This window comes from Hylobates moloch, unplaced genomic scaffold (assembly GCF_009828535.3).
Source record: "Hylobates moloch isolate HMO894 unplaced genomic scaffold, HMol_V3 SCAFFOLD_11, whole genome shotgun sequence".
In the NCBI taxonomy this organism is placed as follows: Eukaryota; Metazoa; Chordata; class Mammalia; order Primates; family Hylobatidae; genus Hylobates; species Hylobates moloch.
In genome coordinates this window covers 89,889,837-89,960,785 of record NW_026652286.1, presented here as the reverse complement: position 1 = coordinate 89,960,785, position 70,949 = coordinate 89,889,837, and the positions used below count along the sequence as shown (strand labels likewise).

The window sequence follows — 70,949 nt, the reverse complement described above, 5'->3', positions numbered from 1 at the left end:
AGTGCAGTGGTACGATCTCGGCTCACTGCAACCTCCGTCTCCCAGGTTCAAGTGATTCTCCTGACTCAGCCTCCCAAGTAGCTGGGATTACAGGCGCGCCACCATGCCCGGCTAATTTTTTGTATTTTTAGTAGACACGGGGTTTCAGCCTGTTGGCCAGGCTGGTCTTGAACTCCTGACCTCAGGTGATCCCCCCACCTCGGCCTCCTAAAGTGCTAGGATTACATGAATGAGCCACCAGCGGCGCTCGGCCTTCTCATTGTTACAATGAATGAAGTAGGTATGACAGCCAGAAGGGGGTTCTCTACTCTTTCCCATCCCCAAGAGCAACTGGGATTATGGTTCAACTCTCATATATATCAGGGGACTGAAAGTCACAGGGACTGGAAGGCCAAAGACTCAGTCGTGTGTAGGATAGGAATGGGCAGAGGAAGAAGAGCTCAAGTTTGGAAAGTTACACAGCTTATCGCCCAGCCACACCTCCCACGTGGCCACATGCATTTCCTACCTGTACGGTGATGGCTGCCTTCTTGGTCATAGTCTGGTACATGCCAATGAAGGCTACGTTGTTGTCCAGGTCATAGACAGGACACTGCAGAGGGGCGGGAGAGGCAGATGGATGGGAACCTGGCCTGCCCCTCTCTTTAGCAGCCCTGCTGCCTGCTGGGGAAGAGCAAAAGGGCAGGCAACTCACCAGCACATCCTGAATGGAGATGACTGAGCAGGGGAAGGCCTTGTTGGAGGTCACCTTGACAATTACCGAGTCCACGCCTTCAGGGAACTCATACTTGAAGTACTGAGGGTGCAGGAAGGAAGGGAGAGCCCCATCTCATGAGGATGCTCTCTTGGCCCCTCTAGAAGGGAATAGTCCCCTATAAGCGAAGACCCAGAATCCTTTGAGGGGTGGGCAGCAGAGGCTCTCTGGGGAGACAGGCCTTGACCATAGCAGCCCCTTTCTCTGTATACCATTCCCTTCAACCTCAGCAGGGCACTCAGCAGAATGCCGGAGAGGCAACCAGACTCCATGTCTCTGCACAGTCCCATGCTGTCTGTCCCTCACCATGTCAGGGCCAGAGCTCCTGTTTCCAGACAGCCCTCTATGGAGAAAACAGCCAATTCAAAAGGCCAAGCAAAGACCGCTGACCACTCCCATTCTCATATTCAAGCTCCCCCATTTTTCCTCTCGAGCAATCAACAGGGAGATGTTACCTGGGGCTGTGCTGCTGTGGTATTGAAGCTGAACTGCTCCCCGGTCCTACAGGGCAGAGAAGAGCCCCCACCAGTCACTCCCAGAGCCTGGGGAAGAACCAGCCCCCGTGGTCCCCTCGCTCTACCCTGCAGACCTGAGCACAAAATCATCCATGCGGCTGACCCGGAGCTGGTATGTGGTGTTGACTGGTGACAGGGTGGACACATCCACGTAGAAGAACTGAATCTCCGACTCATTCTTGGTGGGGGGCTGACACAGGGTTCGTTCCACTTTTTGGTAGAGGTACTTGCGCTGAAACCTATGGCCCGAAGCAGGGAGACAGGATGTCAGCACTGTCCCAGCCAGCCTGCCCCTCCAGAGGAGCGAGGCCCCACCTCCCCCCGTCTGGTCTCCACCACCTCCCTGCGAAGTGCACAAGCTCCCGGCTGGCGGGACTCGGCTCTTGTGCTGTTGACCAGCCTCCTGGCCCAGGGAAAGGGGAGGAGAAATGGGGGGGGCTCCTGGTTGAGGCTCCAGCCAAGGACTGGCCTAGGCCGCCCCGCTTCCCTGATGCCCAGATCCTACTCACATCCCTCGCAGGATTAGGGGCACCTGGAAGGACACCACAGCCTCCTTCTGGCGGACCACAAACAGCAAAGGCGCCCCCTTCTGCTTGTTCAGGACGTTCACAGACACACGCACGCCCTCTGTCTGCAGAACGACATGGAAATGCCTCTCAAGCCTCTGCCACCAGGGACACATGGCTCCAGAGACTATGAGCCCTGCCCTCCTTCATGCCAGCTACTTTGGTCTTTCTCCATCTTGTTCGGGCCAGGGAGTCATCTCTGCCCCTTCTTCTGCCAGAACAACCCCCAGACTCCAGGAAAGACCTGTGCTGATTGCAGCTCCTGGCTGGTAGACATGTGCAGGGCAGCAGGACCCAAGCAACCGCAGGGTCTCGCCCTCTGCCAGGAAACACGGTGGAGGCCTTGAGAGTCTCCACGATACCCCATTCCTATCCATGTGCACAGGATGCACAGGCCTGCACACACAAACATGTACACACACCCCCACACACTAACACACAGGAGAGCAAGAAGTGCTCCTCAACTTTCCTGTGAGCCAGGAAGCCAGCAGGAAGCTCCAGTTAACAACTAACCTGGGGCCAGAGCCCAGAGGGGATGAGGAGGGGTAGGTATTGAAGGCCATGTTGTATCCTTAGCTCCCACCAAGGGACAGGGCTGTGGAGCCGTCACTTTACTTCTCTAAGCCTCAACTTCTCCCTCTATAAAATGACAGCTGGGTGCGGTGGCTCACGCTTGTAGCACTTTGGCAGGCCAAGGCAGGAGGATCACCTGAGGTCAGGAGTTTGAGACCAGCCTGGCCAACATGGTGAAGCCCCATCTCTACTAAAAATACAAAAATTAGCTGGGTATGGTGGCAGGCGTCTGTAATCTCAACTACTTGGGAGGCAGAGGCAGGAGAATCGCTTGAACCGGGAAGGCGGAGGTTGCAGTGAGCTGAGATCACACAACTGCACTTCAGCCTGGGCAACAGAGTGAGACTGGTCTCAAAAAAAATAAAAAATAAAAAATAAAAGATAAAATAAAGTGATCTTCACCCTTGGAGCTATGAAGGAACATATATAAACAATGGGAGCTTAAAGGAAAACTAAAACTAAATCGATCTTGGAATGCTTGTTATTGAGCTGCTGAAACCCAAGCCCTAGGGCAGCATTTCCCAAAAGAGTAAAAACCACAGCTCTCCTGTACCTTTAGATATGGGAAAAAAGGAAGAAAGGACTCTAAGCAGAAAGAGATCAAACTTCAGATAACCAGGCACTGGGGGTAGATCCTGGCCTGCCATAGAAACAAAACCACTCCCCGTTCCGAAAAAAAATCAGATTCCCCATTCTCAACTCCATTGCTTCCCAGTAAATGGCAGTCATGGAGAGAGCAAGAGACCTGGGCACGAGACCACACAGCCGGGTTGCAAGAATTTTCCCAATCTCAGCTCTGCCTGGGGTCTAGACTTCCCACACTAGCTGTGTCCAACTCAGGGACTCACAGCTGGGGAAGCAACTAAAGAGAAGTCAGGGTGAAGTGGATTTTTCACAGTGGACAAATTCCCCTTCTCTTCCCACCCAACTTGCAGTTGGCCTTATAAAACCTCTGTCACCCTCAACTTACAAGGCCAGCTGGCTCTCCCAGGCAGGAAGAGGGCTGGGAAGCCCTGCATTCATCTCCCTGGGGAGTCTGAGATGTAACTTGTCTGCACAGAGCTTTTCAGTTCTGGGCCAGTCTCATTCCCCTGAGGTTTTCTGGGCAAGCCCAGTAATATGCCTGTTTCCTCTCCCACCCAGACCCCACAGAGCTGTCAGATTCTGGGGTTTAGGGTAGAGAGCAAGCCATGTGTGCTCAGACCACAACTGATGGAAGAATGGGGGTGGAAGAAAAGATGGGAATGAGCCAACTTCAAAAACTGCCCAGCTGAAGCTTCAGAGAAACATTGGTGGCAAAGGAAGGACTGGTCAAGAGGCTCCAGTGTGGTTCTGGGAACTGGGAACCCAGTAGGACGGCTCGCTCATGGGGCCTCCCAAAAGGTAGTGGGGCGGCAGAATCGCCTAGCCCTCGTCGGCTTCCCCGCTCGCCTCTGGCCCCCCAGTCCCCAGCCCCCAGCCCTCACCCTGTTGCGGGTCACAGTATGGTTGAAGGTGTAGATGTTGACCAGCTCGCTGTTGACCTCGTCCACGTAGGTGCGCTCAAACTCGGCGTCTTTCTGCGAGACGTTCTTGGGCCCCAGAACCCCCAGGTGGCTCTCGACCGAGGCCACCAAGAGCACCAAGAAGGGCAAGCCCAGAGCGAACATGGCCCCGGCAGGGCGGCAGTGGCAGCGGTGGTGGTGGCGGCGGCGGCGGCGGCGGCGACAGGCGACAGGACACCTCCGGGACGGGTTGCGGCTGCGGCCGCAGCTTCCAGCATCTCACCAGAACCAGAACTTTAACCCCGGCCTGAGATTAGGAAATGTCCCCTCCCAAGAGCCCCGGAGAAGCTCCCAGGGTCCCCGCAAGGAGGGAGCGGCCAGGAGGGGGCGGGGAGGGAGGGGATGCGGGCTACGGGCAGGGGTCCCAGCTCGCGAGGGGCTGAGTACGGCCTGAGACCCTGGAGCCCCGGGCCAGGGCCGCGAGAAGGAGGGCGGCTGGTTGCCGGGAGCCTGGAGACGCCGGGAAAGGGGAGGGAGGAAGAGCCAGCGGCGGGGGCTGGCCGCGGTGGGAGGCGAGTCGCAGAGTGAGGGGCGTGATAAGTGGTAGCGACCCGACGCCGTGCGGGGCTGCGAGTTTTCCGAGGCGCAGGCCCTTTAAGGGCGGGCGGACGCGCCGCCCCGACGCACGAACACTGGAAAGTGAGCTGCGCCGCTGGGCGATAAACAGCAGTGCTGCTGGCCCGCCCGCTGACGTCAGGGGAAACTGACACAGATTTAAAGGACCAGGTCCCGCATTTGCCCTTAAAGGGGCTGCAGCTGTCTAGCTGGAGAGGAAAGCCTGCAATGCCTTCTCCAACTCCTACCCAACTCTCTCCCGTGATTTTCACCATCTCTGAAACTCATGTTGGAATAGGCAGATGTTTCTGTTAAGAATCTCCAAGTGTTGGGTTCTTGCTGAACAACTCTTACCTTTGCTCAAAGGTAAGGATTCTCCCACCCCCACCACCACCTTTACAACTAACATCGTCCATCCCTGGGACATTTTTTCTCCGGGGATCTTAAAAAATGAAAAACTCGAAGGATTAGGAAACAGGACGGTGGCCCTACCGGCGGAGGGGAAATGGAGGCAGCACTGCAGGAGGAATCCCCATGCCTTCCCCACCTCCCTCTGAAGGGGCCACACAACTGCAGGGACGGCCTTCCGAGCTTTCCAAGCTTGCTGGGCTGTTTCCCCTCTTCTCTCAGAGGCAGTTAGTTACAAAGCTCATTCAAAGATACTGACCTTCACTGTAAATTGGTGAAAACTTTTCTACAAAATATTTTGGCACTGTTTCAAGAAACTTAGAGAGTTTTATACCCTTTGATCCAGTAATTCCACTTCTGGACTCTATCCTAAGGAAATAGGAAGCACAGATAAAAATACGTAGGCAGCTACGCTTATCACTGTGATATTTATAAAGCAAAAAGGAAACGACTTGGATATCCATAATGAAGGATTGGTTAAATGCACTATCATGAAGGCATCAAAAATGATGCTTAAGACTTCAAAGGACACGTAAGCAGAGAATTCAGGATATGACACTAAATAAACAGTATATAGGGCCAGGTGCCGTGGCTCACGCGTGTAATCCCAACACTTTGGGAGGCCAAGACAGGTAGATCACTTGAGGTCAGGAGTTCGAGACCAGCCATGGCCAACATGGTGAACCCCATCTCTACTATAAAAATACAAAATTAGTGGGGCGTGGTGACACGTGCCTGTAATCCCAGCTACTGGGGAGGCTGAGGCAGGAGAATCGCTTAACTCTACGAGGTGGAGGTTGCAGTGAGCCGAGATCATGCCACTGCACTCCAGCCTGGGCTGCGACAGAGCGAGACTCTGTCTCAAAAATAAGTAAGTAAATAAAACCGTATATATTCCAAATACATATAGACATGCATAGAAAAATAGAAAAAAAATTGTACTAAAAGTTTAGCAATGTCTCCAGAAAGCAGGGTAAATTTTAAAAATAAAATTTAGCAATAGTCATCTTTGAATTACAATTTAAAAAATAACACATATTGTATATCATTTTCCTTTAATTCTAAAACTATAGAGTAGTACCAAAAAATAAAAAATAATGGATTGTGAGGGGTTCTTAAATTTTTTTTTTATATTTAAAAAGATTTATAAATGTTCTACAATGTATATATATATATACATATATAGCTTTTTTATCTGCGGGGGGGTGGGGACAGGGTCTCGCTCTGTTGCCCAGGTTGGAGTGTAGTGGCACAATCTCAGCTCATTGCAACCTCTGCCTCCTGGGTTCAAGCAATTCTCCTGCCTCAGTCTCCCAAGTAGCTGGGATTACAGGCATGTGCCACCACGCCCAGCTAATTTTTGTATTTTTGGTAGAGATGGGGTTTCACCATATTGGCCAGGCTGGTCTCAAACTCCTGACCTCGGGTGATCCACCCACCTTGGTCTCCCAAAGTGCTGGGATTATAGGCATGAGCCACCATGCCCGGCCACATATATTGCATGTATAAGACAAATTAGACTTTTTTTTTTTTTGAGATGGAGTCTCACTCTGTCGCCCATGCTGGAGTAGTGGTGTGATCTCAGCTCACTGCAACCTCCGCCTCCTGAGTTCAGGCGATGCTCCTGCCCCAGCCTCCCAAGTAGCTGGGACTACAGGCACCCGCCACCACACCCTGCTAATTTTTTGTATTTTTAGTAAAGTGGGGTTTCACCATGTTGGTCAGGCTGATCTTGAACTCCTCCTGACCTCGAGTGATCCACCCACCTAGGCTTCCCAAAGTGTTGGGATTACAGGCGTGAGCCACTGCACCCAGCCAAATTAGACATGTTTAAAGGAAATGTGACCACCTCTGAAGCTGTCAGGCATCCTAATAAAGCCACCCAGATCAGTGCCTTGTCAGAGTTCTCTCAGCTGGCAGGATTGCAGCAGTCTAAGCTCCCAGCTCTGCCCAACTATCTGGAGCCTTGTTCCAATGAAGGCTATTTTACCTTATGATCAGTTAGTTATATTTACTCATTCCTGCAATAAATATTTAATAAGCACCCACTATGTGCCAGGTACTGTTGTAGTTATGCTGGCCAAATGGTGAGTGGGGGAATTAGTTTTGGTCCCTGTCCAAGCACAGCATACTTGAGGGTGAAGACCAAAAGCAAGCTGCAGCAACTGGTGAACCCTTTGGAAAAGGTTCACCTAGATGAGGAAAGTGACGCTCAGAAAAACTTCAGTCCATTAGTACCTCACTAGGCTCAAGTTTGCACCTTGGTCCAGTACTGTTTCCAGCACATCTAGGCGAATATGGATCAGAGAATCCTCAGGATGACAAAAGAGGTTTCTTCATCATGAGCCCTCCATGCAGTCAGCTGCCAAGTTTGGAGAATCAGTGTAGGCTTTCTACAGTCCATCTGGACTTTTCTTTCATCGTAATCCTGCTCATCTTGCCAGTAAATAATCTGAAACATTAAGAAACACTCGTGATACATTGCCCAGGCTAGTCTTGAACTCTTGGCTTCAGGCGATCTGCCTCAGCCTCTCGAGTAGCTGGATTACAGGCAAGCACCACTACTCCAAGTTGGCCTCGTAACTTTGGGGCAAGATGTGACCCTAGGCCTGTTTTAAAAGCACGTCTGGAGTCCTACTTCACACTTAATTCATCTTGGGAGGTGGAGTCCAGAAAACTGCAGTTTAACGGGGCACTCCAGAAGCTTGCTATGCACAATGAAGTTTGAGAGCCACTGCTCTGGAACCAAACTGTGGACCATCACTATTTCTGTTTGCTCCCTTTCCCCTGGCAATATCTGGAGAGAAATCCATCCAAGCAAACTCTGAAGGGATCCTTCCCTTTTGCAAGGTCTCAAGACTTAACTTTTGAATCGTCAGGACCCTGGGTCTACAGAGTGGGAGGGCAGCAACCACAGATTTTCTTGCTGTTCCCAGGTCTGCAGAACTTTCCTCAGTCCCTCTGCCCCACCCTGCCAGGGAGGGAACAGCACAACTCACTTATGAATAGGTCCTTTCTGAGGTCTGTCCACTGGGAGAGAATGCCTTTTTGTTGGCTGCAGCAGTCAGCAAAAAAGGGCAGTGGTGGGTCTCAAAGCCAGACTTGTGAGCACACAGGGGAGATGTCGGGGCCTCAGGGATGTGATCTTGGCCTCATGCACAGGTCCAGCTACTGCATTCCCTGGCATAATATACAAAGAGCTCAACCCTAACCCTGGCCCTCAAGCGGTCAGGGTGGGGCCATAAGGCTCATTTGACTTATATTTCTCCGTGGACCACCCTTCCTGAGCCTGAGTGTTGAATGGACCAAAGAAATGGGACCATTCAACACACAGCTGAGGGGCTTGCTGGACCCATGAGTCCAGCTCAATTTTAAGTCACAGGGGATTTATGAAGTTTGGGGTGAGAGGACAGGGAGGAAGCTTCAGGTAGCTCAGGGGTATTGTTAAAATGACCTGAAGATGGCCTGGTGCAGTGGCTCACGCCTGTAATCCCAGCACTTTGGGAGGCCAAGGCGGTTGGATCACCTGAGGTCAGGAGTTCGAGACCAGCCTGGCCAACATGGTAAAAGCCCATCTCTACTAAAAATACAGAAAATTAGGCCAGGTGCAGTGGCTCACGCCTGTAATCCCAGCACTTTGGGAGGCCGAGGTGGGCAGATCACCTGAGGTCAGGAATTCGAGACCAGCCTGACCAACGTGGAGAAACCCTGTCTCCACTAAAAATACAAAATTAGCCGGGCATGGTGGCACATGCCTGTAATCCCAGCTACTTCGGAGGCTGAGGCAGGAGAATCGCTTGAACCTGGGAAGCAGAGGTTGCAGTGAGCTGAGATCGCACCATCGCATGCCTGGGCAATGAGAGTGAAACACCATTAAAAAAAAAAAAAAAAAAGGCTGGGCGCGGTGACTGACACCTGTAATCCCAGCACTTTGGGAGGCTGAGGTGGGTGGATCACCTGAGGTCAGGAGTTTGAGACCAGCCTGGCCAACATGGCAAAACCCTGTCTCTGATAAAAACACAAAAATTAGCTGGGTGTTGTGGCAGGCACCTGTAATCCCAGCTACTCGGGAGGCTGAGGCAGGAGAATTACTTGAACCTGGGAGGCGGAGGTTGCAGTGTGCAGAGACCACAGGCCATTGCACTCCAGCCTGGGCAACAAGAATGAAACTGTCTCCAAAAAAAAAAAAAAAAAAAACCTGAAGACTGTACTCAAGCAGGATTTTGTAAGAATCACAGTAAACGGATTAGCTGCATCCAGTCAAATTATTTGGGAACCTGGGAGGTAGGAAGTAGCCATGCCTATGAGTGGGAGACAGAATCAAAACAGATTTTAGAATCAAGTAATGGTATAACTTTAACCCAGAAAAAAAGGATTCAAAACCAACCCCTCTGAAGGAAATGAACCTGAAGCTTTGTCTTCACTGTGGTGATAAAAAGGGCTGTTTTTTCATTTGGTGCTTAGAAAGAATTGTCCCAGACATAAGCAGCTCCAGCAGCAAGAGTTCAGCACTTCTTTCCATCATACAAGTTCTGGTCTTTCCCAGGGCTGCCCTTGTGTCTGGCTATCTCTCTTCCTGCAAGGACTGCAAAGACTGGATGCATGTTAAATTGGGAATCAGTTAAAGACACAGGATTTAATCTGCCATACTGGGGAAGGTCTCAAACCTCTCACATGGCTTCATGGTATTATGGAAAAAGCAAGGACTTTGATGTCAAAAAGTTCTACAGTCGCTGGGAGCTGCGGTGGCTCAGGCCTGTTGTCCTGGCACATAAGGAGGCAAGGCTACGTGTTTGAGGCCAACCTGGGCAACATAAAAACCTCTCATCCATTCGAAGAAAAAGAAAAAAGAAAAAAAAGTTCTACAGTTAAATCCCTGCATTGTGTGCTTTAGGCAAACCACTTAAGCTTTCTGAGCCTTTGGGAGCCTTGTCTGGACTTGGTCTCTACTGTCTTAACTACTCACAGTGGAGCTAGGCTTCCCTGCATTCACCATCCTACTGTCTAAAGAACAGGAAGGGAGACAAAGGAGATAAGCTCTGACCAAGTGGGCAGTACTTTCCCCTAGATAGGTCAGTCACTTTCCATTTCCTAAAACTGGGCTTTCACCATTCACACTGGGAAATATCTGCGATATACTCAGGCCCTGCATCTGGTTCCTTCTGGCCATGTGATGAAACCATCAGAGCTTTCCAGGAAACAAGGCTGGTCATCAGGTTGCAGAAAACAAGCAGATAAATAATTGATCGTCTCAAATCTCTGCCTCCAAAGATCACTGATAAAAATAAACCAGCTCTCTTATTTCAAGAAAGCTTGGGTCTTTGGCTTAGAAATCAGAAAACAGGTGGCCGGGCCTGCGGTAGCTCATGCCTGTTATCCCAGAACTTTGGGAGGCTAAGGCGGGCCAATTGCCTGAGGCCAGGAGTTCGAAACCAGCCTGGTAAACATGGCGAAACCCTGTCTCTACTAAAAACACAAAAACTATCCAGGCGTGGTGGTAGGCGCCTGTAATTCCAGCTACTCAGTAGGCTGAGGCACATGAGTTGCTTGAACCCAGGCGGCAGAGATTGCAGTAAACCAAGATTGCACCACTGCACTCCAGCCTGGGCAACAAAGCGAGACTCTGTTTCCAAAAAATAAAAAGAGTAGGAGCTAGACCAGCCAAGGGGTAAGAGCATACTACAGATAGGGGGCTCCCAACTATGGGCAAAAACATAAAGGTAAGCTTGGTGCTCTTGGCAGAAAAGTTCAAAGTAAAGGGTGGAAGGTTACAAATGAGAGGCCAGGTCATGGAGACTGTTAGATGTTACATTTAATGGCTTGGACTTGATCTTTTAACTCAGTGGTTGACAAGCAAGCTGCAGTACACTGATGTGTTATGAATCCACTATAAGCATGCTGCCAAAGCTTGACCAGAGTGTAAAAACAAAAACAAAAAAAAACAAAAAAAAGTATATATATATGTATTAATTAAGCTAGAATGAAACAGCAAGTAGACAAAAGGCATAGCATAACATCAGGCCACAGTCAAAGATTATATGTTTAGCAAAACATTGAAGATCTTTACTTTATGGCTATGTAAAAACATGTCGTTGGGTTAAGATTTCATCTCTGCCATGGCTGGAAAATAAAGTAGGGGATGGATTCTCATGTTGGTTTGTACAGTTTTCCCCTCAAGTACAGATGCTGGTGAGGGAGCTTTTTCTTTCTTCCACACTACTACCTCTTCCACTTGTTCTGGGCCACTTAAGAGGTTCACATGGGGTAATCCAGATACAGTAAAGCAAAGCTTCAAGATCCAGGCTGCTTTCACTGCTGCTGTGTGGCCTGCAAGCAGCTGACAAAGGCCTCCAGGGGTGTGGGTGGAGAGGAACTTGGTGTGATGAGATACTGGGGAGCGGGGGAAGGGCAGCTAGAAAAACAAAATGTCTCAATTTACCTCCAAATTTTTCCTCCTAAAGAAGCAAATCATTGCCGGGTGCGGTGGCTCACACTTGTAATCCCAGCACTTTGGGAGGCCGAGGCGGGCGGATCACGAGGTCAGGAGATCGAGACCATGATGAAACCCCGTCTCTACTAAAAATACAAAAAAAAATTAGCCGGGAGTGGTGGCGGGCGCCTGTAGTCCCAGCTACTTGGAGAGGCTGAGGCAGGAGAATGGCGTGAACCCGGGAGGCGGAGCTTGCAGTGAGCCGAGATTGCGCCACTGCACTCCAGCCTGGGTGACAGAGTGAGACTCCGTCTCAAAAAAAAAAAAAAAAAAAAAAAAAAGCACATCATTTTAATCCAATAGTATATACCACTGAGGTGAACAGTGATAAAGCAAATGATACAAAGATCACAGAAACTTTTAGCTGCCAAGTAACATCATACTGGCATACCAACTCACTGCAATTATTGCTGGCCTGGTGGTTGCTGGTGTGTCATCAGGATAGGTCCTGATGGACCAGTTAACTGACCCTTGTTCTAGTCTCATTATCTCTGAATAAGAGTATTTGGAGGCGGCTGCTTTACCCTGGGGACGTAAGGGTGATAAATGAGTCCATGCTCAAGGTTCATGTCCTCCATGCTGTAGCAACACTGTATTTTTGGTTTTTTTTCTGAGACAGAGTCTCGCTCTGTTGCCTAGGCTGGAGTGCAATGGCGCGATCTCGTCTCACTGTAACCTCCGCCTCCTGGGTTCAAGCAATTCTCCCACCTCAGCCTCCTGAGTAGCTGGGATTACAGGCGTGAGCCCAGCCAGTAACACTGTATTATACTGAGACTGATGACATTCACCCAGTTCAAATGAGGTGGTCCACAGCCTATAATCCAGACTAATCTATCTGCAAAACTATTCCAATCTAATGGAAAAGAGTAGACTTCAAGGATGGCAGTTGTGCTTTCTAAGGGGTCCTTATACCTACTCATCCCACCCTACCATCCTACATGCCCGAGAAGGTTAAGTGATGAGTCAGCCTGGTGCATTCAGTTCCACAGTAAAGAAGCAGGATGATCTAAGTATCCAATTTCCTTATGATAAGGCAGGGAAAAACCATCCCTTTTTTTCATTAGAATCTAAACTATGATAAAGGAGACAGAAAGACACCAACAACTTTGAGCAAAATGTTTACATTTATATTGAAATATACACTAAAACAGAATGAGTTCTACTAGTCAATGAAACTTTGCCAAAGCAAAATCACAAACTTCCAATGGGGAGGTCCAGTCAGCTAGCAGCAGTGATCCCCAAGCAGGAACACCAAGAAACCTGGGGGACCCCTTTCCAAAAAGCCTCCTTTCAAGAGGCCCCAACTCACTTCTCCCACATGCACCCACACGGATTTAGGAGCTTGGACATGCTCCTCATTTTCATATATTTTTAGTTTCTTCTTCACTGCAATAAATATAAAGTTGGCAATGCTCATACACCACAGCACAGACAATATTTCAGGCTTTAGCATACAATTGTAAACAGTTACTAGGTTAAAAAAATAAAATAAAGTAAGTTGGACTTTTTTTTTTTTTTAACAAAGAGACAAAATTCCTAAGAGCCGGGCATGAGCTACTCAAGATTTGTTTTGTCGGGTTAAGGTTTCTGACAAAAGATTCTGGTTTAGGCAGATGCCCTTGACAGTTCAAGTAGACTCACGGTGGTAGCCAGAGCACTGTCTACGGCAACCGAGAATACATGGACTGGAAGACAACCTGCCCTAGATCACCCTTGGCAGTACATCTTCAAGCTGCCACATTCGAGATATGACCACAGACATCTTTATAGTTCCATCACTGGCTGCCATCTAGTATAGCAGGAATGCGTGGGCGAAGGAATACAAATTTGCTGGGAGAGGAAGAGAATAGTATCTCTGCTAGCTGCCTGGAAAGTTGGCCCCTTAATCACAATGACAACTAGGACATTTCACTTGGACAGTGCATTAAATTTATAGATTTTTTTTTAAAGTACAAAGACTAAGCAGTAAGTTCTGTCACTGACGCGAACTAGGATGTCAAAGAAAAATAGATTAACTATTTTTACCTAAAGTAGTGCAAAGAAATCTGGCAAAAAATGAAAGTGAACTCAGTATCTGCACATCAGTAATGGGGCAGAATTTTATTTAAAAGGCTAGTGGTTCAAATACTATTGCTTGAATAGCTCTGGTAGATATAAAATGTAGTAACATCTGAGGTTTGTACACATGAGCAAAGGAGCTGAGGGCCAGCTCACAAAGGGATATTTGATCCTCAGTCAACAGAGAAGCTAAAAGCGCATGCTGCAGGAGTAACCTAATGGATTTATTTGGACCGTACTCCCACCTTCTGACAAACAGAAAAAGACCTGGATAGAAAACTGTCTTTCCACACACAAAAATCTGGCTTAATTCTTCTTGCTATACAACTATACCTCAGCTAAGAAAAAAATCTCTTGTGAAAAACTCAACCTGGGCTACTAAAAATAAAAAGGAAATTTTTAATATTGTAAACAAGTTTAGTAAACACCATGTGGATTTTCTGTTGTTGAAGACATGATACATTCAAAAAAGTATGTATTTTTAAAAAAGAACAAAACAAAAAAATTTTCTAGAAAGAGACTTCACAAGAAAAAAATGAGCCCAAGGTTCATCCCTCAATCAGAAATTGGTCTTAGCACAAATCAGTAAGCCCTCCTCCAACATACAAAAGCACTGAAATTTGCCTTTCAAGTACGTTACTGAATTTAAACATTAAGCAGAATCACTGCAGAGCGTATTCTGATGGGTTATTTCAACACCCACCTGGTCCAGTTCAAAATATCTATAGATCCAGTTTGTACATATTCCATAGGTATACTGATAAAGCCCTCTATTATCCCATTTTTTTTTAATGGCAGTTCTTATATAGCTCAAACATTAAGATCAACAAATTATCAGATGAAGTACATTAATAAGACACCTCAGAAGTGAAACAAACCTAGTTTTTACTAAAATGATGGGATAAAGGTAGTGTCTATGCTGAAGAGCAACTTCACTTTTTTCTCCATGGAAAAAGTCCCAAAATTTTTGGATGATAATTTAAAAACTAAGCCAATAAGGCCAGGCACAGTGGCTTATGCCTGTAATCCCAGCACTTTGGGAGGCCAAGGCGGGCGGATCACCTGAGGTCAGGAGTTCGAGACCAGCCTGGTCAACATGGCGAAATCCCGTCTCTACTAAAAATATAAAAATTAGCCGGGCATGGTGGCATGCACCTGTAATCCCAGCTACTCAGGAAGCTGAGGCAGGAGAATCATTTGAACCCGGGAGGTGGAGGCTGCAGTGAGCCAAGATCACACCATTGCACCCCAGCCTGGGCAACAAGAGTGAAACTCCATCTCAAACAAAACAAAACAAAAAACAACTAAGCCAATAAAAAAATAAAATAAAATATACACCTTAAGATATTATAAAACTTGAAATAATGTCAGGTGCTATGGAATGGGAAACAAGAGTTCTGATTCCCCCCATCCCCCAAAAAAACTGTTAACAGGTTTTAAGGGAAAAACAAAACCAGAACTCTGAATATGAATAGCAATACACAGACTCTATAGCACAGAACACCACACAAGAATGAGTTTTACAGCAGTACTATCATGAGAGTAACTGGCTGGAGACTATACTTCCAGCAACAGGGCTCCTAGGTCAAAAATGTGTTAAAAGCTTGTAATGTCAACAAGGACCAAAAAAAAAAGGGGGGGGGGGAGGAAGGGGAAAGGGGGGCATGAAGGGGAATAAGGAGGAAAGGCTGCATGCACGGGTCTATTATAGACATGATATTCAGCAGCATAAAAATAATACCCTCCAAAGAGTCCCTCTACTGGGGCAAAACCTGTTTTTCACTGCTAAGCACGGAAAAGATTAAGAAAGCATAACAAATTAACTTCTAACTATAGCATCTTCCATATATGAATGACAAGCATGTTCAACCTGATGCTACATGTTAAGAAAATATTCAGTATAATAAGAATCTAAGCAACATAAAAACAAAAGGCTAAATTATGAACCTTAAAAGATTGGAGAAAACATGTTTTAAAGCCAAGTAGGATGATTCTGATAATTATTATATATGACATAATCCACAGAAAGGCCAAGAAAAGAATCTTCATATTGTTCAGTATTTAGGCTTGATGTTGTCCTAAGAAAACAGTGATAATTCGATGAATGTGTTACACATACAACTAAAAAGTCCCCTTCTGGTTTCAAATGAATTTAAACAACAATCTTCCTTGGCTAATTTTTCTCCTCTGTCAAACAAACCTTCTATGTACAGGACCAGTTTAAATCCCTCCTCCCCTTCAAACACTAGATATGAACATCCAGGAACATTCTACAATGCAAAGTGCCTTAAGAAAGAGAAGGATTCTGTAGTGCCAGTGATAGAACTGATCTGAGGAAGCTGAGATGCTATTAACACTGATGGGAGCCAGTCAGGCAATGGTGGTTTGTTTCTCCTCAGGTGTTTCCTCCAACAACTGCATGATCAGTTCATGCAGGGGTTTGCAGATCTTTGCATAGCCCCCTCCTGTCAGATGCAGAAAATCAAACATGTCGTGGCAGGAGATGGCACCGTCCGAGTGCACAAAACCCCCGTCGGTATCCAGGAGCTGCACGTTGGCAAGCTTCGGCAGCGAAACCTTGAGGAGTTGGTTCACCTTGGCGTTCTTTTGCCTCAAAGGATTGGGTTTCTCACCTCGAGGTAACAAACCCTGGGGCACAGTGGAAAACATTAAATTAGAAGATTCACTTATTTTTCTCTACTTATTATTTATAACTTCAGACATTCCTGGAACATCTCCATTTGGCACTTTCTACACCTTTGATTTGTGAAACATTGCAAAATACTGTTTTGAATGAAAGCTAACCATTTCTTCTTAGTTTTTTCATGGGTTCCCTTCCTCCTGTCCCTTAACTGTTGGTATTCTTCAAGGACCTGTCCTTTGGCCCACTACTCTAAATACTTTAGCCAGATCTCTTCCTAGAGCTTCAGAATTACGTATTAAACTTCTAGCTACAGAAACAAATTTAAATGTTCCCAAGGCACTCCTAACTGATCCAAAAGCAATTCATTAAATTATGCTCTTCCTCTTTATCAACTGGTCTTTCCAACATCTGCAAGTCTCTCATCCCATATATCTTATGTATTTATCATTAAATTACTCAACTTTTGCATCCTAAATGTCATTTTCTTTTCTCCATCCTGATTATATGCACTGCTATAGCTCAGGAACTTATCTCCAATCATCTTAATTACTATAAAATCTCCTGATTGGTCTTCCCACCTCCAACGTTGTCTACCCTTCAATCCATTCTCCATTTGGCTGTCAGAATAATCAAGCTCATAGATACACATCATCTATTAATGCCACATGGAACCTACACCATAATATACTATGAGAAAAAGAGGTGGAATGAATGCTGTCTTGATGAATCAGAGCCATTCACCCTGGAATAACTGTTTTAATTTTGTCTCCTTGTAGCCCTTTTCCAATTGCATATATACTAGGATTAGGCATGAGCTACCATGCCCAGCCAAGCAATTCTAAATATAATATACACATTTTCACTTAAATACACCATAAAGTCTGTTTGCACACAGCCCTCGTAATTGTAATGTGATTACTGCTATCATATTCAATGACTTATGTAATCATTTCCATGATACTACTATCTAGGTTATTTCCAATGTTTTAGTATTATGGACAACACCATAATTAACACTTTTGTATACCCAATTTAAAAACAAAGAATATGGAAGGCTTACTCAGCAACATTCATACAACAAATATTTCCTAAGCAAATACTATGTACTAGTCACTGTACTTAACAGATGGACTCTTAACACAATCCTTTCTGGAATAAGGCAGGTATAAATAAGTACCTCAACAAGTAAATGAAATGCCTTGTAATAAAAAAGATCTGGCCCCCTAGCAACTGTGGATAAAATCCAAACATCCCAAGAGCATATGAATTCCTACATGACCTGGTCTGGCGAGGTGGCTCACACCTATAATCCCAGCACTTTGGGAGGCTGAGGCGGGCAGATCACAAATGAGGTCAGGAGTTCGAGACCAGCCTGGCCAATATGGTGAAACCCCGTTTCTACTAAAAAAAAAAAAACAAAAAAAACAAAAATTAGCCAGGCATGGTGGTGTGCACCTGTAGTTCCAGCTACTTGGGAATTTGAGGCAGAAGAATCACTTGAACCCAGGAGGCAGAGGTTGCAGTGAGCTAAGATTGTGCCACTGCACTCCAGCCTGGGCAACAGAGCGAGACTCCACCTCAAATTAAAAAAAAAAAAAAAAGAAAAAATTCCTACATGACCTGGTTGTGGCCTCTTTCTCCTAACCATCCCAGGCTCAAACTTTATGCAGCCTCCTCTGCTCACCCAACAAACACATACATGTACAAGCCTTTGCTCAATTCTCTTTATTTTTCTATAATACCTTCTTTCTTTCCCTATTTGTCTGGAAACCAATGAAGTCTTTAAATGCAGATGTCAACTTTTGTTAAACACGTTTTCACCTTACTCTCTAAACAGCACACAGTATAATAATTCTGTGTTGCTGTCTCCATACACTAGGCTGTGGGCTCCTTGAGACAGAAACTATGTCTTACTCATTTTTGTATGCTCAAGAACTAGGATAGTGCCTTGTACACAGTGATCCTCAGGTTTTTTGAATAAATGACTATCTTCCTAACACCATCTCACTAAAGAACTAAATTTACATCAGATTTTGCTAAAACATGTTTCAAACTGACTAAGAATATCTACAGCTAGACTTTTTTTTTTTTTTTTTTTTTTTGAGATGGAGTTTTGCTCTGTTGCCCAGGCTGGAGTGCAGTGGCGCAATCTCAGCTCACTGCAACCTCCACCTCCCAGGTTTAAGAAATTCTCTGCTTCAGCCGGGCATGATGGCTCACGCCTGTAATCCCAGCACTTTGGGAGGCTGAGGCGGGCGGATCGCGAGGTCAGGAGATGAAGACCACGGCTAACACGGTGAAACCCCGTCTCTACTAAAAATACAAAAAATTAGCCAAGTGTGGTGGCGGGCACCTGTAGTCCCAGCTACTCAGGAGGCTCAGGAAGGAGAATGGCGTGAACCCGGGAGGCGGAGCTTGCAGTGAGCCAAGATCACGCCAGTGCACTCCAGCCTAGGTGACAGAGTTAGACTCTGTGTCAAAAAAAAAAAAAGAAATTCTCTGTTTCAGCCTCCCGAATAGCTGGGATTACAGGCACATGCCACCACGCCCAGCTAATTTTTTTGTATTTTCAGTAGAGATGAAGTTTCACCATCTTGGCCAGGCTGGTCTTGAAATCCTGACCTTGTGATCCACCCGCCTCGGCCTCCCAAAGTGCTGGGATTACAGACATAAGCCACCGCACCCAGCCTACAGCTAGACTTTTATACTGAAACAGACAGCTGTTAACCTTTGAGACCATGAAGAGTTAATGCTTTAATTCTACAAATGGGTAGCACCTTTCTGTTCAGGGTACAACTATAAAGTACCCATTTTCCTGCTGATGAAATTTTTGATGTTTTAGAGAAGATTAGAATGTCTAATACACCACCTTTAACATATTAGCAGTAGAACAGGACACTTACAAAGTAATCCAAATATAGGTCTAATAAAGACTCAGGATTCAGACAACTCTCATGTGCAATTGTGCAAAAAATTATGGAGGCCAAAAAAAGGGGTACTGAGGCACCAAATGGCTTCCACAGTTTTTTTTTTTTTTTTTTTTTGAGACGGAGTCTCGCTCTGTCACCCAGGCTGGAGTGCAGTGGCACAATCTCTGCTCACTGCCAAGCTCCGCCTCCCGGGTTCACGCCATTCTCCTGCCTCAGCCTCCCCAGTAACTGGGACTACAGGCGCCTGCCACCACACCTGGCTAATTTTTTGTATTTTTAGTAGAGACGGGGTTTCACCGTGTTAGCCAGGATGGACTCGATCTCCTGACCTCGTGATCCGCCCGCCTTGGCCTCCCAAAGTGCTGGGATTACAGGCGTGAGCCACAGTGCCCGGCCACGGCTCCCATACTTCTAAACAAGGATGCGTGGATAAAAGATGGCCCACAGCTAGTATGGGGAATGATGAAACCAGTAAGACAGTAAGATACATTAAAGAAGAGGTCAACGAAAGTATGATAAACTGCTTCCACCTCAAGGTTCTCTAATATTCACCAGCAATCACATTTCTAAAAATATTCCTCAGCTGACCTAAAGATAACAAACTCTCCACCCACCAAAGACTACATACCAGTACAATGATTTTGGCCTGTGGCTGCCTTGTGTTGATAAGTTGTACAATGGCCTCGATCCCACCTGCTACTTCTTCTGCTGTATTTTCGTGGTTATTTGTTCCTACCCAGACAACAATGACCTGCGATTGAAGAAAAAAGGGGGGAAGGAGGAGATAAATACCCAGGAATAAAGGAGTGTCCAACATTTAGATGAAAATCTTCTTTTTCTTTCTTTTTTTTTGAGATGGGGTCTCGCTCTATCACCCAGACTGGAGTGCAGTGGCACCATTTCGGCTCACTGCAACCTCCGCCTCCCAGGTTCAAGTGATTCTCCCGCCTCAGCCTCCCGAGTAGCTGGGACTACAGGCATGTGCCGCCACATGCAGCTAATTTTTGTATTTTTAGTAGAGACCAGGGTTTCACCATGTTGCCCAGGCTGGTCTCAAACTCCTGATCTCAGGTAATCCACCCACCTTGGCATCCCAAAGTGCTGGGATTACGGGTGTGAGCCACCACGCCCAGCCGAAAATCTTATTTCAAAAAGCAAAGAAGGAAAGATAAACTTTTCAAATGGTGTTGGCAAACTTCAGCTGGGCAGCTATCCTACTAAACTTTCTTTTAAGAGAGACAGTCATGCTATATTGCCCAGACTGGTCTTAAACTCCTGGGCTCAATCCATCTTTCTTTGGCCTCCCAAAATGCTGGGATTACAAATGTTGAGCCACCACACTCAGCCAGGGCAGACATCTTAATGCATCGATTTATGCCTCATATCATGTATCAGGATAAATTCCAAGGGGAATAATGTTTAAGTGGTAAAATTGTACTAGGAGGAAACAAGAGAGAATTATATCATCATGCAGTAGGAAGCTGATTTCTCAAAATCCAAAAATTATACAAAAAAGATTAATCAACTGTATAAAAATAAAACCTGGCGAGGCACAGTGGGTCACATCTATAATCTCAATGCTTTGGGACACTGAGGTGGGAAGATTGCTTCAGCCCAGGAGTTCAAGGCTGCAAGTGAGCCATGATCATGCCACTGCACTCCAGCCTGGGTGACACGGCAAGACCCTGTCATGGTATAAATACACAGGTGCACTCAAGGAAAACAGTCACAGAGGTGGAGGCTGGATGCAATTTTAACAAATTTTTCTATTTATTTATTTTTGAAACGGAGTCTTGCTCTGTCACCCAGGCTGGAGTGCAGTGGTGTGATCCTGGCTCACTGCAACCTCCATCTCACGGGTTCAAGTGATTCTCCTGCCTCAGCTTCCTAAGTAGCTAGGATTACAGGTGTGTGACACCTGCCTGGCTTTTTTTTTTTTTTTTTTTTTACTAGAGACAGGGTTTCACCATGTTGGCCAGGGTGGTCGTGAACTCCTAGCCTCAAGTGATCCGCGCGCCTCAGCCTCCCAAAGTGCTAGGATTACAGGCATAACCCACCACGCCGATCCATCAAGTTTTTCTCTTTAGAGAAAAGAAAAAAAATCACAGTCTCACATGGTAGCTGAACCCTATAATCCCAGTATTTTAGGAGGCCGGGGCGGGAGGATCATCATCTGAGGCCAGGAGTTTGACACCAGCCTAGGCAACATAGCAAGACCAAGTCCCTGTCTACAAAAAGACATTTAAAAATCAGCTGAGCATGGTGGCACATGCCTGCAGTCCTAGCTATTTTGGAGGCTGAGGCCATAGGATCAACTAAGTCCAAGAGTTTGAGGTTACAGTGAGCTATAATCACACCACCGCATTCTAGCTTGGGCAACAGAGAGAACCTGTCTTAAAACAAACAACTTTCAATTAAAGCACATTTTGTCAGGGCTCAGTTTTTGTTCTTTTCTGGGAGCTGAAACAATTATATACAGTGTGCCAACTCAGAGTATTTATGATATAAGATACTGGGTAGAAATGTCCACTTGTTCACATCTGCTTCTAATTTTCTTCAGATAAACTTGCAGGCCTCGATTACTGACCTGCTTATATGGTTAAACAGATCCAAAATTACTTCCTAAAGTTAGTCATGGCCCTGATCCCATGGCCCACCTCTGAGTAGTTTTCCCTCATACTGCCCGAGGTCTATGCATTCCACAGAATAGCATACCTCATTAGCATCAAATCTCTTCCTTCGGCCAGGCGCGGGGGCTCACGCTTATAATTCCAGCACTTTTGGGAGGAAGCGGGTGGATCACAAGGTCATGAGTTGAAGACCAGCTTGGCCAAGATGGTGAAACCCCATCTCTACCAAAAATACAAAAATTAGCCGGGCACAGTGGCGGCACCTGTAATCCCAGCTACTCGGGAGGCTGAGGCAGGAGAATCACTTGAACCCAGGAGGCGGAGGTTGCAGTGAGCTGAGATCACACCACTGCACTCTAGCCTGGGTGACAGAGCAAGACTCCGTCTCAAAACAAAACAAAACAAAAAACCAACAAAAAAGAAACTCTTCCTTCAACTTAAGAAAGTAATTATAACAATTATAAATACAACCCAGTAGGCAAACAATTCACTAGTTTCTTAATTATATATTTTGGCATATTCTTAAGCAATGACAGTATCATTTACCTTAAAGAGGCATGAAAAAAATAGTGAAATAGGTCTTTAAAGAAGCAAATTTTTTTTTTACTACCAGTTTCAGACAATTTAACTATCCAAAACAGACTTAAGATTAATGACATTGACAAGTAACTTTCATTTCACCTTAGGCTTAATATTCTCCAGTTCTCCATTCTTTAGTCTCCACAAAACATGTCTTGTTGTATCTCCCCCAATTCCAAAATTCAGTGCATGAAGTGGGGAAAAAAGCTCTCGCCATATCTAAAAAATGAAAAACTTGATTTAGTGTAGCTAAAACTAGGGGAAAGTTTAATCTTTCAACTGCAATGTGTTGCAAGGCATTAATTTCCTTTTTCTGTATTCAAAGATAACACTGCAATGGTGTGACACTCACTGTTTAAGGGCTTTGAAGATACCATTGTGTAACTCAGTTCTTAATGTAGCCTTAGGTCTCAGCTCAAGAAATGAGTCACAACTCAATCTGATGCCCCCTAACAGGTACCAACATTAATAATTAAGCTGTCAACTCAACAAACTCTCCTTTCCACTTATTGAACTACAGAAACAGGGTGAAGTAGAAACAAGAGATGAAGAAATTTAGAGTGCTAGAGCTTAAAAAAAAAAAAAACAAAAAGCTATCTTTTCTTTTAAATTTCCCTTGGGGCTGGGCACAGTGGCCCATGCCTGTAATCCCAGCACTTTGGGAGGCCAAGGCACATGGATCATTTGAGGCCAAGAGTTCGAGACCAGCCTGGCCAACATAGTGAAACCCCATCTTTACTAAAAATACAAAAATCAGTCAGGCATGGTGGCACATGCCTATAATCCCAACTACTCAGGGACTGAGGTATGAGAATCTCGAGCCTGAGATTGTGCCACTGCACTCCAGCCTCGGCGATGGAGTGGGACTCTGCCTCAAAAAAATAAATTAAAAAAATAAATAAATAAATAATTTCCCATGGAAGAATGCCTAAACCCTAAAAGAAGATTGGCAATAGCTTACTACAAAAATATATGAAATAGGAAAATGGCAAAACATAAATAAGAATCATGACTAGGATAAATATGTTATTAGCAAATACAAATAGGAAATACTAAGATACGAATAATAACTGACAATCTGACTAGAGCAAATATAAACAAATATAACATTAAGCCTCTTGGAAACCAGAGTAGAAGAGGAAGTTTCATTATAAACAATGCTTCAGATCAGAACGTGTCCAAGTTAAAAGAAAGAAAAGAAAATCCCTTTAGGTAGCTTTGATTTCTCTTAAAACCTCAATTAGGGCTTCTCTAAGACTCACAAATAAGTAAGTTCAGCTCAGAACGAAAGTCTATTAGTAATGAATGGATATACATGAGTAGCCAAGAACCACGCTCACCCCTTCCACCTTTACCTCATATTGCTGCATTAACTGCACCATGGAGTCTCCCACAAACAGTACATCAGGCTCTTTGTCTTTACAGTCCAAAACAAATCTGTTGTGCTGGTTTGAAGAAGAAAAAAAAAAATTATTAACTGGCACTTCTGGCCGGGTGTGGTGGCCCATGTTTGTACTCTCAACATTTTAGGAGGCCGAGGCAGGAGAATCACTTGAGGTCAGGAGTTTGAGATCAGCCTGGGTAATATATCAAGATCCCATCTCCACAAAAACAACTTTCTTCTTTTTTTTTTCTAAGACAGGGTCTGGCTCTCTCACCCAGGCTGAAGTACAGTGGCGTGATCTTGGCTCACTGCAACTTCTGCTTCAGGGGCTCAAGCCATCTTCCCACCTCAGCCACCTGAGTAGCTGGGACTATAGGCTCATGCCACCATGCCTGGTTAAATTTTTGTATTTTTTTGGTAGAGACGAGGTTTTACCATGTTGCCCAGGCTGGTCTCGAACTCCTGAGCTCAAGCAATCTGCCCACCTCAGCCTTCCAAAGTGCTGGGATTACAGGTGTGAGCCACACATTCAGCCAAAAAAATATTTTTTTAAATAAAAAAACTGGTATTTCTTTCCCTGTGAGACTTCTTGGCCTAGAAAGAACAGCTGTCCAACCAGTTACTGTTGTTAAACATTTTTTTTAGTCTATCCCCAAAGCTTATTCCTCTCATTCTATAAATTAACTGTTTGAACTTTCTTCTCACCTTTACCATACTGAGCATTCTAGTACTCTCAAGGAACCGAGAATTCTACTGAAACCAGAATAGAAAAATACATGTAACATGCTGTTTAGAAGTTTATCTTTTCCTCAAACTTTTATTAAGAAAATTGCAGATACACAGAAAAGTTGACATATTACAATGAACACATACACATCTGCCTCTTGTATTCAACAACTAATAGTATTTTCCCATGTTTGCTTTGTTTCTATGTATATGTGCATGTTTGCTGGACCATTTGTGAAGTAAAATGCAAACATTATGATTCTTCACCCCTAATCAGCATGGATTTCCTGAGTAAGAACATCCTCTTATAAAACCAAACTGGGTGTGGTGGCTCACGCCGGTAATCCCAGCACTTTGGGAGGCCAGGATGGGCAGATCACACTGAGGTTGGGAGTTCCAGACCAGCCTGGCCAACATGGTGAAACCCCGTCTCTAATAATAATACAAAAATTAGCCACGTGTGGTGGCAGGTGCCTGTAGTCCCAGCTACTCAGGAGACTAAGGCAGGAGAATCGCCTGAACCTGGGAGATGGAGGTTGCGGTGAGCCGAGATCGTGCCGTTACACTCCAGCCTAGGCAACAAGAGCGAAACTCCATCTTAAAAAAAAAAAAAAAGCCTACAAACTATTACCATAACTAGGAAAAAAAAAAATCCCATAACATCTAATATTCAGTCCACATTCAATTTTTCAAATGGCTCCAAGAGCTCGATAAAGTATTATATCATTTTTTCAACTATGATCCAATCAGGATCCATGTATTTTATTTGAATGCAGACTGAAAATATCCGTTAACTTCCAAATGTCAGACACTGGCAAACTAGGACTCAATCCTTTCCAGTCAAATCCAAGTTTATAAACAGTGGTAATCTCCTCCCAGAGTGCCTCTTTTGAAAGTTATAAAGGCACAAGACACTTTCTAAAATGGATTTTGGCCAGGTGTGGTGGCTCATGTCCATAATCTTAGCACTTTAGGAGGCCAAGGTGTGAAGGATAGCTTGAGCCCAGGCATTCGAGACCAGCCTGGGCAACATCATGAGACCCCTTCACTATGAAGAAGAGAAAGAAAGAAAAAAGAAAACAAATTTTACCCATCAATGCTAAAGAACATAGTTTAAACTTTTTATTTTTGTTTTATTTTACTTTTTGGAGATGGAATCTCACTCTATCACTCTGGCTGGAGTGTAGTGGCGCAATCTTAGCTCACTGCAACCTCCACCTCCCGGGTTCAACCAATTCTTGTGCCTCAGCCTCCCGAGTAGCTGGGATTACAGGCGCCCACCACCATGCCCAGCTAATTTCTGTATTTTTAGTAGAGACGGGGCTTCACCACGTTGGTCAGGCTGGTCTCGAACTCCTGACCTCAGGTGATCCATCCGCCTCAGCCTCCCAAAGTGCTGGGATTACAGGCGTGAGCTACCGCGCCAGGCCAGTTTAAACTTTTATATTCATCCCTTAAACAAATTTATACAATGCTCTAGGTCTGTAATGTACGTCTAGGAAAAGGCCTACTCTCTTTTTTTTTCCCCAAAGATGGGGTCTCACTATGTTGCCCAGACTGGAAAGAATTCCTGGGCTCAAGTGACCCTCCTGCATTAGCCTCCCGACTAGCTAGGACTACAGGTATGCTCTATCATGCCCAGGTTTCCAATGCTGTCTCCTTTTCTCAAACTCTGCATTCAACTTTGTTTCCCTTAGGAATTAAGGAAGAGTTACTATTTAAGTATTTCTGTTGACAATACCAATGCAGATGAGGCTGTGGTAAAACTCAGATATTCATCCACAGGTGAAATGTAAAGTGACAAAAATACTTCTGGAAATAATTTTACAGATTATGAAAACACCTCTGGTCAGGTGCGGCGGCTCACGCCTGTAATCCCAGGCCTTTGGGAAGCCAAAGTGAGCAGATCACATGAGCTCAGGAGTTCAAGACCAGCCTGGGCAACATGGCAAAACCCCATCTCTAAACAAACAAACAAACGAACTATATATATATCTATATATATATCTCCACATATACATCTATATATATCTATCTATATCTATCTATATCTATCTATATATCTATATCTATATATCTATATATATCTATATCTATATCTATATCTATCTATATATCTATCTATATCTATCTATATATCTATCTATATATCTATCTATATATATATCTCTATATATTCATTTACTTATCTAAAAAAAGAAAACAAAACACTTCCTTTCTTAGGGTGACATGATTAGGGACCGCTTTTTCCTTGCTTCCATATTTTGTGCAAACACGTATTTTAAACATTACTATTGTTTCAGTAAATATTTTTAAACTGAGGAGATATGAGCAAGAATAAAAGTTTAGTGAATAGGTGCTTTTTCCTATCATGTCAACTCCCTATTGCAGGTACTGTAGTACCAACTACCTCTCTCTCTTTTTTTTTTTTTTTTTTTTTGAGATTTTGAGACAGGGTTTCACTCTGTCACCCAGACTACTGGAGTACAGTGGCAGCTGTCACTGACAACTCACTGCAGCCCCAACCTCCCAGGCTCAGGCTGGGGAGGGCTTACATGATCCTCCCTGCCTCAGCCTCAGGCGCATTTCACCATATCCGGCTTTTTTTTTTTTTTTTTTTTGCTATTTTTTGTAGAGATGGGGTTTTGCTGTTTCCCAGGCTGGTCTGGAACTCAAGTGATTCACTCACCTCTGCCTCCCAAGGTGCTGAGATTACAGCCCTGAGCCACCGTGCCTGGCCCCAACTACCTTTCAACACCAATAAAATAGCTTGCATTTGTAGAGTGTCGTGGAATTTAAGACTGCTATGCTAAAGGTTCTAGTACTTTTCTCCTAAAGTATAATAGTTGTAACAAATTTGGAAAAATAGAAAGGACCAAAACAACACATCTATAATCCTACCACCTTAACCTAGTAACTACGGCCATGCTTGAGATTTTCTCCTCATCTTTTTTCACGTCCTCTGTTACCCCTCTTACATAGTTTAAGCATCATGGACACCACTCTCTGGCACTATATGTCTGGGGCCAGAAAAACCAACATTCAAATTCTAGCTTACCTACTTTCTAGTCCAGTGATCTTAAGCAAGTACATAATTTGTGTCTTGGTTTTAACATCTGCTGGCAACTCCATTTTAGAGTTGTTGAAGAGTCCCAGCTATCGACTGGAACCCACTAGGTACTTGATAAATGGTAGCTGTTACAGTTGCACTTAACATCATACTAGAACCATTTTTCTGTGTAGCAACGTAGTTTTTATAATCATAACTTTTAATGGCCATATATTCTTTTTTAGAGACAGGGTCTTGCTCTGTCACCGAGGGTGGAGTGCAGTGCATGATCACAGCTTACTACAGCCTTAAACTCCCAGACTCAAGCAATCCTCCTGCCTTGGCCTCCCTAGTAGCTGGGACTACAGGCACACACCACCATGCCCAGTGAATTTTTTTTTCTATTTTTTGTCGAGTCAGGGTCTTCGTGTGTTTCCTAGGCTGCACTTCTGGCCTCAAACAATCTACTGGCCTCAGCCTCCCAAAGTGCTGGGACTACAGGTATGAGCCACTACACCTAATATACTCTACTGAATGCACTCAACGCCACATTTTTGTTTGCTTTTTTTGGGGGGTGAGGGGAATGAGGGTCTATGTTGCCCAGGCTGGTCTTGAACTCCTGTGCTTAAGCAATCCTCTTGCCTCAGCCTCCCAGGTCACACTCTCCTTCCTGTGGACAGACTTGCCAGTGGCCTCTTTTTGTGAATCTAGTAAGTGTGATAAAGGGATATATATATATATATTTTTTTCCTACGCTGGAAATTCTTAGTCAAAGGAAATCAGTATTTTTATGGATTTTGGACATATTTCCAAATTCTTAACAAAAGGGCTATATACCAATCTGTAAGGACTCCAGCAATATATTAGAACTGGTTTTACTGTACTTGAACCTGAATTAGATATTAACATTTCTCTTTCTTTCTCTTCCTAATGTTTTAATTTACACTTTTTGGAAACAAAGTTAAACACTTCTATCATGTCTACTGAAATACTTATATATAGTTCCTTTAGGATATTTTCATTGATAATATATCTATGCTTCATCTATAATATTTACTGTGTATATTTTCCTTAGTCTGCTGCTGAGCCTTATTTTTCTGGTTAATATGTTTTGATACGATTTCTATTATATTTGGCAAGTCTTTCAACACTATCCTTAAGAAAACCTTTTAGGCCAGGCATGTGGTGGCTCACGCCTGTAATCCCAGCACTTTGGGAGGCTAAGGTGCACGGATCACCGGAGGTCAGGAGTTCAAGATCAGCTTGACCAACATGGCGAAACCTCGTTCGTCTCTACTAAAAAAACCACAAAAATTAGCCGGGCATGGAGGTGGGGGCCTGTAATCCCAGCTATTCAGGAGGTAGAAGCTGCAGCGAGCCAAGATCACGCCACTGCACTTCAGCCTGGGTAACACAGTGAGACTCCATCTCAAAAACAAAAAACAAAACAAAACCTTTTTATTACAGAAAATATCAAATGTATACAAAAGCAGGGAGAATAACATCTCCATTCAAAGAGAATGAACCTCCATGTATCAATTACCAGCTACAGCAATCATTTATGGCCTGCATTCTTTCCGTCATACTCCCAACTACTGCCCCACTCCATCCCCAGATTATTTTGAAGCAAATTGAGGATATATCATTCCAAGTATAAATATTTCAGTATGCAATGCTTAAAAGATTTTTAAAGTCAGGCACGGTGGCTCATGCCTGTAATCCCAACACTTTGGGAGGCTGAGGCAGGAGGATCACTTGAGGCCAGGAGTTCAAGATCATCAGCCTGGGCAACATAGTGAGACCCTATCTCCATAAAAAATAACAAAAAAAATTGGCCCAGCATAGTGGCATGCACCTGTGGTCCCAGCTACTTGAGAAGCAGAGGTGGACCACTTAAGCCCAGGAAGCCAAGGCTGCAGTAATGGTGCAAGCTGTAATGGTGCAAGCTGTAATGGTGCCACTGCACTCCAGCATGGTTGACAGAGTGAGACTCTGTCTCCAAAAAATTTTAAAAATATTTGTGTATGTTTTTCTTCCATTTGACTGATTTTTCTACAGCCAGGGCTCATTGAAGCCTATTAACTTAAGACAAGAATAATGAAGATACCTAGTTTAGTTACTACTTTTCTTTTCTTTTCCTTTCCTTTGTCTTGAACTCCTGAGCTCAAGCCATTCACCTGCCTCAGCTTCCCAAAGTGCTGAGATTACAGGTGTGAGTCACTACTCCTGGCCTAGTTACTATTCATAAAGGTATAAATGATCCAGATGTCCATAAAAGAGAAAATGGGCAAATCAACTGTGGTATACTTCCTTTTTTTTCTTTTTGAGATAAGGTCTCAATCTGTCACCCAGGCTGGAGTGCAGTGGCACAATTATAGTTCATTGTAGCCTTGATATCCTGGGCTCAAGTGATCCTCCCGCCTTGACTTCCCAACCTGCCTTGGCCTCCCAAAGTGCTGGGATTACAGGCATGAGCCACTGTATACTGCCCTGTCTTAAAAAAAAAAAAAAAAAATTACTGGGACAAGTGGAGAAATCTGAATATGGTCTTTGGATTAAGTAATAGTATTATATCAATATTACGTTTCATGATTTTAATAACTATCCTATAGTTATTTAGGAAAAGTCCTTGTTTTTAAGAAAACATGTTGAAATATTCAGGGTAAGGGAAATGAGTGCAAATGCTTCAGAAAAAACCACTATGTTAGTATATACATATAGAAATAGATATAGACACAGCAGGGCATTGTGGCTCACGCCTGTAATCCCAGCACTTTGGGAGGCTGAGACAGGCAGATCACTTGAGGTCAGGAGTTTGAAACCAGCCTGGCCAACATGGCAAAACCCTGTCTCAACTAAAAATACAAAAATTAGCTGAGCGTGGTAGCGGGCGCCTGTAGTCCCAGCTACTCGGGAGGCTGAGGCAGGAGAATGGCGTGAACCCAGGAGGCGGAGCTTGCAGTGAGCCAAGATCGTGCCGCTGCACTCCAGCCTGGGCGACAGCAAGACTCTGTCTCAAAAAAAAAAAAAAAAAAAAAAAGAATATCTTGAACCTGGGGTGGCAGCGGGGTGGAGGTTGCAGTGAGCCAAGATTGTACCACTGCACTCCAGCCTGGGCAAGAGTGAGAATCTGTCTCAAAAAACCAACAACAACAACAACAAAAAACTAAAACAAAATAGATATAGACACAATAATTAGGCAGATACAGTAAAATGTTAACAATTGGTGAGTCTAGATGAAGATCTTTCTAAATTTCTGTAACATTTGTGTAGTTTTGAAATTACTGCAAAATAAAAAAACTTTAAATATTTCCCAGTTCCGGCTGGGCGCGGTGGCTCACGCTTGTAATCCCAGCACTTTGGGAGGCCGAGGCAGGCGGATCACGAGGTCAGGAGATCGAGACCACGGTGAAACCCCGTCTCTACTAAAAATACAAAAAGTTAGCCGGGCGTGGTGGCGGGCGCCTGTAGTCCCGGCTGAGGCAGGAGAATGGCGTGAACCCGGGAGGTGGAGCTTGCGGTGAGCCAAGATTGCGCCACTGCACTCTAGCCTGGGCGACAGAGCAAGACTCTGTCTCAAAAAAAAAAAAAAAAAAAATATTTCCCAGTTCCAACATCAGAATGGTAAAGAGGCAGGACATTTGTAACATTACATTTTTTACTTACAGTAACAAATTCTTGTTGACTATTAAAATCCCCCTTTGTACAAGCTGTCACGGGTCACAGGGTTACAGTTTTTTTTTTTGAGACGCAGTCTTGCTCTGTCGCCCAGGCTGGAGTGCAGTGGCACAATCTTGGCTCACTGCAACCTCCGCCTCCTGGGTTCAAGCGATTCTCCTGCCTCAGCCTCCTGAGTAACTGGGACTATAGGCGCCTGCCGCCACATCCGGCTAACTTACTTTTAGTAGAGACGGGTTTCACCATATTGGCCATTCTGGTCTCAAACTCCTGACCTTGTGATCCACCCACCTCGGCCTCCCAAAGTGTTGGGATTACAGGCGTGAGCCACCATGCCCAGCCTAGAATTTTTTGTTTTGTTTTGTTTTGTTTTAATTGCCTCTTTGCAGTTTTGGTCAAAAGACCTTAAAAAAATTGAAGAAGCCAGGCATACTGATATGTGCCACTAGTCCCAGCAATATGGGAGGCTGAAGTGGAAGGATCACTAGAGCCCCGCAGTTTGAGGTCAGCCTGGGCAACACAGTGAGACCCTGTCTGAAAAACTAAAAACAGACAAAAAACTGGAGAGACTCAACTCATGTGAATGATACACACGCACTTCCTTTTACCTGAGACATCCATCGGTCATCTCCTTGAATATCTTCTGCTGCATGCGGAATAGCTGCTGGGTTTGAGTCTCCTTGGCTCATTCTACACCTGAGAAAAAATGTCTATGTCATGTTTCATTTGTTAACAGGAAGGTTTGTTACCACTTAAATATTATTATACACATCAGGCTTTAAATAATTATTTAAGTTTTATGTGGTTTGCCTAGAAACAACTGGGAAACTAAACAGAAACAATTACTTTTTGTAGAGATGAATTCCAGAACATGACTAAGTCCCATAAATATAGCACCACTAAACTGCCAGACAGCTTTGAATATGACTTAGTTGCAGTGCAGTACATTTAAAAAAATCTCCTCCAAGTATATACTTTATACCTATATTAATTTTTCGTGATTATGTTACTGTAAGTACCAAGTGACACGAGCAGTTATTAGACACTTACGGTACAGTAAAATCTACATCAGAGGCTTTTCAGCTGTTAAAATTTACACACTTACTACTGTTAAGAGTTACACACTTACTACCGTTAAGAGTTACAGGATTACTGGCCTGGCAGGGTGGCTCACGCCTGTAATCCCAGCACTTTGGGAGGCTAGATGGCGGGTGGATCACGAGGTCAGGAGATCAAGACCATCCTGGCTAACATGGTGAAACCCTGCCTCCACTAAAAATACAAAAAAATTAGCCAGGTGTGGTGGCGGGCGCCTGTAGTCCCAGCTACTTGGGAGGCTGAGGCAGAAGAATGGCGTGAACCCAGGAGGTGCAGGCAGAGCTTGCGGTGAGCCGAGATTGTGCCACTGCACTCCAGCCTGGGTGACTGAGCAAGACTCTGTCTCAAAAAAAAAAAAAAAAAGACTTACAGAATTACTACTGCAATGATTACAATCCACTGGTTACTAAATAAACATCACACAAATAACTGTAGTACAGATTATGACAAAAGTAGTCATAGGCCTTGGCACTGGTTTTTGACAAATGTTTACTAGGTATTTTTATTTTTGATAAGTTTCCACTAAGAAAATTTTAGTAATGATGGCTGGGCGCGGTAGCTCACGCAGCACTTTGGGAGGCCAAGGCGGGCAGATCACGAGGTCAGGAGACTGAGACCATCCTGGCCAACATGGTGAAACCCCGTCTCTACTAAAAATACAAACATTAGCTGGGTGTGGTGGCGCATGCCTCTAGTTCTAGCTACTCAGGAGGGTGAGGCAGGAGAATTGCTTAAACCCAGGAGGTGGAGGTTGCAGTGAGCTGAGATCACATCACTGCACTCCAGCCTGGGTGACAGAGCCAGACTCCATCTCAAAAAAGAAAAAAAAAAAAGAAAAAATTTTAGTAATGATGAGTCCAAGTATGTCATCTAATAAGTAAAATTCGGCAAAATTAGAATTGCTAAGCTTCTATAACTAGAAAGACAAATAAGAAACCAGACTACTTTCAATCAATTCTGGAGAATATACAATAGAAACATTAAGCTCCAAATGCAAACGGCTATGAAAAACAAAAAAATCTGGGGTTTTGTGGTTTATAGAAAAGGAGGTCATCTTTTTTTTTTTTTTTTTTGAGATGGAGTCTTGCTCTGTCGCCCAGGCTGGAATGCAGTGGCGCAATCTCGGCTCACTGCACGCTCCGCCTCCTGGGTTCACGCCATTCTCCTGCCTCAGCCTCCCAAGTAGCTGGGACTACAAGTGCCTGCCACCATGCCCGGCTAATTTTTTTGTATTTTTAGTAGAGAGGGGGTTTCACCGTGTTAGCCAGGATGGTCTCGATCTCCTGAAGAAAAGGAGGTCATCTTCTACATAAGCAATATTTTTCTTTCCCTTGCCATCCTCAAATACAGCTAAGCTTTCTCAGAAAAAAGATCGAGTTATATTCATTCAATATACATATTTATTGAGTACACAAAACACACTACATTGCCAAGGCAGTAGTTTCCTAGAATCACAAAGTACCAAGCCCCAAACATGAAAGCATACCTTCACTCAAGAAAAATAAATTACAGAAGCAAATTATACTAATTATGCAAACAAATTAGCTCAGTTCTAAACGATACTAGAATATCATCATGATTAAAAAAAAAAAAAAAATTATCGGCTGGGTGCAGTGGCTCATGCCTGTAATCCCAGCACTTTGGGAAGCCAAAGCAGGTGGATCGCTTGAGGTCAGGAGTTCAAGACCAGCCTGGCCAACGTGGTGAAACCCCCGTCTCTACAAAAAATACAAAAATAAGCCAGGCGTGGTGGAACACGCCTGTAAGTTGCAGCTACTCGGGAGACTGGGGCAAGAGAATCGCTGGAACCTGGGAGGCGGAAGTTGCAGCAACAGAGCAAGACTTCATCTCAAACAAACAAACCACCACCAAAAAATTATTAAACAATGTGGGAGGTTTTGCTTTATTTTTAAACCAGTAAAACACTATACTTTCTACATAAAAGTTTATTTGGGTCTAAGTTCAATTCTAGGCTTAAATCAAATTAAAACTTACATGTTAGTTAGTAAAAGTTTTTTAAGACAGGGTCTTTTTTTTTTTTTTGAGGTGAAGTCCCGGCCTGTAGCCAGGACTACAGGCATGCACCGCCAAGCCCAGCTAACTTTTGTATTTTTCTTTTATACAGACAAGGTTTCTCCATGTTGCCCAGGCTGGTCTCGAACTCCTGAGCTCGGCCTAGAATCCTGCCCAGCCTAGCGTATTTTTGAAATGCACCCCACTACCTATACATTTGTATATAAACATGCTAATTACTGTTCATGTGAATCTTAAATTATAGTGAAGCCTATTTTTTCCTTTTATAGATTAGAAAACTTTTGGCCGGGCACGGTGGCTCACGCCTGTAATCCTAGCACTTTGGGAGGCCAAGGCAGGCGGATCACGAGGTCAGGAGATTGAGACCATCCTGGCTAACACAGTGAAACCTCGTATCTACTAAAAATACAAAAAAAAAAAATTAGCTGGGCTTGGTGGCGGGCGCCTGTAGTCCCAGCTACTTGGGAGGCTGAGGCAGGAGAATGGCGTGAACCTGGGAGGCGGAGCTTGCAGTAAGCCAAGATCGCGCCACCGCACTCCAGCTTGGGGGACAGAGCGAGACTCCAGCTCAAAAAAAAAAAAAAAAAAGGATTAGAAAACTTTTTTTTAAATTAAATTCTTTTAAAAGTTAGATTTCAGCCAGGTGTGGTGGCTCACACTTATAATCTCAGCACTTTGGGAGGCCGAGGCAGGAAGATGACTTGAGTCCAGGAGTTTGAGACTATCCTGGGCAACATAATGAGACCCCGTCTCTACAAAAAAATTGAAGAAATTAGCCTGGCATGGTAGTGCCTGTAGTCTCAGCTACTCAGCAAGCTGAGTCAGGATTGCTTGGGCTGGGCGCAGTGGCTCACGCCTGTAATCCTAGCACTTTGGGAGCCCGAGGCAGGTAGATTACCTGAGGTCAGAAGTTCAAGACCAGCCTGACCAAAAAGGCGAAATCCATCTCTACTAAAAATACAAAAAAAAATTGGCAGGTGTTGTGGTGCATGCCTGTAATCCCAGCTACTCGGGAAGCTGAGGCAGGAGAATCACTTGAGCCCAGGAGGTGGAGGCTGTAGTGAGCTGTGATCATGCTACTGCACTCCAGCCTGAGTGACAGTGAGACCTTGTCTCTAAGTAAATAAATGTTCTGAGATTTTTTCCCTATATTCCAGTGGATCATCTTATGCATCCCCAGAGGGTGCATATACTCTTTCAAGACCAATGATCTACACAAATTATACGATCTCTTTATTACTTTAAGAGAAGGGTCTCACTATGTTGTCCAGGCTGGATTCAAACTCCTAGGCTTAAGTGATCCTCCTGCCTCAGCTTCCCAAGTAGCTGGGACTACAGGACACACTACCACTCCCAGCTTAGAGCTACAATTCAATAAACAGGCATGCATTTTCAGAGTTCACCCAACAGGCAAACAACTGATCTAAAATAACATTTATTAAGAACTTATTATTTACCAGACCCTGTGCTAGGAGCATTGTTATTTAAATAAACGTGATGCTCAGAGAGACCTAAGGAAACTTCTCCATGACAGTAGAGCTGGTAAACAAGACAGGACAGGTGGGATTTGAAACCAGAGTGATAGACTTCCAAAGCCTACTCTTGAGCAAATGATGTTATGTTCTGATTACCATATGGAGGCCAGGCGCAGTGGCTGACACCTGTAATCCCAGCATTTTGGGGGGCCAAGACGGGAGGATCACCTGAGGTCAGGAGTTCGAGACCAGCCTGGCCAACCTGGTGAAATCCTATCTCCACTAAAAATACAAAAGATTAGCCAGGTTGGGTGGCACATAGTTGTAATCCCAGCTACTCAGGAGGCTGAGGCATGAGAATCTCTTGAACCCAGGAGGTGGGGGTTGCAGTGAGCAGAGATCACACCACTGCACCCCACTCTGGGTGACAGAGCAAGATTCCATCTAAAAGAAAAAAAGACAAATTCTAATTTACTAAGTTGTTTCACTCATACTTTCTACTACCCAAATTTAATGGCATTCTAATACCCTGAGCAAAACACTTCCATCTCAACCCTAAATTTCTTCATGGGAAAATAAAAAAGGCACACAGATAGAGAAACCGAGGAACAAAATGTCACTTATCTGAAGCTACAAAGCAGGCAGAACTGGGAGGTCACAAAATATTCCTAATTACACAATCTTTTTTTTCTATAGCTATGAATACAAGGTGATCCTTCTTCCCCTACAATGGCAAAGTATCTGAGCAGAAATGTGTTTCTTTGTGTCTTCTGACTGATTTTGTATTATTTTGTCAATCAAAATCTTATTACAAAGCAGCTTTCAGTTTTACTGATGGCCATGGCTTGGTAACATTTTTAAACACCAGGAAAAGAAAAACTGAGCCACAGACTCACACAATCTCCTCTTTAAGAACAAAGCTGGAAATGCACAACTTAGAAGACTATGCATATAGAGGATTCAAACAATTTGGAAATCAGAGAAACTGTTGTGGCTGGGTACAGTGTCTCATGCCTGTAATCCCAGCACTCTGGGACACTAAGGCAGGTGGACTACTTGAGCCCAGGAGTTTGAGCTCAGCCTGGGTAACATGGTGAAACTCTGTCTCTACAGAAAACACAACAATTAGCTGGTGGGGGGTGGTGCGCCACTGCACTCCAGCCTCAGGGACAGAGCAAGACCCTGTCTCAAAAATAAAAATTAAACTGGCTTTTCTTTTTTTGAGACAGAGTTTCGCTCTTGTTGCCCAGGCTGGAGTACAATGGCGAGACTGTGGCTCACTGCAACCTCCGCCTCCCGGGTTCAAGCAATTCTCCTGTCTCAGCATCCCGAGTACTGGGATTACAGGTGCCCGCCACCATGCCCAGCTAATTTTTGTATTTTTAGTAAGGACGGGGTTTCATCATATTGGTCAGGGTGGTCTTGAATGCTTGATATCAGGTGATCCACCCACCTTGGCTTCCCAAAGTGCTGGGATTACAGGCGTAAGCCACCATGCCCGGCCGACCTTTTTTTTTTTTTTGAGATAGGGCTTCACTCTGATGCCCAGGCTGAAGCACAGTGGAGAATTCATGGCTCACTGCAGTTTCCGCCTCCTGCACTCAAGCGATCCTCCTGAATAGCTGCCTGACCTTTTTTTTTTTTTTTTTGTAGATGGGGATCTCACCATATTGTTCAGGCTGATCTTGAACTCCTTGGCTCAAGTGATCCTGCTGCCTTGGCCTCCCACAGTGCTGGAATTACAGGCATGAGTCACAGCACCCAGCGGGCTGTGTTTTGTTTTTTATTTTTTACCCCGACAGGGTCTCAGTCAGTCGTTAGCTGGAGTGAAGTGGCGTAACAGCTCACTGCAGCCTTGATCTCCTGGGCTCAAGTGATCCTCCCATTTCTTCCTTCCAGAGTAGCTGGGACTACAGGTGCACGCCACCACACATGGCTAATTTTTTAATTTCGTAGAGACGAGGTCTTGCCATCTTGCTCAGGCTCCAACTGTTGTATTCTTTCCAATTGAAATGAAGAATTATCTGCTCTTATGGACACATAAAATAAGAACGAACTAAGAGCTACCTAGTGGTAAGACACAAACTTCTCAGTGACTTTGGGTTTCCTGCGCCTGTAATCCCAGCACTTTGGGAGGCCAAGGCGGGTGATCACTTGAGGTCGGGAGTTCAAGACCTGCCTGGCCAACGTGGCGAAACCCCGTCTCTACTAAAAAAAAAAAAAAAAAACAAAATTAGCTGGGTGTGGTGGCACATGCCTATAAGCTTGAACCGGAGGCAGAGGTTGTAGTGAGTAGAGATCGCGCCACTGCACTCCAGCCTGGGCGACAGAGACTCCGTCTCAAAAAAAAAAAGAAAGAAAGAAAGACCAAGCAGAATGCAAATAAAAGGTCCGAAGAACAAGTTTTGTTAATTTGCCACAACAGACTGTACTCCAGGGGAAGCTCTGTTGTCCATTAAAGTGAGTTCTCTGGGAAGATGAAAAGTAACCGACTTGCACGATTTTCCTGCCTTTTCTGTATTCTCTACTTACTATGACAATACAGCACTAGAATTTCCAGGTGCTTATACCAGCATAGTGCAATGTATTTAATGAGAAACCACTTCCAACAACAAAGCGTTCTAACTTCTCCAGCTGAGTTCGATGTTTTAGTCTGAACCAGGAAAACAGATGAAGGAAGAAAGCTGAACCAAGAATTAAGAGATTTAGAATGTTTCCACTGAGACCTAAGACTCCACTTTGTTTCAGAGGGAGTGGGTATGGTTATTCTGAAGAGGAAGGCGGCCCTTATCCTGAATACCCGGTAGCCTCCGTGGGCTGGTGGGTGGGTCCTCCGGTCCAGCACCTCCATAATTTATGATCAAATGCCCAAGCCAACCAACTAATCCTCCCCTTCTCCCCCACAAGGAGGCAACCTTTATGTCAGAACAATGTGCCCAGAAGAAGCCAAAGACACAAGGCACATCCAAGGCAAGGACAATCTTAAGCACTTTCTCCTTCCACTTTCTCCACACCTTTACCCCTCGGCCCAACCCCTTCCCGTAATTTCAAGCTGTACAAAATGAGGTCCTAGGGTGGATCCGGGTGGTCTTTCCTTTCTCTACGAGTAAGCTCTACAAAGAGGCGAAAGCTCCCCGTGTTAGTTCTTAAGTTTGTGTATAAATTCTGAAAAGCAACGCTGGCCTGCGAGCTATGAAAAGCAGAAGCATGAGTCACTACACAACGGGTCAATCAAACCTGTAGACCAGAAGGCACGGATCTGGCAAAAGGAAGGTGAGCCAGGAAAAAAACATCCCCCCAAACCTCTCCGCTGACAGGTTTATCTAGCTGGCTGACCTTGCGCAGGTCACCAGCCGCTCCGAGCACATTCGTGTCTAGGATGACATGGGGGCTGGAAAGCCTTCCAAGAAATAATCCCTTCCGAGTGGTGACGGTCTATGCACCTTTTGAATAAACACATCCTAAGAGGCAACGGAGAAGTTTCTAAAGAGTTGAAATTTTTCAACAAAAGGAGGAGAGAAAAGTGCTCGGTAAAAACACAAGGGAGTAACTGGTTTTGACCTCCGACCAGACGCGAGGGGAGAAAAGGGTGAGAAGTTAGACCCCTGTGATAAAGGGAAAAGGCAGCAGCGGAGACCAGGGCAGGAGCTGCAGCGCCCACCCGGGGCGAGCTGGGGTGCGCGAGGCCTACCGCGGGTGGGCCCGGCAGGGCAGGGCAGGGCGGGGCGGGGCGGGGCGCCCGCCGCGCTACCCTCCCGGGAAAGGCTGTGGAGGCGCCGGCCTGCGGCTGAGGAGAGGCGACAGCTTTCGGTATGGGATGTCGGGAAAGGGCTCTCAGAGCGAAAACTAGCTGCGCCGGGTGCTGGGAAGCCGACGCCGGGCCCGCAGAGAAGGCGCGCGCTCGCGAGGCCCCCTCAACGGGATGGGGCGGTGTGGGGGGAGGGGCCGCAATAGTGGGGGAGGGGAGGTCGCGGGCCTCTCACAATAACACCTCGCAGCCCCTTCCGACCCCCGCCTCTAAGCCACCGGTTCCCTGCGACCCTGGATGCACTCACTGAAGTAGAGGGTCCGTGCGGGCCCCAAGCGGCTGAGGCGTCGGCGGGTAGCGCGTCTGTCGCTCGCTCGGTCCCGTCGGTCCCGCTCCGGCGCGTCCCTCCTCCGGCCCCAGCACCAGCAGCAGCTCCTCCACTTCCGGTTCCCCTGCCACTCAGGCAAATGGCTTCCGGAAGTCCCGCCCCCATCCCGCCACGCCTCAGCGTGGTTCCTCTCTCCCCGCCCTCGCTCTCCCGGGCGCTGGCGGTGTGCACCCAGGTGTCCCGCCACGCCCCGCTGAGTACCCTGCTTTGTTCTCGCGCTTACCCCCATTTCGTGTGGCGTCTGAGGGACATGGGCCTCTGTCTTTACTCCAGCTGCATCCCTCAATCCTGCGTTCGTGCCGCCGCAGTGTGGAGCTGGCATTCGGGACAATGTGGCGTGAAGTCACACTGACGCCATTCCCTTCACACTCAGCCAACTTGGCTTCCTCCTCCACCCATGGAATAAACCAGACTGCTGAAAGTGGGAGGGAAATAGCGGACCAAGGTTAAGGAGGCAGTACCTGACATTTATTAGTGGAATTTCTGTTTCTATGATGAATGTGGAGATTTTGGGTGACCGCCTGTTAAGGTGATACATAGGGGGATGACGAACCCCAGGCTTTTCCTTAAAAGATCCATCCAGTTTTAGGGGAAGACATACATATACAAAGTCAATATTGGAAAGATTATGTGCCAAATAAATGCAGGATCTATAAAAGTAGAGAGGAGGGGCAAGAGATGTGCTCGAGCTTATAGCAGCGCAACGGTTGCTGGAGCAGTGCCCTGAGCTGGCCCTTTAAGGATCTCAGCTCTATGCTGGTGAATAGGCAGAGCCTTCCAGGGCTCTTAAACTGATCGGGGGTGGGGGTTGATTTTGCTGACAAAGCCTGTTAAGAATACTGTAAAATCCTGGGAGCCTAAAATGTCAAGATATGTCAAGTAATTTTTCTTTCTTTTTTTTTTAAATTATACTTCAAGTTCTAGGGTACCTGTGCACAACCTGCAGGTTTGTTACATAGGTATACAAGTGCCATGTTGGTTTGCTGCACCCATCAACTCGTCATTTACATTCCGTATTTCTCCTAATGCTATCCCTCCCCCAGCCCCGCAGCCCCCGACAGGCCCCGGTGTGTGATGTTCCCCGCCCTGTGTCCAAGTGTTCTCAGTGTTCAATTCCCACCTATGAGTGAGAACATGCGGTGTTTGGTTTTCTGTCCTTGTGACAGTTTGCTGAGAATGATGGTTTCCAGCTTCGTCCATGTCCCTGCAAAGGACATGAACTCATCTTTTTATAGCTGCGTAGTATTCCATGGTGTCTATGTGCCACATTTTCTTAATCCAGTCTATCATTGATGGATATTTAGGTTGGTTACAAGTCTTTGCTACTGTGAATAGTGCCGCAATAAACATAAGTGTGCATGTGTCTTTATAGTAGTATGATTTATAATCCTTTGGGTATATACCCAGTAATGGGATGGCTGGGTCAAATGGTATTTCTAGTTCTAGATCCTCGAGGAATCGCCACACTGTCTTTCACAATGGTTGAACTAATTTACACTCCCACCAACAGTGTAAAAGCGTTCCTATTTCTCCACATCCTCTCCAGCATCTGTTGTTTCCTGACTTTTTAATGATTGCCATTCTAACTGGCATGAGATGGTATCTCATTGTGGTTTTGATTTGCATTTCTCTGATGACCAGTGATGATGAGCATTTTTTCATGTGTCTGTTGGCTGCATAAATGTCTTCTTTTGAGAAGTGTCTGTTCATATCCTTTGCCCACTTTTTGATGGGGTTGTTTTTTTCTTGTAAATTTGTTTAAGTTCTTTGTAGATTCTGGATATTAGCCCTTTGTCAGATGGGTAGATTGCAAAAATTTTCTCCCATTCTGTAGGTTGCCTGTTCACTCTGATGGTAGTTTCTTTTGCCATGCAGAAGCTCTTTAGTTTAATTATATCCCATTTGTCTATTCTGGCTTTTGTTGCCGTTGCTTGTGGTGTTTTAGTTAGGAAGTCTTTGTCCATGCCTATGTCCTGAATGGTATTGCCTAGGTTTTCTTCTAGGGTTTTTATGGTTTTAGGTCTAACACTTAAGTCTTTACTCCATCTTGAATTAATTTTTATATAAGGTGTAAGGAAGGAATCCAGTTTCAGCTTTCTACATATGGCTAGCCAGTTTGCCTGGCACCATTTATTAAATAGGGAATCCTTTCCCCGTTTCTTGTTTTTGTCAAGTTTGTCAAAGATCAGATGGTTGTAGATGTGTGGTGTTATTTCTGAGGTCTCTGTTCTGTTGGTCTATATATCTGTTTTGGTACTAGTACCATGCCATTTTGGTTACTGTAGCCTTGTAGTACAGTTTGAAGTCAGGTAGGGTGATGCATCCAGCTTTGTTCTTTTGGCTTAGGATTGTCTTGGCAATGCGGGCTGTTTTTTGGTTCCATATGAACTTTAAAGTAGTTTTTTCCAATTCTGTGAAGAAAGTCATTGGTAGCTTGATGGGGATGGCATTGAATCTATAAATTACCTTGGGCAGTATGGCCATTTTCACAATACTGATTCTTCCTATCCATGAGCATGGAATGTTCTTCCATTTGTTTGTGTCCTCTTTTATTTCGTTGAGCAGTGGTTTGTAGTTCTCCTTGAAGAGGTCTTTCACGTCACTTGTAAGTTGGATTCCTAGGTATTTTATTCTCTTTGTAGCAATTGTGAATGGGAGTTCACTCATGATTTGGCTCTCTGTTATTGTCTGTTATTGGTGTATAGTAGTGCTTGTGATTTTTGCATATTGATTTGTATCCTGAGACTTTGCTGAAGTTGCTTATCAGCTTAAGGAGATTTTGGGCTGAGACGATGGGGTTTTCTAAATATACAATCATGTCATCTGCAAACAGGGACAATTTTGACTTCCTCTTTTCCTAATTGAATACCCTTTATTTCTTTCTCTTGCCTGATTGCCCTGGCCAGAACCTCCAACACTATGTTGAATAGGAGTGGTGAGAGAGGCATCCTTGTCTTGTGCCAGTTTTCAAAGGAAACGCTTCCCGTTTTTGCCCATTCAGTGTGATATTGGCTGTGGGTTTGTCATAAATAGCTCTTACTATTTTGAGATACGTTCCATCAATACCTAGTTTATTGTGAGTTTTTAGCATGAAGGGCTGTTGAATTTTGTCAAAGGCCTTTTCTGCGTTGAGATAATCATGTCGTTTTTGTCATTGGTTTTGTTTATGTGATGGATTACGTTTATTAATTTGTGTATGTTGAACCAGCCTTGCATCCCAGGGATGAACCCGACTTGATAGTGGTGGATAAGCTTTTTGATGTGCTGCTAGATTCAGTTTGCCAGTATTTTATTGAGAATTTTCGCATCAATGTTCATAAGATTGGCCTAAAATTCTCTTTTTTTTGTTACATCTCTGCCGGGCATTGGTATCAGGATGATGCTGGCCTCATAAAATAAGTTAGGGAGTCCCTCTTTTTCTATTGATTGGAATAGCTTCAGAAGGAATGGTACCAGCTCCTCTTTGTAGCTCTAATAGAATTCAGCTGTGAATCTGTTGGGTCCTGGACTTTTTTTTTGGTTGGTAGGCTATTAATTATTGCCTCAATTTCAGAGCCTGTTATTGGTTTATTCAGAGATTCAACTTCTTCCTGGTTTAGTCTTGGGAGGGTGTATGTGTCCAGAAATTTATCCATTTCTTCTAGATTTTCTAGTTTATTTGCGTAGAGGTGTTTTTAGCATTCTCTGGCGGTAGTTTGTATTTCTGTGGGATTGGTGATGATATCCCCTTTATCATCTTTTATTGCATCCGTTTGATTATTCTCCCTTTTCTTCTTTATTAGTCTTGCCAGCAGTCTATCAATTTTGTTGATCTTTTCAAAACACCAGCTCCTGGATTCATTGATTTTTTGAAGGGTTTTTTGTGTTTCTATCTCCTTCAGTTCTGCTCTGATCTTAGTTATTTCTTGCCTTCTGCTAGGTTTTGAATGTATTTGCTCTTGCTTCTCTAGTTCTTTTAATTGTGATGTTAGGGTGCCGATTTTAGATCTTTCCTGCTTTCTCTCGTGGGCATTTAGTGCTATAAATTTCTCTCTACACACTGCTTTAAATGTGTCCCAGAGATTCTGGTACATTGTGTCTTGGTTCTCATTGGTTTCAAAGAACATCATTATTTCTGCCTTCATTTGATTATTTACCCAGTAGTCGTTCAGGAGCAGGTTGTTCAGTTTCCATGTAGTTGTGCGGTTTTGAGTGAGTTTCTTAATCCTGAGTTCTAATTTGATTGCACTGTGGTCTGAGAGACAGTTTGTTGTGATTTATGTTCTTTTACATTTGCTGAAGAGTGCTTTACTTCCAATTATGTGGTCCATTTTAGAATAAGTGCGATGTGGTGCTGAGAAGAATGTATATTCTGTTGATTTGGGGTGGAGAGTTCTGTAGATGTCTATTAGGTCTGCTTGGTGCAGAGCTGAGTTCAAGTCCTGGATATCCTTGTTAACCTTCTGTCTTGTTGATCTGTCTAATATTGTATGTCAAGTAATTTTTCAAGTAACTCGTGCTGTCAAGTGGCACTGTGTATTACTTTAGGCATATATAATCCAAGATAATTTTGTCCTCATATAAAATGATGTTTACATTGCTAATTTACCTTGGAATTCTCTTGGAGCTGCTCACACAGTATATGGCATACCTGTAGGTGCTCAGTAAATATTTGTTGTTCTGAGGGTTTTCTTAGAAAGAATTCACGTTTGGAGAACTCAAATGATGGTATTAAAGAGGCAGCCCGGCTGGGAGTGGTGGCTCACACCTGTAATCCCAGCACTTTGGGAGGCCGAGGCTAGCGGATCACCTGAAGTCCAGAGTTTGAGACCAGCGTGACCAACATGGAGAAACTATGTCTGTTCTAAAAATACAAAATTAGCTGGGTGTGGTGGCACATGCCTGTAATCCCAGCTACACGAGAGGCTGAGGCAGGAGAATCGCTTGAACCTGGAAGGCAAAACTTGCAGTGAGCCGAGATCCACCATTGCTCTCCAGCCCAAGCAAGAAGAGCCAAACTCCACCTCTAACAAAAAAGAACCCCCCGGGCACAGTAGCTCACGCCCATAATTCCAGCACTTTGGGAGGCCAAGGTGGGCAGATCACGAGGTCAGGAGATTGAGACCATCCTGGCTAGCACAGTGAAACCCCGTCTCTACTAAAAAATGCAAAAAATTAGCCAGACGTTGTGGCGGGTGCCTGTAGTCCCAGCTATTCTGGAGGCTGAGGCAGGAGAACGGCGTGAACCCGGGAGGCAGAGCTTGCCCAAGAACGCGCCACAGCACTCCAGCCTGAGGGACAGATGGAGGCTAAGTCAAAAAAAAAAAAAAAAAAAAGAGAGGCAGCCGATTTCCAGGTGGATAGTGTTAAGGGGAAAAAAAAGAGGATGGAGGCCAACCCAAAGGGGGCGCCAATCCCCTGTCCAACGCCTCACCGAAAGTTCCCATTTGGCTGGAGGCAGACCCTGTGGCTCTGACCAGACTTCTCTGGCAGCAATTCTCTGCCATTTGTATCTTAAGAAGGCCCTCACGCTCTTTGAGTGGAGTCAGAGGATGCCTCAGATTCCAGATGTAAGCATCAGAACTGCTTTCTGTCAAGAGCTCCCTAATTTTGGGAAAGAAGAGCCTGTCCCACACTGTCAGGCCCTGAGGTCAGCAGATCTGCCCCTCCTTCCCGTGCAGTAGGTCTAGGTGCTGATGAGGGCAGTCCAGGGCGTCTTGTTCTGGGACAGGCTCCAGTCCCCTTGCTCCAGCAGGTCTGGGGCAAGGAGGTCAGAGGGGGTGGGAGGGCCCCTGTTCTCTGTTTCCACTTCGTCTGGATCCTTGCTGCTGCAAAGTGGCACTGATTCTAGCTCTGTCCCTTCCTCCTTGGCTTTCCGGTTCCGATGGGGCCAGTGGCAGGGTCCACTCCTACAAACTTGATTGGAAGCCACATTCCTCTGACTCAAATATACTTCCAGCATGTAGTAAACGGTCCAGAAGACGGTGAAACAGCCTACCAGCACCAGGGTCTGGGGCCGAGGCAAACACCTACGTGAGGCACTGTTTCCCGAAGCCTACAGCGTTTCTCAGCCCAGGACAATGAGCTCAGAATGTCTTTTTCCTTCTAGCAACTGCCTTTTCACCCAAACTGTTCCCCCTGCCCCCTTCCCCGACAAGGCCTGTCCTGTAAGAGTTAGGCTAGCAGGGTAGGAGCAATGCTATGAAACCACTGATGGGACCCAGGTCTTCCCAGTCCTTCACTCTGCAGGTCACCGTGAGAAGCACACTAAGAACTCCATCCCCCAGACAGGACAGTCCCATCTATCTGCAGCTTGAGTCTTGACCCTAGTACCTTGAGGGTGTTGGGGGTGATGGTGTAACCATCTTCCTCAGGAATTTTCAGCCCCGGTAGGCAGGGCAGGGCGAAGTCATCGTGCAGGTATTTTCCACTCATGGCACTCTCTAACAGCCTGTGGAGAAGAAAAGGGGTAAGGATGCCCCACTGACTGTGGTGCCTATACCATCTGCCCTCACCCATCTTCCCACCTTACAGCTAAAGACAGGGAAGCCCCACAGCAAAAAGAAGAGGCCCAGACTGTGAGTTCCCAGCCCGGGGCTCCATCTACCAGCTTGAGGCTGGAGCTGGGAAACACAGCTGGGGTTCAGAGGGCGATGGGCTCCCTAGATGGCCCTTCCCCTGTGAGTGGCCTTCTCTCTGACACATGTGGCTTTACCCATCTTTGTCCCTGATCTGGACTCCACACAGAGCCATATAGGGTCAGCTGCCATTGCCGGAGGATGCTGACCTGGAATGACTCATCCCCTAGGGCAGCAAGGGGCAGCTCGTGAGCCACGCCCCTCTGTCAGCCATGCCAAACAGCAGAGGCCCTGCCCGCCCTGCCACCAAAAGGGGCTCAGGCCACATGGTCTGCTCTAGCAGCTGCCTCACTGTGTCCCACTGACCCCAGGTTCTGCAGAAGGGCCTCACTGGGTGCCCTTAGGGATGGAAAGGGTTGAAAGGCTGTATTCCAAAGCAGAGTCTTGCTTTTCTCTCCCATATTTTGGGGGTTCCGCTGGGATTGGAAAAAATGTCTTTCTACCAAATTAAAGAAAGCTTTGAAAACCACTGGCCTAGCGAATACCTAACTTGACTGGAGGATGGGAGGGTCGAGCTCAATTTCCAGTCTACATGCTGATACTGAAGATATTCACAATTCATGGATATTGTGGCCTTCAGTGATATGGTGACCTTCCACAAGTCACCTCAAACCTCTGGGCCAGTTTAAAAAAAATGTTGAAATGAGTCCTGCCCTTACCTGCCTACCGGGGCTGGCCGAAGGATGGTTATACGTAAAAGGACTTGAAATGTGGTTTCGACAAGGACTTTTTGTTGCTATCCTGAGGAGAAACGGATGGGTCACTCCTCCAAGGAATATGAGAGGTAGTATAAATGAACAGTTTCAGATAGCAATGCCCATTTCATGGATGGCGCACACTCTTGGCATCAACCCTCTTGGTCCAATGGCAACCCTATATATTGTACACGGGACACTTTCTGTGGGGACTCTGAGATGCAGAGGGACCAGATAACAAGCAGAAAAGGCAGGGCCTGGTGCGAGGGCACGAGGCTCACCGACATCCCTGATGACAAGCCTGTAGGTGCCTCGGGGTCTCTCTCCCCAGCATCGCACAGTGGAGAAGTTCCAGTCATCGAAGCCGTTGGGATCCCTGCGGAAAGAACACAGCAGAAACAGGTGGAAGGCGTGGACCAGAGAGCTGACCTTCCCCCAGCAACACTTTCTTACTGTAGTAACCGTGGAAAGAACTTGGGAGGGTGCCACGAGGGCTTCTCAGGTGCCCCTTGCCCCTGGGGTCTCATGGAAGGAGGAACTTGTGTTAACGTGGTGTGGTGGAAAAAGCAAGCATGGAGCCTGCACAGGCTTGGAGTCCCACGGATCTAGGTTTATTCTTATTCTCTTGGGCACTTACTAGCTCCATGACTTGTTTTTTTTTTTTTCTTTTTCTTTTTCTTTTTTTTTTGGAGACAGGATCTCACGCTGTTATCCAAGCTGGAGTGCAGTGGCATGATCACAGCTCACTGCAGCCTTGACTTCCTGGGCTCAAGTGATCCTCCCACCTCAGTCTCCTGAGTAGCTGGGACTATAGGCCTGTAGTACCATACTCAGCTAATCTTTAAATTTTTTGTAGAGACAGGGTCTCACTTTGTTGCCCAGGCTGGTCTTGAACTCCTGACTTTAAGTGATTCTCCTGCCTTGACCTCCCAAAGTGCTGGGATTACAGGTGTGAGCCACCACACCCAGCCAGTTTCCTCATTTGTAAAAGGAGGTTACAAAGTCTAATCTAGGGGGTTCTTAGAAAGATTAGAGAATGTGTATGTGAGGTGCAGGGCCTAGCACTTGAAGAAGGTATGTGACAAAAGGCTTCCAGCCGCCAGGGATAGCCGGTGCCACAGTAGTTTAGGACAGTGCCAGGATCCACTTCTCCCATTTCTTTTCCTTGGAAAGGCCCTTGCTGAAAAGGTTGCTCAGGCCTCTGGTGGGTGTACATACGAGTCCATGCTGTGGGGGGCGCCGATGAGGGACATCATGCCGCTGGGGCAGAACAGCTTCAGCTCCAAGCTGCCGCGCCGTGGGTGAGTGATGGAGACTGTCACTGCCACATGCTCCAGGGTCTTCAGCCCCGACATCTCCAGGTCCATCCTGCTGACTGGAAAGTCAGGCTGGGCAGCTGGGAAACCAGCCCACAAACACACCTTCACTTCACCCCCAGGTACACAAAGACACACGCTCACTGAAGCCACATACAAACATCTACGGCAACCCTAACTGGGACCTCGCCTATACTAGTAAATGGAATGGAGTTGCTGCTCTCAAGTTTACAACGTAGCTTCGAGTCTAGTTGGGAAGACAACACATACCCAAGACACAGTATAAGAATCCAGTAGAGCAACCTCAATCATTCATTCATCCAAAAAATTATTTAGTGGGTACCTCCTACAGTACCCAGGCACCGTACTAGATGCTGGGAATATAAAGATAAGATGGGCATGGTCCCTGTCTCCTATCTGCAAGTGGAAAATGATATGGCATGGGAAATATACATAATTGATAAGGGAAGAGAAATAAGTCAGATGGGTTTAGGCACCCAGCAGTGAGACACACTGAAGGAAATGGATACAGATTGGTAGAGAGGGTTGGTAGAGGGCATTCTAGGCAGTGGAAAAGGTGTGAACAAAGATGAAATGCACACATCTCACTGAAGATGATGCACAGTTAATTTTTTTAAAATGCTGGTGGATAAATTTCAATGAAATTATGTGAGTGAAAAAAACAATCTCAAAAGAAGCATATAGCCGGGCAAGGTGATGTGCACCTGTGGTCCCAGGTACCCAGGAGGGGGAGGTGGGAGGATTGCTTGAGCCTGGGAGGTGGATATTGCAGTAAGCCATGCTCATGCCACCACACTCCAGCCTGGGCGACAGAACAAGACTCTGTCTCAAAAAAAAAAAAAGAAAGAAAGAAAGAAAAAGAAAAAGGATGCATAGTGCACAATTCCATTTACATGACGTTCATTGAAATAACATACCTGCAGAGATGGATAAAAGATAAATGGGTGCCAAGGGCCAGGGACACAGGGAGGGGATGGGTGTGGCCAGAAAGGGGTAACACAAAGGAATCTTGTGATAATGGAATTGTTCTGGATCTTGGTTGTGGTGGTAGTTATGCAAGGCTACATGTCATAAAATTGCATACAGCTACACACGTGCAAACACACATATTGACAGCATGTATATCTGGTGAACTCTGAATAAGCTCTATGGATTTTACCAATGTCAATTTCTTGGTTTCGATATTATACTTTAATTGCGTGAAACATTAAGATTGGGAGAAGGGTGCATGGGACTTCCCTTGTACATTTCTTTGCAGCCTCCTGTAAATCTACAATTATTTAAAAAAAAAAAAACTACTGAAATGGAAGACTCAATTGGGGACTATTAAGAAATTAGGTTGCAATGAGAACAATTCTTTTTAAAGCACCCTTTCTTCCATTAATTTATTCCAGTCAAGGCATGGTGGCTCACTCCGGTAATCCCAGCACTTTGGGAGGCTGAGTCAGGAGGGTAACTTCAGCCTGGGAGACATCATCTTTACAAAAAATAAAAAAATTAGCTGGATATAGTGGTAAGTACCTGCGGTCCCAGCTACTCAGGAGATTGAGGGTCGGAGGATGGCTTAAGCCTAGGAGGTTGAGGCTGCAGTGAACCATTATTGTGCCTCTGCACTCTAGCCTGGGCAACAGAGTGAGATCCTGTCTCAAAAAAAAAAATTATTCCAGTATACAAGGCAGAGTGCAATATGTTCATTTTACAGATGCAGCAGCTCAGAGAGGTACTGAAAGTAGGAGCTGGGTAACCCAGGATGGGATGGGAAGGGTTTTAAAGATTTTTATTTTAAATAAACAACTGAGACCTATTGTAGATGACTGAGCAAGGACAGAGTTGGTTTTTTTTTTGGTTGCTCTTTTTTTTTTTTTTTTTGATACAGAGTCTTGCTCTGTCACCCAGGCTGGAGTGCAGTGGCGCGATCTCGGCCCACTGCGACCTCTGTCTCCTGAGTTTAAGCAATTCTCCTGCCTCAGCCTCCCGAGTAGCTGGGATTACAGGTGCCTGCCACCACACCCAGCTAATTTTTGCATTTTTAGTAGAGACGGGGTTTCACTGTGTTGGCCAGGATGGTCTTGAACTCTAACCTTGTGATCCGCAGCCCCCCCTCGGCCTCCCAAAGTGCTGAGATTACATGCTGGAGCCATGCGACCAGCCAGGACAGAGTTTTCTTTCAAAAGTGCTGAAAGGGCCAGGAGCCGTGGCTCACGCCTGTAATCCCAGCTCTTTGGGAGGCCGAGGCAGGCAGACCACGAGGTCAGGAGATCGAGACCATCCTGGTTAACACGGTGAAACCCCGTCTCTACTAAAAATACAAAAAAATTAGCTGGGTGTGGTGGCGGGCGCCTGTAGTCCCAGCTACTCAGGAGGCTGAGGCAGGAGAATGGCATGAACCCGGGAGGCGGAGCTTGCAGTGAGCCAAGATCGCGCCACTGCACTCCAGCCTGGGCGACAGAACGAGACTCCATTTCAAAAAAAAAACAAAAAGTGCTGAAAGAAGGCTACTCTAACAGCTGTGGGTGGGATGAACTAGAGACAGGAAGAGACAGGTGGCAGAAGACCAGCTAAGATGCCGCTTCCTTCTAGGCAGGTGGCTTGTGTGTGGGTAACAGAGACTGAGGAGAAGGAGGAAAGGAAAGGCTCCAGGCTTTCTATGACACCACTTTCTGTCCTTCCTAGTCCCTGTCCTTACTGACCTTCTGCTCAGTCCCCTCTCACTGCACTCACTGAAGAGTGCCACCTCCCATTATCTACCATGACACCATTGTCAGAACTTCACAGTGCTTTACCTCCTTAACTCTAGACCTTTCTCCACGCTATGCCGGCCACCCACATCCCGGCCATACTCTGGACTTGTCTTTATTGGGGGTTGCTTTGCTTTTGAATGGTTTAGTTACGTTCATTGTGGGTTTTCTTATTAGATAAACAATACAAATCAACTGAAGGTAAATTGGAAAAGCAGATGAATGAAAATGAAAACAAAAAAGCACCCAGATGTTATGTTGTTCCATAACACGTTGGTAAATATCCACCCAGGCCCTTTCTGTGTGTGTATGGATGTGTACATGTGTACATTTTCTTTTTTGGGGGACAGAATTTTGCTCTTGTTATACATGCTGGAGTGCAGTGGTGCTATCTTGGCTCACCACAACCTCTGCCTCCTGGGTTCAAGCGATTCTCCTGCCTCAGCCTCCTGAGTAGCGGGGATTACAGGCGTGCGCCACTGCGCCCAACTGATTTTTGTGTTTTTAGAAGAGACGGGGTTTCACCACGTTGGCCAGGCTGGTCTCGAACTCCTGACCTCAGGTGATCCACCCGCCTCGGCCTCCCAAAGTGCTGGGATTACAGGCGTGAGCCACCACGTCCAGCCAAGAAAATTTTCTTGAGATCTTTGAGAACTTCTCATTTTTGAGAACCCCACTATACCACGTAATTTTCCAATGAAATGTACCTGAATATTTTATGTCATCACTTCAGATATGTAATGAGTGTGAAAGTGTGCTTAAGAAAGAGTAAATAATTCCATGCCAGGCCAAAATATACACCCTGTTCCTGGGCACGGTGGCTCATTCCTATAATCCCAGCACTTTGACGAGAGTTTGAGACCAGCCTGGCCAACTTGATGAAACCCCATCTCTACTAAAAATACAAAAAATTAGCCAGGTGTGGTGGCACGCACCTATAATCCCAGCTACTCAGGAGGCTAAGGCAGCAGAATCTCTAGAACCTGGGAGGCAGAGGTTGCAGTGAACCGAGATCACCCCACTGTACTCCAGCCTGGGCAACAGAGCAAGACTCTGTCTCAAAAACAAAAACAAAAACAAAACATACACCCATTGTAGTTATCTGGGTCTCTTACTGGTTAAGTGCTTTGCTTTTGTTGTACAACAACCTTGAAGATAGTTTCATTCAAATTTGCACCTCACTAAACATACAAATCCTGTCTGGGTCCGGTGGCTCACGCCTGTAACCCCAGCACTTTGGGAGGCTGAGGTGGGTGGATCACAAGGTCAGGAGTTTGAGACCAGCCTGGCCAACATAGTGAAACCCCCATCTCTACTAAAAATACAAAAAAAAAAAAAATTAGCTGGGCATGGTGGCGGGCGCCTGTAATCCCAGCCACTCAGGAGGCTGAGGCAGGAGAATCGCTTGAGCCCTGGAGGCAGAGGTTGCAGTGAGCCAAGATTGCGCCATTGCACTCCAGCCCAGGTGACAGTGCGAGACTCTGTCTCAAAAAAAAAAAAAAAATCATACAAATCCATTTAATAAGACTTTTCAGGGTCTTTCTCAAGATAAAATCCTGATTTCTGAATTCCAAGAGTCCACTGGTGTTTCTATTATAATGTCCATCTCTCTCTTTGAATTAGTTGCAAGTCTCTTTCCCTGACTAAATATGAATTATTCTATGGCAAGCCTCTTATACCTCTTCGTAGCCTCAGTACCAGGGAATGCCTGGCACAACAAATATTTCTTGGTTAATGTTTAATGGATGAGTAAAGTCAAGGTTAATTTTTTTTTTTTGGAGACAGAATTTTGCTTTTGTCGCCCAGGCTGGAGAGCAATGACGCCATCTCAGCTCACCGCAACCTCTCCCTCCCGGGTTCAAGCAATGCTCCTGCCTCAGCCTCCTGAGTAGCTAGGGTTACAGGCGCCTGCCACCACACCCGGCTAATTTTTGCATTTTTAGTAGAGACGGGGTTTCACTATGTTGGCCAGGCTGGTGGTCTCCAACTCCTGACCTCAGGTGATCCACCCGCCTCGGCCTACCAAAGTGCTAGGATAACAGGTGTGAGCCCCCGCACCCGGCTTTTTTTTGTTTCTTTTTTTTTGAGACAGAGTTGTGCTCTGTCACTCAGGCTGGAGTGTAGTGGTGTGATCTCAGCTCACTGCAACCTCCGCCTCCCAGTCGCAAGCGATTCTCCTGCCTTAGCATCTGAGTAGCTGGGATTACAGGTGTGTGCCACTACACCTGGCTGATTTTTGTATTTTTAGTAGAGACAGCATTTCACTGTGTTGGCCAGGCTGGTCTCAAACTCCTGACCTCAAGTGGCCTACTCACCTCAGCCTCTTAAAGTGCTGGGATTGCAGGCCTGAGCCATTATGCCCTGCCTAGCCATCTTCTTTCAGAAGAGATTTGCTCACATTGGCATTTCTTTTTTTTCTTTTTCTTTTTCTTTTTTTTTTTGAGACAGAGTTTCAGCTTTGTCACCCAGGCTGGAGCGCAGTGCCACGATCTCGGCTCACTGCAACCTCCATCTCCCGGGTTCAAGTGAATCTCCTGCGTCAGCCTCCCGAGTAGCTGGGATTACAGGTGCCTGCCACCAAGCCCAGCTAATTTTTGTTGTTGTTGTTGTTGTTGAGAAGGAGTCTCGCTCCGTTGCCCAGGCTGGAGTGCAGTGGCACGATCTTGGCTCACTGCAACTTCCACCTCCCAGGTTCAAGCGATTCTCCTGCCTCAGCCTCCTGGACAGCTGAGACTACAGGCATGCACCACCACACCCAGCTGATTTTTTTGTATTCTTAGTAGAGACAGGGTTTCACCATGTTGGTCAGGTTGGTCTCAAACTCCTGGCCTCAAATGATCTGCCCACCTCGGCCTCCCAAAGTGCTGGGATTACAGGCATGAACCACTGTACCCGGACCTCACATTGGCACTTCTTATGAACTTACTACTTCCCCAGGAATGGGCTGTCTTTCCACTTGTCTGATCCCCAGCTTTCTGTTCTTGTCTCTTATCTGAGTCTCTCTATCTGAGTTCCAGCACCTATCCTGTAGCGATGAGGAGAGTAAGAGTCTTTGCCCTATCTGCCAAATTGGAGTTCTGGTTGTGCCCTGGTAAATGGACACCTAGAGACTTTCTGTGTAAAAGCAGTCAACATGACCTTAACTGTGGCAAATGTTTCTTGCCCATTGTCAGGTAGACTTCATCAGCTCCTCTCTATTATAAGGTCCCTGGGGCCAGGAGCTGGGTTTAATTTATCTTGGTATCTCCTGCAATGTTTAGCACAGTAGCCCAGTGTCATCCTTGTAGCAGATTAATTCAGCAACGATTTATTAAGTGCCCGTGAGCTAGGCATTTTACTTGGTTCTGGGGATACCAAACAATGTCTGCTTTCGTGGAAATAACTTGTCTTATATAGTGGCAGAAAGTTGACAATTGAACTGAGTGATAGGTAAATAGGGGATCATTGTACTATTCTCTTTACATTTCTGTGTTTGAAGTTTTTCATAATAAAAAGTGTAAAAAGGTAGAGAATGCGGGAAGAGTGTCCTGGGAAGAATGAGGTTCTGAGAATGTTTTGGACAAACAGATGAAGCACTCAATCAGCAACCAGAACTAATAGAGGCTATTGTTGGAACTGGCCTTATAAGTTGATCTCATGGAGCTACCTTCACAGTTACCAGAGGCTGAGAAGGGTAGGGAGTATGGGGGAATGAAGAGAGGTTTGTTACTGGGCTTGGTAGCTCACGCCTGTAAACCCAGTGCTTTGGAAGGTTGTGATGGGAGGATCTCTCTTTTTTTTTTTTATTTTTTTTTGAGACGGAGTCTTGGTCTGTCGTCCAGGCTGGAGTGCAGTGGCACGATCTCTGCTCACCGCAAGCTCTGCCTCCTGGGTTCACGCCATTCTCCTGCCTCAGCCTCCCGAGTAGCTGGGACTACAGGTGCCTGCCACCACGCCCGGCTAATTTTTTTGTATTTTTAGTAGAGATAGAATTTCACCGTGTTAGCCAGGGTGGTCTTGATCTCCTGACCTCGTGATCCACCTGCCTCGGCCCCCAAAGTGCTGGGATTACAGGCATGAGCCACCACGCCCAGCCAGGAGGATCTCTGAAGGCCAAGAGTTCGAGACCAGCCTGGGCAACATAGAAAGACCCTATCTCTACAAAAAAACAAACAAATAAAAATTATCCAGGCATGGTGGTGCAGGCTTGTAGTCGCAACTAATGGAGAGGCTGAAGCAGGAGAGTTGCTTGAGCCCAGGAGTTTGAGGTTACAAATAATCTTGCCACCACACTCCAGTTTGGGCGAAAGAGCAGGACCTTGTCTCTGAAAAATAATAATAAAAAGAATAAGAAAAAAAGAAATGTTGGTTAATGGATACAAAAATACAGTAAAATACAGTTAGAATAAGTTCTAGTGTTAGACAGCAAAGTAGGGTGACTACAGTAAACAATAACTTATTGCATATTTCAAAATAGCTAGAAGATTTGGAATATTCCCAACACAAAGAAATGATAAGTATTTGTGGTGATGGATACCCGAATTACCCTGATTTGATTATTACATATTGTATGCATGTATCAAAATATCAGATGTATCCCATAAATATGTGCAATTGTTGTGTACCAATAAAATAAGAATTGGCCGCTGGGCACCGTGACTCACACCTGTAATCCCAGCACATTGGGAGGCCAAGGCAGGCAGATCACGAGGTCAGGAGTTCGAGACCAGCATGGCCAATATGGTGAAACTCTGTCTCTACTAAAAATACAAAAATTAGCCGGGCATGGTAGTGCACGCCTGTAGTCCCAGCTACTCAGGAGGCTGAGGCAGAAGAATCGCTCGAACCCAGGAGGCGGAGGTTGCAGTGAGTTGATATCGTGCCGCTGCACTCCAGCCTGGGTGACAGAGCGAGACTCCATCTCAAAAAAAAAAAAAAAAGAATTGGCCTTATAATTAGATCAAAGCCTTTATGATTTGAAGGGCATCAAGACAGTATCTACAGCGCTCAGAAGCCTGCCATTCACCTTTATAGGTGTAGAGGAGGGTTGGTACTTGAAGCCCAGGTGGGACTCTGATTTTTCCTTCTTCACTGTTTCTAGAGTCTCTAGCCCAGAGTGTAGCTAAACCATAGCAACAGATAGAATGCACTGATAGCATCCTGCCAATAACTGCTTTTTTTTTGTTTTTAAGACAGAGTTTCACTCTTGGTGCCCAGGCTGGAGTGCATCGGCACTATCTCGGCTCACTGCAACCTCTGCCGTCCAGGTTCAAGTGATTCTCCTGCCTCAGCCTCCCAAGCAGCTGGGATTACAGGCACCCGCTGCCATGCCTGGCTAATTTTTGTATTTTTAATACAGATGGGGTTTCGCCATGTTGGCCAGGCTGGTCTCGAACTCCTGACTCAGGTGATCCACCCACCTTGGCCTCCCAAAGTACTGGGATTACAGGCATGAGCCACCACGCCTGGCCAATGCTGCTTCTTCACTCTTGCTCTAGCTATAGTCAAATCTTCCCCCAATCTTAGAAGTGGTGGATGGGAATGACACTTTGGGAATAGGAAAGGAGTTTATCAGTGAAAGGACTGGCATTCAAGGGGACAGTCACATCTTCAGCCTCCTTCTTTTTATGAATTTCCAAGCTTTCTTTCAATCATTTCAGTCAGGGTGACATAGGCTCTAAAGGTGAGGTTGAATAAGTTGCTTGCAGACTCCTGATAGTAGTGGAAAGAAGAGTAAATAAGGCTGCTGTTGCCCATGCCTCAACTCAGGCGTATTGAATTAGGATGACTGGGGCAATGTCTCCAGATGATGATTGTGGACGCTAAAGATTAAGAACTGGACCAGGTGCGGTGGCTCACACCTGTAATCCCAGCAGTTTGGGAGGCCGAGGTGGGCGGATCGAGATCGAGACCATCCTGGACGAGAAGGTGAAACCCTGTCTCTGTTAAAAATACAAAAATTAGCTGAGCGTGGCAGCGCATGCCTGTAATCCAAGCTACTCTGGAGGCTGAGGCAGGAGAATCGCTTGAAGCCCAGGAGGCAGAGGTTGCAGCGAGCCGAGATCATGCCACTGCACTCCAGCCTGGCGACAGAGCAAGACTCCGTCTCAAAAAAAAAAAAAATTAAGAACGGATTTATACCAACTCTCTTTGCTTACATTCATGGAGCAAGCTTATAGACCTGGCAACTTTTGCCTTCTTTAAATTTCATTTGATTTATTTGTCACTTAGCTAGATTGCTAGTGATGTTTCTCTCTCAAAACAGGAGAGTGAAATGCTTTACACCTTAGGAAATATTAAGGGAGATTCCATTTACAGTTCATTGAGTAGTCATCTTTAAAATGAATTCAGAATAAGGAACAGTCAGTCTTTCTCCCTACCCTCTACCTTCGTCCCCAATATATTAAAGATGCAAAAAGCACACCTGTCCCTTGTTTTCAAGGAAGCTAGAGTGTTGCCAGTGGCAACCACCAGACCACTTGAGATTTACTGCTGCAGATTCCCTAAGCAACTTTGGAAACCATCTTTGCAGGTAATCTTCAGTGAGAAAAGGCTATGGATAAACTAGTTCTCTTGCATCCCCAGCTACCACCTGTTTCTGACTTTTCCTGTGTGGCATAGGAGACTCTGAACAGCCTGTTCACCAGGGGAAGAGTTAAGGATTCTCTGTCTCCACTGTGTCTCTGGGGCAAGGCAGAATACGGAGAAAGCTTTCTTTGGAAAAAGCAGAAGCAGCATCTGCTCTGGGTATAGGCAAATTGCAAGAACTACTTGCCAGGAAGAATTGCTGCCCAGCTCGTAGCCTGGCACGGTGGTGTTAAAAAGACTCTTTTCAAGCTCCATTGGCACTTCTGGGTATTACAGAGTTCATAGTTGAATGTTCTCTGAGATCTGTGGAATAAGAAGCACCTTTCAACATTTAGACACACATGGCAAACGTATTAGGGTTCTCCAGAAAAACAGAACCAATAGGATATACGTAGATATATAGAAAGAAATTTATTGTGAGGCATTGGCTCATAAGATTATGAAGGCTGAGAAATCAACCATCTGCTATCTGCAAGCTGGAGGCCTAGGAAAGACAATGATGTAGCTCCAGTCTAAGCCTGAAGAAGGTCTGAGAACCAGGAGCGTTGATGTCTGAGGGCAGGAGAAGATGAATGTCCTTGCTCAAGCAGAGAGAGCAAATTTGCCCTTCCTCTGCCTTTTTGGTTCTATTTGCACCATCGACCAGGTGGATGATGCCTGCCCACATTGGTGAAGATGGATTTTCTTTGTTCGGTCTATTGATTCCATTGCTAATCTCATCTGTAAACACCCTCACAGACATACCCAGAAGTCACATTTTACCAGCTATCTGGACATCCCTTAGCCCAATCAAGGTGACACATAAAATTAACCATCACAGAAAGCAGCAAGAAATCAACTTCATGGTCCAGTTACCACTTCCTCTGTGATGTCAGTGATTTCAGTCTGCTGATATTTTTGTTATCTGAAATAACTCTGTCCTACATGAATATTTGCTGGCTTTTTAGGGTCCATCTTCTAATAGGAGCCTCCTTCCTCAATGTTCCTAGCAAGTCCATAGGATATCCAACATCCTTCAGTCCCAAAATACCCACAGTGCTCTATCAAGAGCTGCGGATGCTCTGAGCTGTTCTCTTAACACAGCCTCCCACCATAGTAGCTGGCATGGCAGTTTCTGCTAGGGATTGTCACAGCTCTGATGGGGACAATGCACACTGCTGTATTCAGTTATTGTGCTGTGGTCCTTGCTGGATACTGACACCTCTGTAGGCTGGCACTGCCATGACTCTGTTCCCCCTTGTGGGCACTCTGAGTCTTTTCAACTGCTCCATTGAGAGCCTTCTGGGTATTAAAGGAGTACCTGGGCTGTAGCATAGAATAATTCCCCTTGCTCTTTTGGATATACACTCAGAGAGAGGTCCCAAAACATGTTATTTGAGCCCTAGTGTGTTACAGAGACAGAGAAACAGCTCTTTCTTTCTATTTTTGTTTTTGTTTTCAGACAGCGTCTCAATCTGTTGCCCAGGCTGGAGTGCAGTGGCGTGATCTCAGCTCACTGCAACCTCCACCTCCCGGGTTCAAGTGATTCTCATGCTTCAGCCTCCCAAGTAGCTGGGACTACAGGTTCATGCCACCATGCCCAGCTAATTTTTGTATTTTTAGTAGAGATGACGTTTCACCATGTTGGCCAGGCTGGCCTCGAACTCCTGATCTCAAGAGATCTGCCTGCCTTGGCCTCCCAAAGTGCTGGGATTACAGGCGTGAGCCACAGCACCTGGTCCAAGAAACAGCTCTTTCAGTGTCTAGACGAGACTTGTCTTTTCCACGTGCCTTGGATTTTCAGCTAAGGGGTTGAAATAGAGTTGCATTTGAGTAACAATGACCGCACTTCATTCTGATGACCAAGGCACTGGCTCTTGAAAAAGGCTATCATGCTTAGCTCCTTATTTCTCTAGAAGGAAGTCTCTCAAACGAAGTGCCCAGCCTTCTTGCCAATAAACTTCCTTAGACCCATCCCACCAGCTAGCCAGACACACCCGGCCATACCTGAGTCATCTTCAATAGACAAGATGAGAGCTCTGATCCAACCCTGTGCAGCCATGTGCTATATTAAAGGTTTTTCATATTTGTAAACTTTATCCTATAGGATCATAAGACACTTGAGATCTGAGGCCATGTTTTCCACTTCTTTTATATCTGTAACATTAGTGTAGCCCCAGAACTATCCTACTGTGAAGCAAAACAAATCTAAGTAACCCTTTATAATTTAAAAAGTACTTTTGTAAGTATTGTCTCATTTGGTTTTTACAACAACTTTATTAGTTAGGTTATTATTATCTTCATCTTGCAGATGAGATCATTCAAGCTGTCCAAGGTCACCAAGCCACTTCGTTGCGGAGCTGAGCCTCGAATCACCATTAACTCACTCAATGTTCAGGTCTCTTTCCATTACTCCACTGCTGTCAGCTTCAAGAACCAGCTATAATGCTTATACTCTAAAGCTAGCTGTTACCTTTCCTCTCTTCCCTCCTCATCTCCCATATCTTAGCAGGAAATGTGAAAGACGACTGAGAACAATTCATTTTTCTTTCTTTTATTTATTTATTTCTTTTTTTTTTTTTTAAGACGGAGTCTCACTCTGCTGCCTAGGCTGGAGTGCAATGGCACGATCTCTGCTCATTGCAACCTCTACCTCCTGGGTTCAGGCAATTCTCCTGCCTCAGCCTCCCCAGTAGCTGGGATTATAGGTGCCCGCCACCATGCCCAGCCAATTTTTATTTTAGTGGAGACGGGGTTTCGCCATTTTGGCCAGGCTGCTCTCGAACTCCTGACCTCAGGTGATCCACCTGCCGTGGCCTCCCAAAGTGCTGGGATTACAGGCATAAGCCACTGCGCCCAGCCAATTCATTTTTATTTCATTCTTATTCTTTCCTTTTTCAACTTGCCCTCTTGTATGTGGTGCCTTTTTCTGCTTGTACCTGAGATTGTCTTATGGTCTAAATATTTGTGACATCCCATGCCACCCAAAATTCATATATTGAAGCCTTAACCCTCAATGTAATGGTATATGGAGATGGGGCCTTTCTTGGAGAGGTGCTTAGGTTTAGATGAGGTCTTGAGGGTGGGGCCGTTATGTCGTGATTAGTGTCCTTATAAGAAGAGGAGAAACAAGAGCTCTCTTTCTCTGCCATGTGAAGATACAGCAAGATGCCTGTTGAGGGCCATCTGCAAGTCAGCAAGAAGGCCCTCACCAGGTAACTGAATTGGCCGAACCATGATCTTGGACATCCCAGCTTCCAGAACTGTGAGAAATAAATTCCTGTTGTTTAAGTCCCCCTGTCTGTTGTATTTTGTTTTGGCCACCTCAACTGACTAAGGCCTTGTTGCCCCTTCTTTTTTGCCTCGACTCCCAGATCTCTAGCCTGTCATAGTCAAAAAAAAGGAGAAGATTCCTTGCTGCTTTGGTCTTCTGGTTTCTAGGCATTTTTTTTCCACTTGCTTCTGGAAGGAAACAGTATAAAGGTAAGAGTGCTGACTTCATAAAGAGAAAGTTAGCTGATGTAGCTTCAGATTCCAACTCTGCTATTTTTTGTGTGAGCTCAGAAAAGTCCTTTAATATCTGCAGCCTTCAGACAGGTAGTTTCATCTCTCTGAGGTTGTTTTCTCATCTGCAACATAAAGGGATTGAAAAACATGATCCAGAACCCTTTCCGGTGTAGAATTTTCTGATTTTATTATTTTTATTTATTATCATCCTCATTATTATTATTATTTGAGATGGAGTCTCGCTCTGTCACCAGGCTGCAGTGCAGTGGTGCCATCTCGGCTCACTGCAACCTCCGCCTCTTGGGTTCAGGCAATTCTGCCTCAGCCTCTCAAGTAGCTGGGATTACAGACACACACCACCACACCTGGCTAATTTTTTTTGTATTTTTTAGTAGAGACAGGGTTTCACCATATTGGCCAGGCTGGTCTTGAACTCCTGACCTCAGGTGATCCACCTGCCTCTGCCCCTAAAAGTGCTGGGATTACAGGCGTGAGCCACTGGGCTGGCCATGATTTTATTGTTTTTAATTGACATCCTGGGTTCCTCCTCTCTTGCTTTCAGTCTCTTAGCTACTTAACATCCCTCCTTATCAGCCACCAATTCATGTATTCAGTCTGTCTGTCTTCCTAAGTTTTGATCGTATATTTCATATTCTCAGATACTAAAGCTAGGCACCCTAAAATACACAAAGCCTCCCTGGGAAAGGGAATTTTTGCTACAGAATCAGCTACAGCACAATATTGTCTTGGTAAGGTTTTTCTTTGGTGGTGGTTTTTTTTAAGACTAACTTCTCAAAGACGGAGTTTATTTCAGTGAATCTAGTTCATTTACACAGTGTAGGAGGTATTTATGGCTTGTTGGTCTAGTAACTTGAAGTCAAGCAGTCTGTTTTGTTTTGTTTTAGGTCTTTCCTTTATTCCACTATTTTTGGTGCACTGTGCAGAGCCATGCTGTACTGTCTTCTATGGAAACCCTACTAACCATTTGCCATTATTATTTTGGCTTGGCTCCACCAGGGGTGGGAAGGTAAGGACAAACATATCATTCTAGGTTCTTCTCCAACTCATACTTCAAACCCCATTCTAGGAGATGTAATTAATCACCTCCCCTTAGGTCTGTCAGATACTCTGAACAGGTGATCTTGTAGCTGCATCTCTGAAGCTGTGAAACAGCGGCTTCAGCTGTATACATATTCAACTCTCCCTCTCCAAGTCAACAGAGTACAAAGTAAACACACAGATGCTGAAAATAACTCAGCCCATGAGACCAGCTCCAAAATGCAACTGCAATTGACAAGCCTTGAGGTCTATCAACAAGGGACAGACAAGAAATAAGCATACATGGCTACTGCCACAGAACCAGCTGGGCTGTTTATAACCACGAGGGATTCTTCAGGGGCTCCAGGCTAGGACTGCAAGTTTTTTCAGGAATAAGTGGGATCAGCTGTATGGGCTATTTAAAGTATTGGATATGTGCTGGGCACATTGGCTCACACCTGTAATCCCAGCACTTTGGGAGGCCGGGGTTGGGGCGGTGGGGAAGGGTGGGGGGCTGGTGTGGATCACTGAGGTCAGAAGTTCGAGACCAGCCTGGCCAACATGGCAAAACCCCATCTCTACTAAAAATACAAAAAAAAATTAGCTGGGTGTGGTGGTGCGCTCCTGTAGTCCCAGTGACTCAGGAGGCTGAGGCGGGAGAATCACTTGAACCCAGGAGTCGGACATTGCAGTGAGCCAAGATTGCACCACTACACTCCAGCCTGGGTGACACAGTGAGACTCCATCTCAAAAAATAATAATAAAAATAAAATAAAATAAAATATTGAATATGGAGTGAGGCATGTATCTTTGAGTGCTCTTTCTCAGTAAAATTGCTAAATGGGGAGGAATTTTCTTTCTTTCTCCTGGAAAAGGCTCTCTCCTCGGATGGTTTCTAATACACTCCTCCATCCCTGTATTCTGTGCTCTTTAAATGAAACTGATTCTACATGTCAGAAAGTAGTGCAGATTTTAATTCTCCTCACTGGCTTCCCTTGGTGCTAGGATGAAACACTTGATTATATATATATACATATATGTTGCCTAGGCTGGAGTGTGGTGACTATTCAGAGATGCTATCTTAGTGCACTGTGGCTTCAAGTGATCTGCCTGCCTCAGCATTTTGAGTAGCTGGGACTGTAGATGCACCACCATGCCTGGCTTTTTGCTCCCACTTTATTGAAGTCCCTTTAGCTGGGTTTCCATAGGTAAGGCAGAGAATTTCTTTCTTTCTTTTTTTTTTTTTTTAGAGCGAGAGCATCTCACTCTGTCACCAGGCTGGAATGCAGTGGCATGATCCCGGATCACTGCAACCTCTGCCTCCCGGGTTCAAACGATTCTCCTACCTCAGTCTCCTGAGCAGCTGGGACTACAGGCACGTGCCACCACACCCGGCTAATTTTTTTTTTGTATTTTTAGTAGAGACAGGGTTTCACCATCTTGGGCAGGCTGGTTTCGAACTCCTGGCCTCAAGCAATTCATCGACCTCGGCCTCTCAAAGTGCTGGGATCACAGGCATTAAGTCATGGTGCCTGGCCTAAAGGAGAGAATTTCTTCCTGATGAATTTTTTAAATAAAAAATGTTAATACCTTTATTGAGACAGAATTCACATACCATAAAATTCATCCACTTAAGTGTACAATGTAATGGTTTTAGTATATTCCCAAACTGTGTAGTCATCACCATGTTCTAAATTTCCAACATTTTCATCACCCTAAATGAAATGCTATATCCATTAGTAATCATTCCCCATCCTCCCCTACCCTTCAATCCTTCCAGCCCTAGGCAAACCCTAATCTACTTTCTGTTTTTATAGATTTGCCTATTCTGAACATGTCACATAAATAAAATCATACAAAATATGACTTCTGCATCTGGTTTCAGTCAATTACAGTAACATTTTTAAGGTTTGGCCACATTATAGCATCAGTATTCATTTCTTTTCTCTTTTCTTTTCTTTTTTTTGGGGGGGGTAGACAGAGTCTCACTCTGTCACCCAGGCTGGAGTGCAGCGGCACAATCTCAGCTCACTGCAACCTCTGCCTCCAGAGTTCAGGCGATTCTCCTGCCTCAGCCTCCCGAGTAGCTGGGATTACAGGTGTGCACCACCACGCCCGGCTAATTTTTGCATTTTTAGTAGAGACAGGGTTTCACCATGGTGGCCAGGCTGGTCTCCAACTCCTGACCTTAGGTGATCCGCCTGCCTCGGCCTACCAAAGTGCTGGGATCGCAGGCATGAGCCACTGCACCCAGCCCCCAGCATCGGTAATCATTTCTTTATTTTTTTTACTTATTATTATTTTTTTGGAGACGGAATCTTGCTCTGTTGCCCAGGCTGGAGTGCAATGGCATGACCTCGGCTCACTGCAACCTCTGCCTCCCAGATTCAAGCAATTCTCCTGCCTCAGCCTCCCAAGTAGCTGGGACTACAGGCACACACCGCCATGCCCAGATACTTTTTTGTATTTTAGTAGAGACAGGGTTGCACCGTGTTGCCTGGGCTGGTTTTGAACTCTTGACCTCAGGTGATTCACCCGCCTCGGCCTCCCAAAGTGCTGGGATTACAGGCATGAGCCACCACGCCTGGCCTTTTAAATTTTTTTGTTAGAGATAGTCTTACTTTGTTGTCCAGGTTGGTCTCAAACTCCTGGCCTCAAGCAATCCTCAGCCTTGGCCTCCCAAAATGCTAGGATTATAGGAGTAAGCCACCACACCTGGCCTTTGTTCTTCTTGTTTTTTTTAATCTTTGTTTCACTTTTTTTTTTTTTTTTTTTTTTAGATGGAGTTTCTCTCTTGTTGCCCAGACTGCAATGCAATACTGTGATCTTGGCTCACTGCAACCTCCACCTCCCGGGTTCAAGCGATTCTCCTGCCTCAGGCTCCTGAGTAGCTGGGATAACAGGCATCTACCACCACACCGAACTAATTTTTTGTTTAGTAGAGACAGAGTTTCACCAGGTTGGCCAGGCTAGTCTCGAACTCCTGACCTCAGGTGATCCACCTGCCTCGGCCTCCCAAAGTGCTGAGATTACAGGCATGAGCCACTGTGCCTGGCCTATTTTTCTTGTTTGTTTGTTTCTTTTTTAAAGATTGTTTGAGCTAGTGTGGGTCCTTTAGGTTTTCATATGATTTTTAGGATCAACTGGTCAATTTCTGCAAAAAAAGCCAATTAGAATTTTGCTAGGGATTGCAGTGAATTTGTAGATCAATTTGAGGAGTACTGCCGTATTAATATTATGTCTTTCAACCATGAACAGAGGGTGTTTTTCCATTTATTTAGATCTTCTTTATTTAACAATGGTTTGTTCTGTTCAGTGTACAATTTTTTTTGAGAGAATCTCGCTCTTATTGTCCAGGCTGGAGTGCAATGGTGTGATCTCACTGTAACCTCCACCTCCCGGGTTCAAGTGATTCTCCCACCTCGGCCTCCCGAGTAGCTGGGATTACAGGCACCCATCACCACGCCCAGCTAATTTTTTTATTTTTAGTAGAGATGAGGTTTCACCATGTTGGCCAGGATAGTCTCGATCTCTTGACCTCATGATCCTCCCGCCTCAGCCTCCCAAAGTGCTGGGATTATAGGCATGAGCCATTGTACCCAGCTGGACTTGTTTTCTTAATTTCATTCTCAGAATTTTCATTGTTTGCATATAGAAATTTTCATTGCTTGTATATAAAAATATAATTAATTTTTGTTATATTGGTCTTACAGCTTACAACTTTGCTGAACTTACTTATTAGTTCAAGTGGTTTTTTTAGTGTATTCCTTAGGGTTTTTCACATATCAGATCACACAGGTTAAGGACGTGCATTGGCTGTGGCTGAGTGGGTTGCAGAAAACTGCTGCCTGCATGAAGAAAGTCTCCCCTGCCTTCCATTTTCTGCTCATCACCAGCCCTGGAGCTCACCAGCATGTCTGTGGTACCTACCACTTAATCACTCGCAGACTAGCTGACCACAGAGGGAGAGCCCAATCAGTTCAGCAACAAGTATATCCAGCAGACCAAGCCCCTCACCCTGGAGCACACCATCAAATTGTATCCTATTATCAATTACACTTTTTTTTTTTTTTTTGAGACAAAGTCTTGCTCTGTTGCCCAGGCTGGAATGCAGTGGCACAATTTCAGCTCACTGCAACCTCCGCCTCCCAGGTTCAAGCGATCGTCCTGCCTCAGCCTTCCACCTAGCTGGAACTACAGGTGTGTGCCACCACACCCGGCTAATTTTTGTATTTTAGTATAGATGGGGTTTCGCCATGTTGACCAGGCTGGTCTTAAACTCCTGACCTCAAGTGGCCTCCCCACCTCTGCCTCCCAAAGTGCTGGGATTAGAGGCGTGTGCCACTGTGCCTAGCCATCAATTATACTTTCGGTACAAAAGAGCCCCTCTATGAGAAAGACAGCTCTGTCTCATCCAGATTTCAGCAAATGAGGGAAGAATTGGGTAACATTGGAATGAGGAGTAACATAGAAGGGGATTCTGATTGTTTACAAGCACTGGTGTGGCTACTCTATGTATTACTGCTACCGCTGGGAGCAACTTTCTTCAAGTTGGTGAAGGCCAGGTGGTAGGTGAAGGCCAGGTTAGTGAAGGCCCTGGTGGTAGGCCAGGCACCGTGGCTCACATCTGTAATCTCAGCACTTTGGGAGGCCGGGGCAGGTGGATAGCTTGAGGTCAGGAGTTCGAGACCAGCCTGGCCAACATGGTGAAATCCCATCTCTAGTAAAAATACAAAATTAGCCGGGCGTGGTGGCATGTTCCTATAATTCCAGCTACTCTGGAGGCTGAGGCAGCAGAATCGCTTGAGCCTGGGAGGCAGAGGTTGCAGTGGTGGAGATTGCACCACTGCACCCCCTGGGTGACAGAGCGAGACTCCGTCTCAAAAAAAAAAAAAATATATATATATATATATATTACCTGATGGTGAACTTAACCCAGGAGAAGGTGAAGTTGAAGGACTAAAATGCTTAATGACTGGGATACTGGGTCATCAAGATGGAGTTCTGAAAGATGCAAGACTGGGTCACACTGCATTGGTAACTGGTGGAGACCAAATATCCATATATTCTTGCATATATTACAAAACCTAAGGAACATAAAAAGTTGTTTCTGGCTCAACTTCAAGAAAAAGCCGTGTTTTCAATCTCTAAAAATTACAAGCTCATAGCTGCACCATTGTTTGAATTGTATAACAATGCACTAGGGTATGGACCTATTGTTTGCAATCTCTCTCAGCTGTTGAGCAGTTTCAAATTTATATACAATGGAATTCCTGTGCAGTGAAGAAGTAAAAGAAGCCATTTCTGTGAACACAGCTATACAGTGTAGAAGAATAAATATGATAGAAAAGATTTTTGGGCTGGGCATGGTGACCCACACTTGTAATCCCAGCACTTTGGGAGGCTGGGGCAGGATAACTGCTTGAGCCAAGGAGTTCTAGACCAGCCTGGGCAACAAAGTGAGACTCTGTCTCTACACACACACACACACATACACACACACACACACACATTAGCCAAGTGTGGTAGTATGCACCTGTGATCCCAGCTATTCAGGAGGCTGAGGCAGGAGAATTGATTGAACCCAGGTGGTTGAGGTTACAGTGAGTCATGTTCGTGCCACTGCACTCTAGCCTGGGTGACAGAGAGAGATGGTGTCTCAAAATAAGGTTTTTTGTTTTATTTCTTTCCTGATCCCTAACTTGACACCTATTTCCCTCCCTCCCTCCCTCTCTCTCTCTCTCTCTCTTTCTTTTCTTTTCTTTTCTTTTCTTTTCTTTTTTTTTTTGAGACAGTCTTGCTCTGTCACCCAGGCTGGAGTGCAGTGGCACGATCTCAGCTTACTGCAACCTCCGCCTCCCGGATTCAAGCAATTCTCATGCCTCAGCCTCCCAAGTAGCTGCGACTACAGGCATCTGCCACCACGCCCGGCCTGCCACCAATTTTCTGTTGTTTAAATAGTAAAATTAATATAAAGAACTAGATAGTGGGGTAAAGAAATATGACAATGCTTATGTACTTGTGGTTCTACTTATACTTTTATTATACAACATTCAAGAAAATGGACTTCAATAATAATAGAAAGATCATGTCATATACAAATAGAGATAGTTTTATTTTTTAGTTCCCAATTTGAATGCTTTTTTTTTTTGAGAGGTGGCTCACTGCCACCTCTGCTTCCTGGGCTCAAGGGATCCTCCCACCTCAGTTTCCTAAGTAGCTGGGACAACAGGCACATGCCACCATGCCTGGCTGATTTTTTGTATTTTTGGTGGAGACAGGGTTTTGCCATGTTGCCCAGGCTGGTCTTAAACTCCTGGGCTCAAGCTATCCGTCTGCCTTGGCCTCCCGAAGTGCTGGGATTATAGTCAAGAGCCCCTGCACCCGGCCAACTTTATCTATTTTTCTTGCCTAATTGACCTTTCTAGAACCTCCAGGACCATGCTGAATACAACTGGCAAGAGCGGGCAGACAAGTTTTGTTGTTGTTGCTGTTGTTTCTTGAGACGCAGTCTCACTCTGTCACCCAGGCTGGAGTGCAGTGGCACAATCTCAACTCACTGCAACCTCTGCCTCCTGGGTTCAAGTGATTATCTGCCTCAGCCTCCCAAGTAGCTGGAATTATAGGCACCTGCCCCCATGCCCGGCTAATTTTTGTATTTTTAGTAAAGATGGGGTTTCACAATATTGGCCAGGCTGGTTTTGAACTCCTGACCTTGTGATCCATCCACCTCGGCCTCCCAAAGTGCTGAGATTACAGGCGTGAGCCACCATGCCCGGCCCAGACACTTTTTAAGAGGCCTGCACTCGGGGCTGGGTGACAAAGCTCTTCAAAAAAAAAAAAAAAAAAAAAAAAAAAAGGCTTATTTTACCTAGACCTGTTAGAAAGGATCTAATAAATAATGGCAGAGAAAAAATAAAGCTTCCAACCTGTCTTGGGGACAGAAAGATATTCAACTACCTTTTTTTGGGGAAATTATTATTATTTTGAGACAGAGTCTCCCTCTGTCACCCAGGCTGGAGTGCAATGGTGCCATCTTGGCTCACCACTACCTCTGCCTCCTGAGTTAAAGCTATTCTCCTGTCTCAGCCTCCCGAGTAGCTGGGATTACAGGCACGTGCCACCATGCCCAGCTAATTTTTTAATTTTTAGTAGAGATGGGGTTTCACCATATGGGTGAGGCTGGTCTCTAACTCCTGACCTCAGGTGATCCACCTGCCTCAGGCTCCCAATGTGCTGGGATCACAGGTGTGAGCCACCTCGCCCAGCCAGGGAAATTATTTTTAGCTTTTATGCAGCTTAAGGGTCTTTTTTATTTTTATTTTTATTTTTATTTTTATTTTTTGAGATGGAGTCTCACACTGTTGCCCAGGCTGGAGTGCAGCGGCACGATCTCGGCTCACTGCAAACTCCACCTCCCAGGTTCATGCCATTCTCCTGCCTCAGCCTCCCGAGTAGCTGGGACTACAGGCGCCCGCCACCAAGCCCAGCTAATTTTTTGTATTTTTAGTAGAGACGGGGTTTCACCGTGTTAGCCAGAGTGGTCTCTATCTCCCGACCTCGGTGATCTGCCTCTCTCGGCCTCCCAAAGTGCTGGGATTACAGACGTGAGCCACCACGCCCGGCCCCTTTTTTTTTTTGAGACAGGTCTTTTTCAATATTAGGTTCATTGACGTACATGGCATATGTCTTCTTTTAGGTTTTTCAGTGATCTTTTGTATTCTCCATAAAATTTTACATTTATATAATTTTTTTTTCAGGCGCAGTGTTACGTGCTAGATATAGAGTTGTGAACTAAACAGATATGGTTCCTGACTCTGGGGATTGCGGTCTAGTTAGACTGACAGCCATATATGAAGTGCAAGTTCCACTTAAAAATGCTACAGTAGGCCAGGCGTGGTGGGCTGACACCTGTAATCCCAGCACTTTGGGAGGCTGAGGTGGGCGCATCACCTGAGGTCGGGAGTTTGAGGCCAGCCTGACTAACACGGAGAAACTCCGTCTGTACTAAAAATACAAAATTAGCTGGGCATGGTGGCACACACCTGTAATCCCAGCTACTCGGGAGGCTGAGGCAGGAGAATCACTTGAACCTGGGAGGTGGAGGTTGCGGTGAGCCAAGATTGAGCCATTGCACTCCAGCCTGGGCAACAAGAGTGAAACTTCATCTCAAAAAAAAAAAAGCTACAGTAGATTAATAATTATAATAATTGTAGTAGTCATTTTACAGAGCACCAATTTTGTACCAAGCACTATTTTAAGTACTTCATATATAGTAATTTAATCCTTCCAACATTCCTATGATATAGGTTTTATTATTATTATTTTTGAGACGGAGTCTTGCTCTGTTGCCCAGGCTGGAATGCAATGGCACAATCTTGGTTCACTACACCTCCGCCTCCCAGGTTCAAATGATTTTCCTGTCTCAGCCTCCCAAGTAGCTGGGATTACAGACTCCCGCCACCACGCCCAGCTAATTTTTGTATTTTTAGTAGAGATGGGGTTTCACCATGTTGGCTAGGCTGGTTTTGAACTCCTGACCTCAAGTGATCCACCCACCTCTGCCTCCCAGAAGTGCTGGGATACAGGCATGAGCTACAGCGCCTGGACAGGTTTTATTATTTTATCTATTTTGCAGTTGAAGA

General features: G+C 45.3%; 2 protein-coding genes and 2 pseudogenes across 8 annotated transcripts in view; 1 reads left to right on the top strand and 3 right to left on the bottom strand.

Annotated features, from left to right (window-relative positions):
- SIDT2 (SID1 transmembrane family member 2) overlaps positions 1 to 4,610 on the bottom strand; it is a 19,421-nt gene extending 14,811 nt beyond the window's left edge. For 2 of the 6 annotated variants that reach the window (XM_032167489.2, XM_032167493.2), the window contains exons 1-6: positions 3,875 to 4,610; positions 1,779 to 1,900; positions 1,344 to 1,508; positions 1,210 to 1,255; positions 695 to 796; positions 509 to 592 (exon numbers count right to left, since the gene is read on the bottom strand). In XM_032167489.2, the coding sequence (XP_032023380.1) occupies positions 509 to 592; positions 695 to 796; positions 1,210 to 1,255; positions 1,344 to 1,508; positions 1,779 to 1,900; positions 3,875 to 4,057 (702 nt within the window). In that variant the 5' untranslated portion in view covers positions 4,058 to 4,610. The remainder of the gene's footprint in view (positions 1 to 508; positions 593 to 694; positions 797 to 1,209; positions 1,256 to 1,343; positions 1,509 to 1,778; positions 1,901 to 3,874) is intronic. The other 4 variants (XM_032167491.2, XM_032167490.2, XM_032167492.2 and 1 more) reach the window with 2 other exon arrangements.
- Positions 4,611 to 12,510: 7,900 nt separating this feature from the next.
- On the bottom strand, positions 12,511 to 39,877 carry PAFAH1B2 (platelet activating factor acetylhydrolase 1b catalytic subunit 2). Of its 2 annotated transcripts, none has more exons than XM_032167488.2 (6): positions 39,746 to 39,877; positions 31,692 to 31,779; positions 23,602 to 23,691; positions 22,349 to 22,465; positions 19,666 to 19,788; positions 12,511 to 16,112 (listed from the first exon to the last, which is right to left on the bottom strand). In XM_032167488.2, the coding sequence occupies exons 2-6, from the start codon at positions 31,770 to 31,772 to the stop codon at positions 15,834 to 15,836; spliced, it is 690 nt and encodes a 229-aa protein (XP_032023379.1). In that variant the 5' UTR covers positions 31,773 to 31,779; positions 39,746 to 39,877; the 3' UTR covers positions 12,511 to 15,833. The 2 variants fall into 2 exon arrangements, with proteins under 2 accessions (XP_032023379.1, XP_058302632.1); XM_058446649.1 differs by having other exon boundaries at positions 23,587 to 23,691; positions 39,746 to 39,868.
- A 5,497-nt stretch (positions 39,878 to 45,374) lies between these two features.
- Positions 45,375 to 48,773, bottom strand: LOC116476978 (proprotein convertase subtilisin/kexin type 7-like; annotated as a pseudogene).
- Positions 48,774 to 66,156: 17,383 nt separating this feature from the next.
- On the top strand, positions 66,157 to 67,588 carry LOC116476210 (cleavage and polyadenylation specificity factor subunit 5-like; annotated as a pseudogene).
- Positions 67,589 to 70,949: the final 3,361 nt, after the last annotated feature.

What these genes read in the sequence shown, in the direction of transcription:
- PAFAH1B2 (XM_058446649.1), bottom strand. Translation starts at nt 31,772, where the DNA reads ATGAGCCAAGGAGACTCAAACCCAGCAGCTATTCCGCATGCAGCAGAA. An exon ending in ATGACCGATGGATGTCTCAG is followed by an intron (nt 23,692 to 31,691) that starts GTAAAAGGAAGT and finishes TCTTCAAACCAG; the next exon opens with CACAACAGATTTGTTTTGGA. An exon ending in AGGCCAAAATCATTGTACTG is followed by an intron (nt 16,113 to 19,665) that starts GTATGTAGTCTT and finishes ACTGTGCCCCAG; the next exon opens with GGTTTGTTACCTCGAGGTGA.